Consider the following 56,410-nt stretch of genomic DNA (forward strand, 5'->3'; position numbering starts at 1 on the left):
AGGCGGGTATTGTTTCAGAGAAGAGACTGACATGAGATTTTTTAAATGTGACCTGTAATATTTTCTGCATTAAACCAGGCTTTTAAAGTAGTTAAAATAATGTTTCCGGTTCCACTTCTGGTTTAAGTTTCTTGAGCCTACACCACTAAAAGGCAGATCTTGAAGCCTATGGGGGAGAACATGGTCAGACTCAATGCTCCTCCAGGGTACTTTGGAGTAGGTGTCCACCCAGACATGCATGGCCCTAATTAGGAAAGAAAGGTAGTAAAGCATTAAGTTAGGGAGGGCAATACTGAAAAACTGACTTTAGGATGCTTAACACCCCAGATGAATGTAGAAATTAATGAATTCATTTCTTCGAAAAATTTAGGGGGAGGGAAACAAGGGAGCATGACAAATAAAAAGTTAACTAGGTAAAATTTTAATTTTACCTGTACTGATTCTAGCTTTCATTGACATTCTTAAGTTGTCCCACCTCTGTATGTCCTTCTTAATTTTCTGACTGATTAAAAAAAAAAAAAACAATTGTAGAGAGGGCTCTTGTGCATCTAGTGATTCTTGAGCAGATATTGGTAATGTGGGAGGATTCAGATCACTGAGAAAATCATTGCATTTCCCTATGTGAAAGGGAAACCTCAGACGAATACAATAGAGTAAAATAATTTAAACTCATCATTAACAGCCTTTGGGTCCATAGTAATTTCACCAGAGCTAGTTTTAATTACATCAATGCTGGCTTTAGATTCACACTCTATGAGTTTCAATGCAAGCAATCTACTAGACCTATCTGAGACTACATCAGACTATCAACCTCCCCTGATGCTTTAAGTTTTTTCTTTGTAGCCAAGAAGGATGGAGGTTTGAGACCTTGCATAGACTATCTGGAACTAAATAAGATTACCACCATGTTCAAGTATGTGATTGTTTGCATTGACAACATCCAAGTGAAAACTTTCACATCTGCTCCACTCCTGGTTCACCCGGACCCTGATAAGCCATTCACCATAGAGGTGGATGCTTCAACATCTGGAGTTGGAGTAGTCTTGTCTCAGCAGCAGGGGTACCTTCCTCAACTTCATCCATGTACCTTTTTCTCCAGGAAACTCTCCCCAATATTAAATTAAAATTTCATGATAAAATCATTTTAAATTTCCTTATACTTCAGATTTTTCTAAAGAAAGAGGCTTATCCTGCGACTTTCTCTGGTGTGTAGCTCTGACCTCTGACTAGGCATCATTTCACTTCTTAAAATCCCTTTTTGGCGATTATATAGAGAACTAAGGAAAAAGGTACTCTGAGGTAAATTACTTGCAAAAGAGTGGAGATTTACAGATAACCACATGTATTTATATAATTTTTGTAAGAAAGAGCAAAACTTTCCTCAGTTTTGTGGCTCTAAATTAATACTGTTCGTTAACTACCGACACATTTGTGTTCATTTTTATAATGAATGATTTATTTATTATATAATTTATTATTTATTACAAATAAATAACATGTTTATTTTTTACATTAAAAAATAAATATAACGATTATACACTATTATACCTCACAAAAAAAAAAAAAAAAAAACTCAATTGTGTTCCAGAATTCTGACAAGGGTAACCAGGTGTTCCTTGCCATCAAGAAAGCCCTGGAAGAATGGAGGCACTAGCTGGAAGAGCTCAAGAGACTTAACTCAAGACAGGACAGGTGGGCCTTTTCTGCACCCAATTTAACTTCACCATCTTCTTCCGTTGAGTGAATGCAAAGGAAATAAATTTATTTTAAAATTATTGTTACTTTGAGTGATTTGATAACACTTTAGTGGGCATCACACAATGCTGTTTCTCTGCCCCATTCAATGGTCCCTGGACAAAGATATCATGGCTACCAGTCAGCTTCCCTGTGTGCCATGGCCAAGACAGCTTACCATCTCCCAACAAGCAAGTTACTTCATCTGTTTGTTCCACAATGTTCATGGTCAAACCTGGGAGTGAACTTCCCCCCATCATGTACACCTTCTACAGAGGCACCATCGAGAGCATTCTGACTAGCTGCATCACTTTGTGGTATGGCGCGCCTGCAACGCGTCCTGCCGGAAGACTCTGCAACCCTAGTGAGAGCAGCTGAGAAGATCATTGGTGTCTCTCTCCCCTCCCTCCAGGACATTTTATGGAACCTTTCTCACTCGCAAAGCCCTCTGCATTGCAGGTTATCCTACTCACCCGTCACACAGCTTCTTCAGTCTGCTGCCATCAGGGAGGAGACTGCGGAGTCCTCCAGGCCAGGACCAGCCGGACTGAAGGACAGCTTCATCCATCAGGCTGTTAGGAAGCTGTACTCGCTCCCGAACTTGGCCCCCCCCCGTCCCTCTTCTGCCCCAGGCACCACTGAACTATGAACCCCCCCCCCCCCCCCCCCCCCCAAGGTCCCACATCCCCAGGTCCTTCCACTAGCATACGATGCCATGCACCAGTCACTTTGTGCAGCATTGGTCTGCTCACTACCTCATTCACCATGGAACTGACGTCATTCTACCTACTCATCAGTCAGTTTAAATAAAATAACTGCTCTTGAGCCCTTTGTCACTTTAATCAGACTGAATAAGCTATTTTTTTTATGCACTAAAAAATCTTTTTATCTGCACTGTTTGTTCACTGGTTTGCACTCTATCTGCCATGTGCCTTGCGTCCAAACATGTCTCTCATCCTCCTCCTTGCAGGATGAAAAAAATACAAGCAGGGCGGACATTTCGGCCACCTGTGCGGAAAACATTGTTTATACCAGACCTGTACAGCGCGCACACACAAAAAAAGTGTTGTAACTTTTAACTTTAATGTGCTATTTGTATTTGATTTGACCCGTGACTAAATGATGTACATTTTAGATTACCTGATAAAACTTACTGAATATTATTTCACAAAATAATACTGTGAAATATTATTGCAATTTAAAATAAAAGTTTTCTATTTTAATATACTTTAAAATATAATTTATTCCTATGAAGCAAAGCAATTTTCAGCATCATTACTCCAGTCTTCAGTGTCACATGATCCTTCAGAAATCATTCTAATATGCTGTTTTATTATCAGTGCTGGAAACTGTTGTGCTTCTTAATATTTTTTTGGGGACTTGTGATTTTTTTTTTGGGATTCTTTGATAAATAAAAAGTTAAAAAGGACAGTGTTTATTCAAAATAGAAATTTGGTGTTACAATATACACTACTAAAAAGTTTTTGTGGTCATTAATTTTTTTTTTTTTAAAGAAATTAATACTTTTTATCAGCAAGAATGTGTTAAATGGATAAAAAGTGATAATAAAGACATATATTTAGAAAAGATTTTCTATTTTGAATAAATGCTGTTCTTTTTAACTTTTTATTAATCTAAGAATCAAAGAAAAAAGTATCACATGTTCCAAAAATAAAAATAAAAATAAAAAATAAGTAAAAATATTAAGCATTACAACAGATTCAACACTGATAGTAAATCAGCATATTAGAATGATTTCTGAAGTATTATATGACACTGAAGGCTGGAGTAATGATGCTGAAAATTCAGCTTTGCTCCACGGGAATAAATTATATTTTAAAGTATATTAAAACTGGAAACCAATATTAGAAATTGCAATAATGTTTCACAATATTACTGTTTTTTTCTTCTGTATTTTCTATAAAATAAATACATCCTTGATGAGCAGAGACTCCATTAAAAAACAAGGTCAATTATTTATTAGGTTTATAATATAGGCCTAACATAATATAATATCAAAACAAACTGAAGCATTTAAACTGATAGAATAGAATAGAATAGAATAGAATAGAATAGAAACTTAAGCATTTAAACTGATAGAACAGAATACAATAGAATAGAAACTGAAGCATTTAAACTGATAGAATAGAATAGAAACTGAAGCATTTAAACTGATAGAATAGAATAGAAACTGAAGCATTTAAACTGAGATCTGTAAGTTAAATATTTAAAAAAAAAAAAACGTGAACGTCAATTCTTCTATAGCTATGTAAACTACACCTGTGTGTGACTGTAAATGTCTCTGAGTTTTGTTACCGTTCTGTGCCCATCATCCGCTATTTCCAGCACTTAATCAAGCTGCTCTTCTTTAATACATGATGACGTTTTATTTCATGTCATTGCGTTTGCGTCGGCGCACGATTTGAGCTATTTCGTACGCAACCATTAAAATATTCGGTTTCTACAGCGACTCATTTGCCCGCACATTCCTTTTCTATGAAACTAACCGCATTCACCGGTTCTAACTCTATCGTGATATCAACTCTGTAGCTGTTTATCCGAGCATTGCAATTCATTCGCTTTCGCAAATGGCTTTCCCAACTCATTTATGCGTGTGTGCGCGGCACATTATTTCTTCTTGCGCGGCTGCGGTGGAAGAAAGTGCGCGGCGGCCGCGCGCGCGCGCAGCTTAGAGGGAACATTGCTTGCACTGCTGCTTTTATTTAACCATATTTTTATTTTATTTTTTTTCTAATTATGTCTTTTTTTACATTCCCTTATTGTATAGTTTTATCTTATATTTTATATTTGATCTAGATTTTAGGCTCTACTGTTAGTGTTATCTGTATGCACCGGGGGTCTGAGAGTAACGCAATTTCGATTCTCTGTATGTATGTACTGTACATGTGGAAGAATTGACAATAAAGCAGACTTGACTTGACTTGACTTAAAACTTCAAAACTTCAAACTTACTATACCTTCTGCAATACCTATTATACCTATGCCTTGCCTGGGCCGAGTATGCCCAAAGCTCCTTGCATCAACCTTCAGTGGATGTAACTCCATTCCAGTGCATACTTGGCTATCAGCCACTGCTGTTCCCCTCCTGAGACATCAGACTACGTCTGGGACTAAGTCCCAGATTTATTGATCCCTTCTCCATCATCCATCAGATCAACTCAATCAATCACTTATGAGTTAAAACTCCCCTCACACTACAGAATTCACACAGCATTCCATGTTTCCCTCCTCAAACCTTACCATTCACCCACATTTGATCTCTTCACAGAGCATGATCCAGCTGACAAACCCCCTCTATTCAGTAAAGGACATCCTGGATTTTCAGCATTGTACTGATCATCTGGAATACCTGGTCGACTGGGAAAGCTATGGTCCAGAGGTGAGAAATTGGGTCCCCATAGACGACATCTTACATCCCAATCAACTTGCTCCATGTTCCATGCTTCATACTCTCAATACCCAGCACAGGGGGTTCTGTCACAGTTTCACCAGGCTCCACCCTCATACAACATTCACAATCCGCGGAGTTCTAACCAGCCTCACCTCTTTCCAGTCACCACACTCATCACCAGCTCTCTATAAGCACACACTTCTCAGTTCCTCTTTGTCTGGTCTCCAATGTGGACAATGACTCAATGATCCTACAATTCTTACCTGCTCCTACGAGTCTCCGTTCATCAATCTCCTATGTCTTCCTTGTGTTCTCTAGCATCTCTATTCCCTACTTACCTGCTCCACTTACCTCTCCCCAGGTCCTGGAATCCACCGATCTCCATTAACTGAAGTGTGTGCTGAAGTTTGTCTGCTATTCCCCTTTCCTGGTAAAGAAAAATAATGGTTATTCCTCTGATCTCATTCAGCTATTCCCCTTTCCTGGTAAAGAGAAGGGAACGGAGCAGAAGAGCGAGGCCGGTGGAGTGATTGGGAAATGAGCGACACCTGCTCCACTCACCGGTCTCGAGTCCCACGGAGGAGATTGGGAGGATACAAAAGAGGAGCACGGGGTTTTATTTATTTATTAGTTATTTATTTATTTTTTTAACATTCAAATAAAACTTTAATAACCAAAAATAACCAGAAAACAGCGCGACACAGCCCATTATGTCACGGGGCGACTGCCGCGCACAAACAAAAACCAAACTACAAAATAAAACCCAGGCCTGGTCCTCTCTCGTCCTTCACTGTCGTCGCTCCTCTTTTGTATCCTCCCAATCTCCTCCGTGGGACTCGAGACCGTGTGAGTGGAGCAGGTGTCGCTTATTTCCCAATCACTCAACCGGCCTCGCTCCGTTCCCACGGCTCTCGGCCCCGCCCCACTCGTCACACTGGAATAGAGATATATTGGTTGTTCCTGTGCTGTTGCTTAGGTTTATACAGTGGGTAAGGAAAGTATTCAGACCCCCTTAAATTTCACTCTTTGTTATATTGCAGCCATTTGCTAAAATCATTTAATCATTTACACACAGCACCCCATATTGACAGAAAAACACAGAATTGTTGACATTTTTGCACATTTATTAAAAAAGGAAAAACTGAAATATCACATGGTCCTAAGTATTCAGACCCTTTGCTCAGTATTTAGTAGAAACACCCTTTTGATCTAATACAGCCATGAGTCTTTTTGGGAAAAGATGCAAACATGTTTTTCACACCTGGATTTGGGGATCCTCTGCCATTCCTCCTTGCAGATCCTCTCCAGTTCTGTCAGGTTGGATGGTAAACATGGGTGGACAGCCATTTCCAGGTCTCTCCAGAGATGCTCAATTTGGTTTAAGTCAGGGCTCTGGCTGGGCCATTCAAGAACAGTCACGGAGTTGTTGTGAAGCCACTCCTTTCATTATTATTTTAGCTGTGTGCTTAGGGTCATTGTCTTGTTGGAAGGTGAACCTTCGGCAGTGTGTGGTGTTGTGAGCTCTGTGGAGGGTTTTTTTGTAGGGGATATCTGTGTTTGGCCGCGTTCATCTTTCACTCGATTGCAACCAGTCGTCCTGTCCCTGCAGCTTAAAAACACCCCCCACAGCATGATGCTGCCACCACCATGCTTCACTGTTGGGACTGTATTGGACAGGTGATGAGCAGTGCCTGGTTTTTCTGCCACACATACCACTTAGAATTAAGGCCAAAAAGTTTTTGTCTTGGTCTCATCAGACCAGAGAATCTTATTTCTATGTTTTTTAGCAAACTCCATGCAGGCTTTCATGTGTCTTGCACTGAGGAGAGGCTTCCGTCAGGCCACTCTGCCATAAAGAGCCCCGACTGGTGAAGGGCTGCAGTGATGGTTGACTTTCTATAACTTTCTCCCATCTCCAGACTGCATCTTTGGAGCTCAGCCACAGTGATCTTTGGGTTCTTCTTTACCTCTCTCACCAAGGCTCTTCTCCCCCGATAGCTCAGTTTGGCCGGACGGATAGCTCTAGGAAGGGTTCTGGTCGTCCCAAACGTCTTCCATTTAAGGATTATGGAGGCCACTGTGCTCTTAGGAACCTTAAGTGCATCTCTTTTTTGTAACCTTGGCCAGATCAGTGCCTTGCCACAATTCTGTCTCTGAGCTCTTCAGCCAGTTCCTTTGACCTCATGATTCTCATTTGCTCTGACATGCACTGTGAGCTGTAAGGTCTTATATAGACAGGTGTGTGGCTTTTTCCTAATCAAGTCCAATCAGTATAATCAAACACAGCTGGACTCAAATGAAGATGTAGAAACCATCTCAAGGATGATCATCAGAAATGGACAGCACCTGAGTTAAATATATGAGTATCACACCAAAGGGTCTGAATACTTAGGACCATGTGATATTTCAGTTTTTCTTTTTTAATAAATCTGCAAAAATGTCAACAATTCTGTGTTTTTTCTGTCAACATGGGGTGCTGTGTGTACATTAAATGAGGAAAAAAAAAGAACTTAAATGATTTTTTAGAAAATGGCTGCAATATAACAAAGAGTGAAAAATTTGAGGGGGTCTGAATACTTTCTGTACCCACTGTATATATATATATATATATATATATATTTTATAACCTTTTTTATAATATTTTATATCTAAAATAAACTACTGACTTTTCTATAGGAACTATATTATCTGGGAATTTTTTTTTTTTTGTGTGTTTTTTTTTTTTTTTAATTTTAGGTTTAATTATGCCATCTTTTTAGGATTGAAAGGTCTGGACTCTTTTGATTGTGTAATTGGCCATATGGCAGTCTTGTAGAGATTTAAATCACAGTTTGCTTTGTTCATTTGTTGGGCCGTGAAATCGTTGATGATTGAAATGTTGGAGATTGTACAAGTTTACTGAAACAATGGCATATATGAGATGTTATTTTTTAGGCTAGATTAGCCTAGCGCACAGCTCAAGATGGCGTGTGATTTTAGTTTTAAACATGATGGCATTTTTCTTCTGTGAGTGGTGTCACGACAGCTTTGTTTCCAAACGGACCATTGAAGAATGTGACATCCATCTCCTGGCAGTCCTGTAGAATTACTCTTTAAGTAATTATTTAAAAAAAAATACTATTTCATTTCTTCAAGTGACTGCTGGCAAATTTTGTATGTTTTTTTTTTTTTTTTAGCATTTTCAAATTAAAAATGACTTGTATTTCAATTAAATACAATTCTCATACTAGTATTTTGTACCTTAATTTGATGATCAAATATATGTAATTTGTGACAAAATCTTTTATGATGTATTTTGTGTCCATCTCTGCTAAGTTTTTTTTTTTTTTTTTTTTTTTTTTTTTATTTATTGTGAGATGGGATTACTCTAGCAGGTTGGTGTTTATTTGGTCATGACATGGCCTGTATTATTGTTTTTTCTTTTTGTAGTAAATTCCTTTTTTTTATTCCATATTGGTTAATTTAAATAACAGTTTTTAAAAGTAAACATCTTTAAAAAATAAATAAATAAATAAATAAATAAAACCTTCTCTTTATCATGTTAGCGTGAACAAAATGTGCTATATATATGAATAAACTCGCCTTTCTTCCCCTTACTCTATGAAATTTGAAAACATGCGATTTTAAAAACTTGCACAATGCAAAAATTCAGACAAGGGGCAAAGACTTTCACATTGTATATTTTCACACTGTATAATTTTTGACTCAAACACATCACACCAACACTTAACTGAACATAGAATTTGTAAGCCCATTTCATTACCACAGAAAAAAGGGTATTTTGTTTCTAACTAGATGTGTTCCTCAAATCAGCATATTTTAATCACTATTCTTACAACTAACAAAATGATTTGTCATTTGTTCAGTTACATACAATCCATTAATATAATCTATTAGTTCCTGTGGCCTGTGTATTTCATGTCAGTCAAATGGAAGAGGGCTCCACATTCAATAAAAGTACTTTTTTTTTTTTTTTGGTATTCAGGGTTGTGCCTCTCAAATATCTCTCTGTGGCCTTGTCTTAGACGACTATCTGCATGTTTAAACATGCAATGCTTGGGAAACAGGAGATATTAACAGCTTGTTAACAAATAATGATTATATATCACAACTCTTATCAATTGTTTACCAACTGCTGTTTTACAGTTTGTCTCACAATTGTAATTTGCATTATCTTGTTTTCCTCTATAGAAAAAAAAAAGTTGAAAATATATTGTTGTAATTGATTTTAGCCATTTAAGTGCTTCAAGAGATCAAATAGATAGTGACAGATAGTGTCACTCACACAAATACAGTACATGTTCACAATATACATGCATACTAGGCAGTGCATTTAAACTTTTTACAAACATAGATGTTGCACTGAGACTGTTGCCATCCAATGTTTTATGAGAAAGTGCTTAACACAAGAATCCTAACTATTCCATTTGAAGACAGACAATCTTATTTACATCTGTGCTTCATGCTCTTCATGCAAAAGTTTAAATGGTTATTTCTCTTCTGGGAACATATTGAAATATTCTGATGAAGGTTCAAATATTTTCAGTGTCAAAATGTATTTTGCTGACACTCTAAACCATTGATAAAACATTGCATAGATAAGTGGATTCATGCAGGAATTCATGCATAACATCCAATACATTATGTTAATTATGAGAACATCATTTTCATCATGCCCAAAAGAAAGAGTTACTATGTAGTATGGTGTCCAAAAAAGAAGATAAACCAGTACTACAATCCCTAAGGTTCTTGCAGCCTTTTTTTCTGATTTGGCCTTTTTTTCTGTGACTGAATTTAAATGCCTAGCTTGCCGTTTTGCTACAAAGCAGATTTTCATATATAAAGGAATAATTATACAGCAAGGTGCCACTAAACAAACCAAAGTATCTATTATTAGATTTTCCAATGTAACAACAAGTATACATTCACCAATACATGTATGGTTTCTCTCTGGATAGAGTAAAAAGTCATACAAAAGATAAAATGAATATACAAAGGAGAATAACCAGTTTACAACAATGGAAACCACAACTCTATTAGTATTGACTTTCAGTGGATATCGCAAAGGGTCATTCACAGCAATGAAGCGATCCACGGATATAATAATCATATTACCAAGAGATGCTACGACAACCACATACAGAATAAGAGGAAAAATTGAACAAAATATCTCTCCAAAGTACCAGCATGGCTCAATGAGTTTCATTCCCTGCACTGGCATGAGAATCAGTCCTGCAATCAGATCAGCCACAGCCAGAGAGAGGATCAGCACATTGGTCGGAGTGTGGAGCTGCTTGAAGTGTGAGATGGAAACAATCACCAACAAGTTCAGAAACACGGTAAACACTGATGTTACAGAAACAAAAATGTACACGATAATGTACTCCGCTTCTGGTCTGATACTTTTGGTACAAGACAAATTGTTGTTTGGAAAGCAGTAATGGACTGTTTGATTGTCCACGTTTGTCACTCCCCAGTCAGACATTTCCATGATGGATGGGTATTGAAGAGTAGACTCTGTGTTAGGATGCTTGTCAGTTTAGCCCCCGATCCTTGTCACTGATATGACAAAGCTTTATACTTATGGAAAGCACAGCGACCTGCCCATTCAACATGAGGTTTCATTATTCAGCTTTAAACCCACCCTCTAGTTAAATATTCATAGACCTGATCAATCTGATCTATACAGTATAGTGGATTAGTGAATCCAGTGACACTTGTTTACTATTACATTCTGCCCAAGATAACAGCATCTGTCCAAAGATATACTAACGCTATTAGAAAAACTAGTCCAATCCACTGCCTTCCATTGTACTCAAAATAATATGCATGTTAACGCACAATAAAAATTGAAGATGGAATCTGGGTATTTTCAAATTTTAGAGTTATTTCCAGTACAGGTATACCACCACTTTATGTCTCACTTTAAATCATCTAATGAAAGGAGACTTCAAATATTATTTTTTATTAGATTAAACTCATTTTGTCAAAATTGAATTATGACAAATTATGACAATTACACAGTTTGTGAGTAGCAGCAGTGGGGAGGTGATTATTTTAATTTGGAAGGGGGCGTTCACAGTGAGTCTGGCTGCTTGCAGGAGGAAAACTTTCTTAAGTATGGATGTTCTGGTCTGAATATTTCTTAGCCTCTTCCTCGATGGGAGGAAGGGTGAGGGAGTCTTTCCTGATGGACGTTGCTTTCCTCACACAACACTATTCTGCCTCCTTACAAAATACAAATGCTGTTGGGCTTTCTTTACTAAAGAACTGTTCAGTTTACTTATTGGTGACTCTTCTTTGATGCTGTGGGTAAAGGTTTATCCTGGCAGCTCTGAGGGCCACTCTGTCACTGTCATGATTTCCCTTGGGGGCTCTGTGTCTCTGTCAGTGTCTTTTTTTATCTCAGTCGTGTGTATGTCATCAACCAGATGAGTTTTAATCTATGATTTTTTCTATTAAACTATGTCTCTATTTTGATGATTGTTAAGCCTGTAGTGTTCTTGTGTTCCCCTTTGTTAACTTGTTCCTTTTTTCCTTGACTTATTTCTGACCCTGGACTGTTTCCTTGTTTTTTGATTGTTTGCCGCCTGCCCTGACCATTTCCTGTGTATTGGATTACCCTTTTGCCTGTGCCTTGGATATTACTGTTTGCTGGTGTTCTGACCCTGCCTGTCTGACCACACTTTTAATAAAGTCTTGCTTTTAGATCCTCTACTCTGTTGTCACGTCTCCTACATTACAGAATCATCAGCCACATCCGGATCCAGCAGTTTTATTCAGTTATCCAGGCCAGCCATGAATCCAGCAGCACAAGTTACACGTCTCCATCCAGGTGAGCGGCCCATTAAAGAGTATGTGTCGGACTTAATTGAACTGGCTCACTTAACCTCATTTTATGAGGTGTGTTTAATGATATTTTTTCGTGGTGGACTATTTGAGCCACTCAGCTCATGTATGCCATTGTGGCAACAGGACGGGTCATTAATTGATTATATCGATCTAGCACTTAAATTGAGTGGCTCTACATTCACCGTGGGTATGCTGGCGGAGGACCGCAACATGACTGCCACACCTCAGCCTTCCACTGCCAGGGTTACCTCTGCTGAGTCAAGTCAAGTCACCGCAGATCTTCCTGAGTCACATCAAGTTACACCTGATCCTTCTCAAGTCAAGTCATGTCATCATGGTTTCAGAGTCTCTTCATAAGATGGCCGCCAACCTAGAGACTTTTTACAAGATGGCGGTCAAGCCAAAGCCTGGTCACGTCATGTCTGCCAAGCCAAAGCCTGCTCACGTCATGCCTGCCAAGCCAAAGCCTGCTCACGTCAAGTCAACCATTCCAGAGTCTCGTCCCGTCATGTCTACCATGCCTAGTAGCAGAAAGTCAGTCCCAAGGCATTCGAGACTGGCATCCAACATGGAAGATCAACTACTGGTGTCTGTATGAGCTGTGGGTTACACCGCGAACTCTACGCTCACGAGCAATGCAGATTGTTCACTCACAAGCCACACAGATTCTTTGCTCATGAGCAATGCAGAATCTACACTCACGAGCAAGGCAAAATCTACGCTCATGAGCAAGGCAGAGTCTCCACTCACGAGCCACACCGACTCTCCTCTCACGAGCCACGCCGACTCTGTGTTCAAAAGCTACACTGTTTCAACGCTCTCAAGCCACATTGTTTCAACACTCTCAATCGACCCGATTTCGGTGCTCTCATGCGACACTGTTTCAGTGCTATCAGGCGACACAATTTCAACACTCTTGAGCCTACCGGCCACTATTTACTCCAGTTCTCCAGGCACAGCACCATCAGAAATAGAAAATGTACTCACTGTCCTGCAAGTTATGGCTATGGCCATTCTGTGCGTTTGGGCCGCAGACACCACCGTAGTTTCCCTAGTGGTTGCAGCTTCCACTGCAGAACCTCCCGAGGTGGTGGTGCCCACTCTTATGTTGCTTCTGTTCAATCATCTCCCGTTTTCCTGGTGGTTTCTCCTTTATAATTATAATAATTAAAAAAGTACATTTTAGGTTAAAGTTCAAGTTAGTGTAGGCATGTTTTATATTTGTCACCATCTTTAAACATTCACGTGAACAGCTTTTGGAGAACAGAGCAGCCACTATGGACAGGACTGTCGCGATAATTACTTATTCGACTATATCACATGATATATGGACACGACCGTGATAAGTTTTGGTATATTGGCAGTTGTTTTTGTATGGACTGTCGAGATAAAAAAAAAAAAAAAAAAAAAAACAGCTATTCACAACTTCACAGCTATTTTGCTGACGGCACTGCCTTTGTCATTTGTCTGCTCTGTGTCTGAGGTAGAGGCAAGGCTCAGGCACCTGTACACACAGAGAGAGAGCTGACAGCAGAACTGAGGGTGTGTGATTACCTAGTCTCACAAAGCCTGAAGGTCTGGAATTCATGGCAGCTTTCATTGGTCAAGGCCCGCCCATGAGGACGTTTGACCGACATGTCAAACAACCAATCACAGTTTGTTTCGTTCACCATCATGTTTCAATGCGTGGAAATGTTGCCACAATAACAGACCGGTGTGTAAAACTCTGACATATTTTAAAGGTTCTATGCCGCAAACTTTAAATATTTCACATTCTTTTGAAAATCCAGCGTTTAGTTAATCTCGGTAAGCGCACGTAGTCACAGCTGTAAACACGACAGCTGTATTGTTTTGTAAGAGGGTTTTTGGCACCACAGCATCTTTGTTTCCAGGCGGAACGTTAAAGAACAAGACACACGTCTCCCAGAAATCCTGTAGAATTCAAGCAATCCGATGACAACTTAGACACTCCTGAAGTGTTTCCACTTTTGTGTCCCATATGCATCAGACGTTTAGCCAGTGTCTGTGGGCATGATGTCTGAGGCTGAGACTAGTGATTACCTGGGTCTGTCTTTCTTCAGGGCAAAATGAAAGCAATATATTTGTCTTAGTATCCTTTCAGTGTTTAAGGGGATTTCCCATGACTGGCATCAACACTGTTTGGTGCACTGAATCAATCTCTATGAAGTGAAACATCAGATTCAGTGTAACCCATGTGATGTGTTGATTGAGCCTTGTAAAATGGCACTCAAAGTTAAATTAATGTCAACACCTTGTTTTATTCATGAATGAATTAGGGTTTTAAAGTGTATCCATTGAATTGAGTTTTTTAATGATAACTTACTCGTAAAGTCAATCCGTGTATGACAGCCCAACACTGATACAGCTGAAATATCATTATATAGCCTAGTCAGTGGTGTAAAATAGTCTTACAGTGACAATATTATTTCTCACAGTTATTTTGGGGGCAATATATCGCCAAATAAAAAATAAAAAAAGGTTATTGAGACCTGCCTATGGACAGGTGGCTTAAAAAATTGATGGGCCATCTACCAGTGAACCTGTCAAACCAGAAAAGCTAAGAAAAATGGACAACACAAAAACATGTCAATATTAATGGTGGGTGAAGGGGTCCATGAGGATGGTTTGAGATATTATGGGGGTCCAGTACTCAATAAAAAGTTAAGAACCATTGATATACTGTATTGTAGTGAATTATGTGTTACATTATTTAATTTTACATGTTGTATTTCAACCATTTTAAGGTTTGATGTATGGAAAAGATGAGAGACAACAAGTGTAAAGTTAATCATTCAGATTTCATGGTTGGCATTATTTAACAGAGATTTTGATACCATGTATGAATGAGAGAATGAATACGTTTAAGCATTTTGAATACAGATGTAGTTATTTAGGTTTATTGCTCACAATATAATTCTGTAACACTTTAGAATATTGTCCAATAATTAATGAATAACTACACAGAAACAAATGAGTAACACAGTATTAACATTCTAGTAACTACTACTGACCATCAACAAACACTAATTAAGAAATTAATACAGGCGCAGATGGCACTAGGGACGGGGGGGACATGACCCCCCCAGATTCATAGTAACCCGATCCGTCCCCCTCACTGTCTCAATGAAATGCTCTATTGGTAAACAGAGGATTAATCAGGGTTTCCGCTATGTACATTAGCCTAAGTAGTGGCGAACCTGCCCGCCGCTCCTTCAACGTGTACTAAGTGATTTTTGAAACACGCTTTTGACCGCAGTGTCTGACAAAGTCCCAAAACACATTTGTAGCCAATCAGCGGTAAGGGGGCGTGTCTTGTCCTGATAGCGAGAAGAGAGCGCTCAATTTGAGTGCACAGGACGCATATTAGATTACATTTACATTTTATCATTTAGCAGACGCTTTTATTCAGCATATTAGCAGATCGACTGTAGATTGAGAGAGATGGCAGATAAAAAAAGAGGAAAATATCATAGAAACAAAAAATTAAAAATAAGGGTTGCAATCAGGCAAGAGACAGGACCCGCGTAAATATCGGAGAAGATTTCCAGCGGAGGAGAGAAACTCAAGGAGTGGGAAGGGCTCGAGGTTGCATTGTTTCTTTTTGATAAGTGAGTAGCGTTGATTTTGCTTTGTTTCACACAGCTTATCCATGTTGGGTTTTGTTTGAATATGCTTGTGTGTCATCTTCACTCGTTTCCGCGATTGTCGTTGCCATGGTTGCGTATGTACTTGTGTATGTACAGTTTCAAAATAGGGGCGAGGCACGGTGGCCGAGAGAGCTCAATGCGCTGCAACTTCACAAAACACCTTCAAATAGAAAAAGCACCAGCAAATTAAGAAAACATCTTCATCAGTTTGACAGCACACGTGCTGCAAATACTCACAACACAACGAAATACAAAAACAAGCTGCAAATACACACGACACAAACAAATACAGAAACGAGCTGCAAACACTCAACACAAACAAAATTACCCCAACAAAATGAAAATTACCATTAGTATAACCACAGTTGTACAAATACCATGGTTAAACTATGGTTAGAGTAGTAAATCCATGGTTAATTTGTGCAAGATTACAGTAACCGTTTTTTGTTTGCTTTTTTTATATAATAAATGTATTTATTAATTAATTAATTTCAATAGTAAAAACATAGGCTATGGTTAGTTTTTGTAAGGTAAGTTGTAAAAGTAACTTAGCCAGCTTACATAACTGTTCACAGTTACAGTAATTGTGTATTTAGTCAGCTTATTTAGGCTAATAATATCCACACAAAAAAAGCAACAACAACAACAACAACAACAACAAAAAGCTAAGCAATGGTATGATCAGGATGTTAAAATAAACAAAGATCTTTTCAGAGCAAACATTGATAAATTATGTCCCAGCCATGTTTTTCACTTTATGGTTCCCTTAAATATTTCTGATGTGGTCTGTGTTTTTGCAGCACATTTCCTTATTTGCTTGTGTTGTGAGTATTTGTAGTGTGTGTTGTCAAACTGATGAAGATGTTTTCTTAATATTCAGGTGTTTTTGTCATTTGCAGTGTGTTTAGCTCTCTCTGCCACTGTAGCAGGTCATGTTGGAGTATGGGTGTGTTTGTTTTGGTGATAAAGAATCGGGTCAGGGCAGTCGCAGGCTGAAGCACAATAATAATCTAACATTACTTTGTACCCACTTTCTCACTACACGCTGTTCTGTTGTCAATAAACACACATGACGATGGTGCTGCCACTGACGTCTACGTTCTCTGTTTTCGTATTTGCTATGACTCCTTGTGCTATGTGCTAATGAGGAGCTGGTAGCTGCCTCAATTGTGCCTGTAGTGGTAACCATAGTGTTGGTGCATCTCAATAAATTTGAATGTCATAGAAAAGTTCTTTATTTTTTGTAATTTAATTCAAAAAATCAAACTTTCTTATGTTCTAGATTCATTGCACACAAACTGAAATATTTAAAGAGTTTTTTTCTTTTAATTCTGATGGTTACCACTTGTAGTTTAGAAAAATTAAAAATTCAGTATCTTAAAAAATTTGAATATTTTCTCAAAATAGCGGCCTTCAGCTTTTCTGTATTGTTTTTCAGATGTTATTTATCTTCCTCTTTACAGTACCCCATAGATTCTCTGTGAGGTTCAGGTCAGGCATGCTGTCTGGCCAATCAAGCACAGTAATACCATGGTCATCAGACCACTTGGAAGTGGTTTTGGCACTGTGGGCAGGTGCTAAAGTCCTGCTGCAAAATTAAATCAGCATCTCCATTAAGTTTGTCAGCAGATGGAAGCATAAAGTGCTCCAAAATCTCCTGGTATATGGCTGCATTGACTTTGGTCTTGTTGTAGATGGATGGATTGACTTGATAAAACACAATGGAGCAAAAGTAGTAGATGTCTTAGGAAACTTATCATTTGTGTTTTGATTATGTGCCTCTCCAGACTCCAGACCTTGATTTCCAATTGAAATGCAAAATTTACTTTCATCTGAAAAGAGGACTGTGGACCACTGAGCAACAGTCCAGTTCTTTTTCTCCTTATGAAAAGTGAGATGTTTCTGACGTTTTTTTTTTCTGGTTCAGGAGTGGCTTGGTTCTAGGAATGTGAAACCTGTAGCTCTTTTCCTGAAGACGTCTGAGTGTGGTGACTCTTAATGCGCTGACTCCGGCTTCAGTCCACTTCTTGTGAAGCTCTCCCAAGTTCTTGAATCATCTTTTCCTGACAATCATCCCAAGGCTGTGGTCATCCCTGCTACTTGTGCACCTTTCCTACCACACTTGTTCCTTCCAGTCAACTTTCTTTGAATATATTTTGATATAGCACTCTGTGAACAGCCAGCCCTTTCAGCAATGACCCTCTGTGGCTTACCCTCCTTGTGGAGGGTGTCGATGATGGTCTTCTGGACAACTGTTGCATGTTCTAAACTATAGCCCAAGAGGTACCCAGTATTTATAATCAAAATTAATCAAACTAATCAAGCTCAAAAAGGCAATTCCAATTTTTTGAGATACTGATTTTTTTATTTTCCTAAGCTGTAAGTTGTAACCATCAGAATTAAAACAAAAAACTCTTGAAATATTTCAGTTTGTGTGCAATGACTGTAGAATATAAGAAAGTTTGCTTCTTTGAATTAAATTACAAAAAATAAAGATCTTTTCTATGATATTCTAATTTTTTTAGATGCATATGTACTATCATCTATGACAGAGCTGGTGATTTTTCTGGACTGAAAAAATTTGACTGCTGGACAGCTTGGTCCCCCCCAGTTAAAAAATCCTATCTGTGCCCCTGAATTAATAAGTAATAAAACTCTTTCCAATGCATAAGTTCACTGTTAGCTAATCAGCAACTACTATATTTCATACCTCACAGAGAACTATATACAGTTGACATTTACTTTATTGCATTTTCAAGTCCACTATAGCAGCAACTGGTGTAAATATCTAATAACATTACACGGTTCTTGTAACGTAAAACAAACAAAATAAGTAAAAACAAAGTGTCAGACAACCTTGCATTCACTGAGCATTCACATTCATGCATTGACCATAACCACCGCTCTTTGTATTGCACCAAAGTATTAATCTAGTGTCTATATTCTACAAAAGCAGTGATTTAGGGTCACAATGAATAACCAGGATGTAATAGATGTAAGCTACTACAGCTCTGGTTGCATCATCACAAGGCTTTTTTTTTGTTTGTTTGTTTTTTTTTCTGTGCATTTAACACCTTTAATTGCTAGGCTTCAACCATATGTTTAATGAGATCATTACTGATGACAGGTTTTTATTTTTTTGCTAATAGACTCTCTGGAGAGTTTTAACAGCTTGGTCCAGTACAAAGTGCTGATTGGTCTCAAAAGAGTTGAACAAAGAATCATTACATCATAAGAAAGCAAAGAGGTTTCGGAGATCAGGGGCCATATTTAAAAAAGGATTTTTTTATCACTGCAAATTCTCCAAATAGTTCCTAACTAAATGTTTTTGAGATTTAAACCCATTCACAAAACTGCTAAGATCAAGTTTTACTGAGGAATGTGGGAAATGGGTTCTGTCCTACAACAAAAAACGACCATATAGGTTGTTTGTGCAAGCACCTTATTACGACCTATATTTACGTTTTAAAGTTAAGCGGCCTCTAGCGGCCGTAAAAATAATGACAGTATCGCGTTGCGTCTGTTGTCATGAAATGACGTATAACGTCATTACCAATCAAAACGCACGTTTATTTAAATGCAATGTGTGGGCGTTTACACCGATCTCACAGTATTTCCTACATATTTTACTAGGTGGCCTATTCATTCGAATGACCACACCTAACCCCACCCCCTAAACCTAACCCTCACAGAAATCATGCTAAATTATGATTTATTTTACATTTTACGTGCACATCCGTTCTCTGGGATCGAACCCATGATAGCATGATTGCATATCAAGGTATAACGCAATAATCTACCAACTGAGCTACACAAAACGCAAATCACAGTGCAAATAAAAGAGTACAAAAAATTAATATGAAGACGAAACAACCTTTTGCCGATGGGGCGCAATTGTAGTATACGCTCTGATGGGTCGTATTTCAGGGATTTGGACAAACGACCTATACGAGCATATTAGTTGGAAGACAGGTTGGGGAAATGCTGCGTTACAGTGTTTCAATCATGGAAAGGTGTTAATGAAAGAACATGTCACATTACAGTTACCTCAGGGAAGTTTTAGAAGTCTGTAGCTGGTTAGCACGTGAAGCACAAAACTGATTCTGGAGCCTTCCCATCAGTGCACTTATGTCTTCTGTCTTCCTAATCAAACACAGCGTATTTAGGTGACCTGATTCAGTCCATGAGCAGATTAATAGAGACCATATCCAATCAATCAATCAGTTAATCAATTAATAAATCATAATTAAATGAACTCCTCCCTGTCCTGACAACTCCATTGGTGTTACAGGGTCAGCTAATATTTCACACCCCACAGGATCTGAATGAGAAATCAGAAAAGTGTTTGAGATATCAGCAACATCTCCATGCCTCTGTAACTGGGCAAAGGGAACTTTGCAGGGAATACAAATGAATACATCCAAACTGTTTGGATAAATGTTGAAAGTGTTATGTGTATCCCACCTAACCTCAGGAAGTGCTAGAGCGGTTAAAACAAGCCAAAGAGCATGCCTCACAACTGTCATATTGAATACATAGTGGATGGTCCCCTCTTGCTAATGTTTACTAATAACGGTCAATCCAAGTCTCTTTATGTTTTTAATCCTTTAGAACTCGTTTTTCATCACATGGTTGTGGATAAACCCCTTTACAAGCCGTGTGAACTTAAATAGCAACAAGTAAAGAACTTTATTATCTTTATCATGTACATGGTTGTATAGAAGAATGTGGTGGTTCAAGCAGAAGACAAATTTCCTTATATGGAACAATAAAGTATACTGTTGCGGGGTGACAGAGATGTGAAGCGAGCGGATCCATGTGCATGCTTTTATTGCAAGAAGACTACTGCAAGATGGCACAGAGAATGTTGCGAGCTCCGAGTAAACTTTGCAATTTTTTTGTTTGTTTTACTTGTTATTTTGTTGTCCTATGTGTTGGATGTTGTTTGTATAAGCAACTTTTAAACATAGGTTCCTACATCGCGAATTGCAATCTTTTTTTTTTTTTTTTTTGAACACCAGCACTTTGTTTACAAACTCTGCATCAGAGCCCTTTGTCTGGGCTGCACAGTCGCAACCAGAGGAAACACCACCGGAAAAGGGGGAAGAGAGCCGGCGTCCTTGTTAGCAACGTCCCCTCCGACCTCCTCTCCCAACCATTTTGCTGGCTAACATTCAGTCACTGGACAACAAACTCTGTGAACTGCGGGCACGTATCTCATACCAACGAAAAACAAGGAACTGCTGCATTATTTGCTTCACAGAAACCTGGGTGTCTGCAGTGGTTCCAGACTTCTCCGTGCACCGCTTGGACAGAAAGAAAGAGCTCACAGGGAAAAGCAGAGGTGGGGGAGTTTGTTTCTTTATCAACAACTCGTGGTGTGATGGAAGGAACCTACACTCTATTAAATCCTTCTGCTTCCCTGATCTGGAATTTCATATGCTTCTGTGTTGACCATTCTGGCTAGCAAGGGAATTTACAGCGATCATAATCACAGCTGTTTACATTCCCCCTCAAGCCAACACGGACCAGGCACTCAAGGAACTGTATGGGAATATAAGTGAGCAGGAAACCGTGTACCCAGATGTGGTGTTTATTGTTACGAGGGACTTTAACAAAGCCAACATCAGAACAATAGCTCCAAAATATTTTCATGGTGATTGTGCACTGGACCACTGCTACTCTCCTTTCTGGGACGCCTACAAATCTCTCCCCCGCCCACCTTTCGGCAAATTGGGTCGCTCTTCCATTCTGCTCCTGCCTGCTTATAGGCAGAAACTGAAATGGGAAGCACCCGCCCTCAGGACAATTCAATGCTGGTCGGACCAATCAGACGCTATACTAAAGGACTGTTTTGATCACGTGGACTGGGACATGTTCCGGGCAGGGTCTGATGATGACATAGAGGCGTACTCAGAAACTGTAACGTGTTTCATCAGGAAGTGTGTAGAAGATGTGTGTTGATGGTGATGTGTTGAAAATATTTTGGAGCTATTGTTCTGAAGTTGGCTTTGTTCAAGTCCCCCGTAACAATAAACGCCACATCTGGGTAAACGGTTCCCTCAGGCTATCTGACTAATGAACAGTCAAAACTAATACACCCTACAGCACCCTACAGCATACTCCTACAATACAGTATGCCACACGCTGCACTTTAACTTCAACAGTTCAATACTGGACTATACATACACACTGCACTTAATACAATAATCTATCTGCTACCACTGGATACCATCCAATGCACATCCATGACATTTTGTGTATCAAGTTCATGTATAATCTGTTGCACCTTAGCATATTTTTTATGTGTATATTTGTCTACATAATGTAGAATGTGTACATACGTGTACAGTCGTGGCCAAAAGTTTTGAGAATTACATAAATATTGGAAATTGGAAAAGTTGCTGCTTAAGTTTTTATAATAGCAATTTGCATATACTCCAGAATGTTATGAAGAGTGATCAGATGAATTGCATAGTCCTTCTTTGCCATGAAAATTAACTTAATCCCAAAAAAACCTTTCCACTGCATTTCATTGCTGTCATCAAAGGACCTGCTGAGATCATTTCAGTAATCATCTTGTTAACTCAGGTGAGAATGTTGACGAGCACAAGGCTGGAGATCATTATGTCAGGATGATTGGGTTAGAATGGCAGACTTGACATGTTAAAAGGAGGGTGATGCTTGAAATCATTGTTCTTCCATTGTTAACCATGGTGACCTGCAAAGAAACGCGTGCAGCCATCATTGCGTTGCATAAAAATGGCTTCACAGGCAAGGATATTGTGGCTACTAAGATTGCACCTAAATCAACAATTTTTAGGTTCATCAAGAACGTCAAGGAAAGAGGTTCAATTCTTGTAAAGAAGGCTTCAGGTCGTCCAAGAAAGTCCAGCAAGCGCGAGGATCGTCTCCTAAAGAGGATTCAGCTGCGGGATCGGAGTGCCACCAGTGCAGAGCTTGCTCAGGAATGGCAGCAGGTAGGGTGTGAGCGCATCTGCACGCACAGTGAGGCGAAGACTTTTTGAAGATGGCCTGGTGTCAAGAAGGGCAGAAAAGAAGCCACTTCTCTCTAAAAAAAAACATCAGGGACAGATTGATCTAAGTATAGTGAATGGACTGCTGAGGACTGGGGCAAAGTCATATTCTCCGATGAAGCCCCTTTCCGATTGTTTGGGGCATCTGGAAAAAAGGCTTGTCCGGAGAAGAAAAGGTGAGCGCTACCATCAGTCCTGTGTCATGCCAACAGTAAAGCATCCTGACACCATTCATGTGGGGGGTTGCTTCTCATCCAAGGGAGTGGGCTCACTCACAATTCTGCCCAAAAACACAGCCATGAATAAAGAATGGTACCAAAACACCCTCCAACAGCAACTTCTTCCAACAACCCAACAACAGTTTGGTGAAGAACAATGCATTTTTCCAGCATGATGGAGCACCGTGCCATAAGGCAAAAGCGATAACTAAGTGGCTCGGGGACCAGAATGTTGAAATTTTGGGTCCATTGTCTGGAAACTCCCCAGATCTTAATCCCATTGAGAACTTGTGGTCAATCCTCAAGAGGCAGGTGGACAAACAAAAACCCACTAATTCTGACAAACTCCAAGAAGTTATTATGAAAGAATGGGTTGCTATCAGTCAGGATTTGGCCCAGAAGTTGATTGAGAGCATGCCCAGTCGAATTGCAGAGGTCCTGAAAAATAAGGGCCAACACTGCAAATAATGACTCTTTGCATAAATGTCATGTAATTGTCGATAAAAGCCTTTGAAACGTATGAAGTGCTTGTAATTATATTTCAGTACATCACAGAAACAACTGAAACAAAGATCTACAAGCAGTTTGGCAGCAAACTTTTTGAAAACTAATATTTATGTAATTCTCAAAACTTTTGGCCACGAGTGTATAGTGTATAATGTGTAGTGCTAACTGTTAGTATGTACATAGTGCATATAATGTGTGGTTCTAACTGTAAGTATGTCTAATAGTACACTGTGTGTACTGACTATATATAAGTGCATATTGCACATTGTCATCTGTTGAAGTCTGTATGGTTATATGTAAATTGTTTCTGCAATTTCTGGAGCACGCTCCCAAGAACTTCACTCACCAAGGCACATGTGCTGTGGTGATGTGACAATAAAAGTGACTTGACTATTAAGAGATGTGGTCATAACAGGCATGGGTCAAACAATGGCAAACAGGTATATTGAGGTCAAGACACAAAAGTAGTCTAGTGAATGGGCGTGGTCGATCTCCGGTGAACAATGTCCAAACAGGGTAATCCAAAGGGTTAATCCGAAACACAGGCAATGGTCCAAGCGAGGGGTAAACAGTATCCAAACAGGGCGAGATGAGAGGGGCAATCCAAAGACAGGCAAGATATCCAAAACCACGACTAGACTAAACAGGCGAAACAGACCAAGGCAAGGAAGGCAAAGGAGCTGAGAAGCCAGTGCCCTACCTAAGTAGAAATCTATTTTCCAGGGAGACCTGGTATCCAGTGATTAAGAAGGAGTGTCTTGCCATGATGTGGTCCGTGGAAGCTTCTGTATTGGTTGTTAAGCTGAATCTAATTCATGAAAGATCATAATTCATAGTTCCTCCAACTGTATACCTTTAAGATAGAGACTCCCCTGTGAGATTAAATATAATATTAAGCAGTACATAAAGTATTTGGCAAACTGCGCTTGCAGTTGGTCCGTACCATTACCGCCGGGTGAGGGATGGGAGTGGCTGGATTAGCCAACAGCCAGCAGCGGACCCAGAGCGCTGCCCCTTTATGTATATGCTTAGGGCTCATTTGGCGCAAAACACAAAACGTGAAAAATCTGAATAAAGCGTCATGTTTTATGTTTGTTCAAAAATCTTATTCAGACGTAACAACCTAAACTTGTAGAATCGAAAATTAAACAAAGATACAATTATCTGTTTGTGAGGTATTCTCACAAGGTATTCTCGCCAGGCAGTGTATTTTGATATTTAATTCAGAACTTTAATTCCATATCAGAGTGCTGCATTTGTAATCTTGACTGAATTGCTTAACAACTTTTGTAATGGCTGCTGTTGTTTATTAAATGTTATTGCTCAATAAGTAATATTTCATATAGTATTTAATAATAGTATTTGGTATTGAGAAACGTCTGTGTATTAGTGACAGTGATTTTGGTGACATTGTTACACCATTAAATTGCTACAAGAGACACTCAAGAGAGTCTTTATAAGTGAGTCAGTAGTAAAGACTTTTATATTGAAAGAGACTGTAACAAATTTCTTAGCAAGGATGTTATTGTTACTTTCAACAACACTTTGTAAGACGCACCCAAAAAATGCATTGACCAGCGTTGTCATCGAAAATCCCCTTAACAGTTGAAAGAATACTGGCAAAGACTCACTCCACTCGGCCAATAGAGGGCGCTACAGTGATCAAAAACACAAAATCGCTCATAAAGGCAAAGACTCACTCCACTTGGCCAATAGGGGGTGATTGGGTTATTTGGATTAAGATGTAGATAATTGCTTTGTAAGGTTTAATTTCTGTCATGAAATCTTTTTTGCCATTTTGAATTTTTCTCAAAACCTACTTTTGCAAACTAGTCCTAGGTTTTTCACCCAATCGGAATCAAACCAGTGAAAAGTTATCTGGAGTCTAATTAGCAAAAGTTATCAAAACCAAGTTGAAGTTTCATTGTCAGTTGGAACAGGACGCAAAAATGTTCAAAGTGGGTGGGGCCACTTTTACTAAAATGGCTATAACTCTTGAACGGAACGAGATATCTTCACCAAACTAGGAACACATATGAATGAGCTCAATCCTTGTTGACAAAAATTGGGAAGTTTGACCACTTGGTGGTGCTATAACAGAAAAAAAAAACATGAAAATGGCTGTAACTACAAACTTGAAATTTGCCATGCAGTGTCATTGTCCAAGGTGCCACCAATATCTATGAGGGCATTGGTGTATCTTGAAAAACATGGCTACCATCAGCAAATACATTTTGAGCGCCCATTAGAGGAGGTTAACGGCGGCCGATTGGAATGAAACTCAAAACTTATTGATGCTTCTAAAGCCTTTGATCGTGTATATCATGAAAAATAAATATTTTATAAGTTACACAATAAAAGAGTTTCCAAACCTTTAGTGAAAATTCTGCCTTTTTGGTATCCTCATCAGTTAATATATGTGAAATGGGGTAATTTTGTGTCTGCTCCATTCAGTGTATGCAATGGTGTTAGACAGGGAAGCATTTTTATCCCCCTTTCTTTTTAATGTTTATATGGATGAAATATGAAAGCTGTAAAATGGCTGTGGAACTGGTTGTATGGTTGGTAATATAATCATCAACCATTTGATGTATGCGGACGATTTGGTGATTTTTTTGTCCATATAGTGCTGGCCTTCAAAATTTACTGAGGGTTTGTTCTTAATATGGCTCAGACTTTGACATTAAATGCCATGCAAAGAAGAGTAATATTATGATTGTTAGGAGTAAGGAAGACAGGAAACTGTCATTTCCTGACTTCTCCTTGTGTGGTAGTGTCCTTAAAGTATGTGATGAGGCTAAATACTTAGGGCATTATATAACTGATGACCTGTCTGATGATAGGGATATTTACAGACAGTGTCATATGATGTATGCACAGGCTAATATGCTGATTTGCAAATTTAGTATGTGCAGGAGCTGTGAAGACTACACTTTTTAAAGCATATTGTACCCCTATGCATACTGCCCATTTTTGGCAGCGTTATAGAAAGAGCTACATGCAGAAACACAATGTAGCTTAAAACGATGGAATGAGGCTGCTGCTTAAGGTGCCACGATAGAGTGCAAGCCAAATGTTTGTCAGTGTTGGTGTACTAATGTGCGCTGCTGTGATGTGTAATATCATGTACAGATGCATGTGTAGGTTATTGGAATCTGTGAATAGTATAATTTCAACACTGACGAACCCAGTACTAAGTTCAGTCAGACTTTTCTCAAGTATGTGGAACCACTGGCGTTTTAATATATATGTAAATATGTGATAATGTGGATTCTGTTTTTTGTTGTTGTTGTTTTTGTTTTTTGTCTCGTTATTGTCTGTGTTTTTGGACCAAGTGTGTCTTTAATAAAGTTTTTGATTGATTGATTTTGTAACATTTGAGCCGATGAGACGTGAGACGTGCGGATCCATGTGCAAGCTTTTATTGGTCAGAGACGTGGTCATAACAGGCATGGGTCAAACAATGGCAAACAGGTAAATAGAGGACAAGACACGAGAATAATCCTAGGGCAAGCGTGGGTCCTCGATGAGAGAACTATATCCAGACAGGGTAATCAAACGGTAAATCCAAAAATATGAAAGCAAGAATCAAAAACCAGGTAAACAATCCAAGAACAAAACACAAAAGCAGGAAATTAGACAACATTGGCTAAACAATACTCGGCAGTGATTGGTGGTGTGAGACTGAGTTATATACTGACAGGATAACGAGGTAACGAGGAGGGAGGAGCTAATCACTTACTAACAAGATGGCCAAAGGAAGAAGGTAACACAGAAACAATGGGCAACAGTAAAATTTTTAAATAAGTGTCCACAAAACCAAAGACGGGAACATAGACTGGGATCCTGACAGATTTAATATTTCTAATGATTTTTTTATTTTTTCAGCATTTTTAAATAATCAAAATCATCTTAAAATGTTTTTAACTGTTCAAAGGCCTTTAAACGCTTTAACCCTGGTATATATATTTATTTATTGTTTTAATTTTTCTGAATATGAGACTGACCTGAGGAATGAAAGCAGTATCATATGCAGGTAATCGCACTCACACAGCCCATCTCTCTCTCATAATACTATTGCATTAGCCATGCAATATCACTCTATATTGGCATGGTTGTGATTACCTGAATGAATAATAGTGCATGAATGAATGAACTAATTTTAAAAGGAAATTGTATTATAAAGATTACCACTCTTAATAATCATCAATCATTTAAGCTAATTTTGTCCAATTTTACTCCAAATTGTTTTACTGTAACTGCAGAATGGCCGTGGTCATGCATTAAATTCGATTTCTTAAATGTAAACTAAAGATCTATGAAATAACAAATGTTACATATATATTTTACATTTTTTCTTCCAAAGCAGTATCCAGCGTCATCTTGCTGTGCTTTCATGTTCATTGTCATGTCCAGTGTCATTCACAAATATAAATGCTCACAATGTACATGTTAGACTCATCTTGCTGTGCTTTCATGTTCATTGTCATGTCAATAAAAACAACAAAAACAGCTGTTACATGACTTGGTGGCCTCTAATGTTAAATAAGGATTTGCTCAAAACAAGACAAAACAATCCATTGCATACATTAATTACAAGAGTATCATTTTCATCATTCCCCAAAATAAGAGTAGTTAAAGAGTATGGCATCCAGCAAAGAAGATAAACCAATATTACAATCCCTAAGGTTCTTGCAGCCTTCAGGTTCTTTTTTCTGAACTGACCTTGTCTGTGACTGAATTTAAATGCTTAGCTTCACATATAAAGAAACAATTACACAACAAGGTGCCACTAAACAAACAAAGAAATCTAATATTAGATATTCCAACTTAAGATAAAGTACACATTCTCCAATACATGAGTGGTTTCTTTCTGGATAGAGTAAAGACTCATACAAAAGATAAAAGGTATATATGAAGGAGAATAACCAGTTTACAACTATAGAAACCACAACTCTGTTAGTACAGACTTTTAGTGGATATCGCAAAGGGTCATTCACAACAATGTACCGATCCACGGATATAATAATCAAATTACCAAGAGATGCTGTGACAAGCACATACAGAATGAGAGGAAATATTGAACAAAATATTTCTCCAAAGTACCAGCATGGCTCAATGAGTTTAATTCCCTGCACTGGCATGAGAATCAGTCCTGCAATCAGATCAGCCACAGCCAGAGAGAGGATCAGCACATTAGTCAGAGTGTGGATCTGCTTGAAGTGTGAGATGGAAACAATCACCAACAAGTTTAGAAACAAGGTGAACACTGATGTTACAGAAACAAAAATGAACACAATAATGTACTCCACTTCTGGTCTGATACTTTTGGTACAAGACAAATTTTTGTTTGAAAAATGGTATTGGACTGTTTGATTGACATTTTCATGATGGATCTGTCTAGAGTAGACTCTTTGTGAGGTTACTTTCTACTAATATGGCTCAGTTTTAGACTTTTGGAAACTCAGTGACCACTTCACTTAATGTGAGGTTTGAATATTCAGCTGTCAAACCACCCTCTAATTTAATATTCATAGTCCTGAATCTAGGTTTTCATAGACCTATCAGATATTTTTTTATCTATATTCCATTAAATAATCTGTATGTTAATACACAATTCAAATTATGTATCACAGTTTTGTGGGTAATTCCTCTGGAAACACACTCAAGTTTGCCACACACTGTTTTCTGAAAAGATATGGATCCAGAAATATCCCTTTATGAGTTCTTATGGTTCCTAACAAATCCACAGTAACAGTTTTGTGCATCCAAGCAATACACAGTGGTTTTTCATTCCTGAATGAATATGGAATGCATTTTGGACCCAGCTCCCAGAATGTTTTAGATCCCTCCCCAACAAACTGATTAATTGAATCAGGTGTTTTAATTAGTGAGAAGTCTAAAACTGTAATGAAGAGTCAACGGAGTGAGGATCCATGTGCAGCTTTATTTATAAAAGATCAGCATTAAGACCGGCACTGTTAAATCACCAGTAGACTGCGTTATCAGAGATGAGGCAAAAGAAGAGTCAGAGTACAGGCAGAGGGTCAGGGCAGGCAACAAACACTAAAATACAAGAGTCCAAACAACAGAGCAAGGAGATCGAGGCAGGCAGCCACAATTCATGAATCAAGGAACAGTCTAGAGTCAAACACGGTAATCCAACAGAATAATATAAGGCCCCATCCACACAGAGATGCGTTTAGCTGTATATAAATAAATTTTGTATCGTATAGGTGTTTCGTCCACACGGATCCGTCGCTTTGGGAGAGTGACATTTTTGAAACCGGATCTTAGAGTGGATAAATCTGAAAACGCCGCCCTTGCGTTTTTGTGTGGACAGCGAATCCGTATATTTTCTTAAAGGATGGCGTCATCAGCCCACGTCTTGCCCCTAATCAGACACCGCTACATCACGTAACAGAAACAAAAACATGAACAAACACTGAACGATTGTCTTTTTATTAACAAACATTAACAGACGAATGAATGTATTGTTCCATGTTTGTTTGTATACCACACGCAAGGTTTATGTGCATAGTCCAAGTCTTCTTCTTCATTTTTAGTGTATCTCTGTGGCAGAATTACAGCACCACATACTGGTCTGACATGTATACTACATCGTTTTGTCAGTTTTGTGTGCAGGCAGATATTTCTTGAGACGAGGAAAAAAAAAGATTGGATAGGGAAAGCTCTGGCTTCGTGTGGACGTAGCCTCAGAGAATGCTCAGGAATGTCAGCGAGGGAAAAACAAGACTTCGCAATGAGCATGGGGAATGTCCCATGAATGAGCAACAGGTGTGCTCGTAATCAGCGCCCGGTACAGGTTATGGGAAAGATAGTATTCCAGTGATGGTGCCCTCTGGTACCAATCAGGGGGAAACAACAAACAAAGTTAAAAACATTCTGGAAGGTGGGTCCCAAAGAACGAAGTTGGGAAACACTGGGTTAAGCGACTGATGCAGTTACCCATTCATAAAGTCATCATCAGTCACTTGCTTTTGAACAGATCGAATGATTCAGTCACTCACTTATTAAGACAGTGCAACAATATGCTTAACCAGTACATTAGTCAATGATTTGTGAACTTTGTGAAAAATTAATATACAAAAAAGGATCCATGTACAAAACAAGCTGAGAGGAATTATACATGATTATTTCACAGTAGATCAGCATTAATCACAAATTACAGATGGATAAAGGCCAGAAGACTAGTAAGGAGTGCCAGTGCTCTAACAGTTACCATTAAGATATTGCATACACATTATAATATGTAGAATATATAATGTACTGTAGGTCACATTTGTAACAATTTACAGTATTTTGAAAATAATGTCATATTTATTAGAGTTTGTGTTACAACACTAAATGTGAGGCATTTGGAAAACTTTTGCTTAAACATTCATAGGAGAGTACTAGAAAATGTATAATGTATTTATCAAAGAGCAGTCATCACAATATATTATTACAGTGACAATTTTGTGTTTTATACAAAAACAAGGTGTTTCAGTGTAAGTGTTTTAATGATGAGTAACCCAATCCTAAGGGGAATGGGCCTAAGCTACCATCTCTACAATAGCACTAATTGCATCAGCACAAGTCTGTTTATCCAACACTTTTGATTGTTAGTTTACACATTTAATGAGACATCACTACCAATGACAAATAAGTGATAATAGACTCTCTGGGGATTTCAATATTTTGTCAGATAAATAACATTATTCAATAAAAAAATAAAAAAATAAATAAATTAACAGTGCTGTTTCCCCTTGCATTTGGTGAATCTGCAGATTACTTGCATATATTTTGTTAAATTACTTCTGGTGCTTTAATACAGCACTCTTCATAAAACCTAGTGCATAAACTTGCTTTTTACGATTTGTATGTTTGAGGGTTTATACACATATTAATCATTTACATTCTGGTTTTCTTAGCACATTAAAAATTCACACTAAAACAGTTGCACAGGAACCCAGGAAAAGACAGATATTAATAAATGATGATATGCGAAACACTAAATTAAAAATGGCAGTCATGTAATTTCGCCAGATCTCGCTAAATCGATAAGTGACTGAGCTTGAGAAAAACATGCCTAAAATAGGAGAAGTGATACATACAATCACCAGTTTTGTAATGATTTACCAATTGAATGCAAGACTGATTTATAGAGTGCTGTCCATGTGTTAAAAAGTTCATTATTTTCCATAATGTAATGATAAAAATTAAACTTTCATATATTTTAGATTCATTGCACACCAACTGAAATATTTCAGGTCTTTTATTGTTTTAATACTTATGATTTTGGCATACAGCTCATGAAAACCCAAAATTCCTATCTAAAAAATTAGCATATAATGAAAAGGTTCTCTAAACGAGCTATTAACCTAATCATCTGAATCAACTAATTAACTCTAAAAAACCTGCAAAAGATTCCTGAGGCTTTTAAAAACTCCCAGCCTGGTTCATTACTCAAAACCGCAATCATGGGTAAGACTGCCGACCTGACTGCTGTCCAGAAGGCTATCATTGACACCCTCAAGCGAGAGGGTAAGACACAGAAAGAAATTTCTGAACGAATAGGCTGTTCCCAGAGTGCTGTATCAAGGCACCTCAGTGGGAAGTCTGTGGGAAGGAAAAAGTGTGGCAAAAAAATGCTGCACAACGAGAGAAGAGGTGACCGGACCCTGAGGAAGATTGTGGAGAAGGACCGATTCCAGACCTTGGGGGACCTGCGGAAGCAGTGGACTGAGTCTGGAGTAGAAACATCCAGAGCCACCGTGCACAGGCGTGTGCAGGAAATGGGCTACAGAGAAGCAGCACTGGACTGTTGCTCAGTAGTCCAAAGTACTTTTTTCGGATGAAAGCAAATTTTGCATGTCATTCGGAAATCAAGGTGCCAGAGTCTGGAGGAAGACTGGGGAGAAGGAAATGCCAAAATGCCTGAAGTCCAGTGTCAAGTACTCACAGTCAGTGATGGTCTGGGGTGCCATGTCAGCTGCTGGTGTTGGTCCACTGTGTTTTATCAAGGGCAGGGTCAATGCAGCTAGCTATCAGGAGATTTTGGTGCACTTCATGCTTCCATCTGCTGAAAAGCTTTATGGAGATGAAGATTTAGTTTTTCAGCACGACCTGGCACCTGCTCACAGTGCCAAAACCACTGGTAAATGGTTTACTGACCATGGTATTACTGTGCTCAATTGGCCTGCCAACTCTCCTGACCTGAACCCCATAGAGAATCGTGTGGGATATTGTGAAGAGAAAGTTGAGAGACGCAAGACCCAACACTCTGGATGAGCTTAAGACCGCTATCGAAGCATCCTGGGCCTCCATAACACCTCAGCAGTGCCACAGGCTGATTGCCTCCATGCCACGCCGCATTGAAGCAGTCATTTCTGCAAAAGGATTCCCGACCAAGTGTTGAGTGCATAACTGAACATAATTATTTGAAGGTTGACTTTTTTTGTATTAAAAACACTTTTCTTTTATTGGTCGGATGAAATATGCTAATTTTTTGAGATTTTTGAATTTTGGGTTTTCATGAGCTGTATGCCAAAATCATCAGTAATAAAACAATAAAAGACCTGAAATATTTCAGTTGGTGTGCAATGAATCTAAAATATATGAAAGTTTAATTTTTATCATTACATTATGGAAAATAATGAACTTTTTCACAATATGCTATTTTTTTGAGAAGGACCTGTATACATACAATCACCAGTTTTGTAATGATTTACCAATTGAAATTACGATTACCAATAACTTAAAATTCTGTAAATTGGTGGTAGTGAAGGATTTGTCACACTAATGTAGACTGTTGTGAAGAGTACCTTTATGATATATTGTGTTATTCTGATACCTGGGGAAAGCATCTTCAACCTGGGGAAACCCTCCAGCACTCCCCTCTCTGACCATCATCCCACATAACAAGGAGTCTTGACCCGAATGTGTCCTCAAGCTGGTACTGCTGGCCTCCTGTCGGCAATAGTATGTATCCTGCCAGCGAGACCTGGGCCATGTGTTGCAATGATGGCACAGCATGGAGCACAGCAAAACGCATGAGGGCTGAATGTTAGTTCTGAGTGTGGCCCAGATTAATCCAATGATCTTCTGGCCCAAATTAGGCTTGTGACCATGGGCCATATAAATGCAATTCAATGCAGACTTATTTATTTTTGACCTAATTATAATTTTTCATTCTGTTATGACTTGTCATTTTAAAGATTAATTTTAAACAATACTACAATTTAAAATCTTGATTTGATTAAAATTTCTGTGATAATTAATCATGCATTATTTTATTTATTTTGTTAACCATGAAGCACATCATTTTATTAATATGCTGTCAATATACACCACAAACACAATAAAATGAACATAAAAGTATTAAAGTATTAAATTGTGCTGTGATCCAAATCTTCGGGAGAATCCATTGCAGGGCCAGGTATGGGTGATTAATTGGTTGAGACTCAGCCAGTTATAGCACATTTGTGTCAATAGTTTTGAATCCAGGTTTGGAATACTATCATGCTTTTGGGCCATCATTCTTTGCACTATATGGACCAGGGGAAATGGGATTATGTTGACCAGTGTAATGGTTGCTTGCTAAATCCAAGCATACAACGAAGGAGTCTTCAATAAAGAATCTTTAATAATAAATCCACATGGAAACAACCACAAGGAATCCAGGAGCAATACCAAACACAGCAAAGCATATCCAGGCTGGTCTCTGGTTCTTAACTGGGGCTAGAGATGTCCTCCTCAGCGGGGGAGATGGTGTTCTTAAGTGGGGCTTTCTCTGGGGGAAGTCGTGGCCTAATGGTTAGAGACTCGGACTTGCAATCCAAGGGTTGTGAGTTCGAGTCTCAGGCCGGCAGGAATTGTAGGTGGGGGGAGTGAATGTTCAGTGCTCTCTCCACCCCTCAATACCACAACTGAGGTGCCCTTGAGCAAGGCACTGAACCCCCAACTGCTCCTCCGGGCGCTGCAGCATAAATGGCTGCCCACTGCTCCGGGTGTGTGTTCAAGGTGTGTGTGTGTTCACTGCTGTGTGTGTGTGCACTTTGGATGGGTTAAAAGCAGAGCACGAATTCTGAGTATGGGTTTGCTTCGGGTGTGTGATGTCACGTCACTTTCTTTCTTTTTCTTTTTTTTTTTTCCATATCCAGGCTGGTCTCTGGTTCTTAACTGGGGCTAGAGATGTCCTCCTCAGCGGGGGAGATTAGGTACCCACTGCACGATAGATTTGATGTATTTACGGTGAACGTTAATTGAGTTTTCATTATCGCATGTGATACATCGCTGATAATGAACACAATATTGCGTAGCTTGTCAGTGAACTACAGCTCTGTGTAGTGAATGCTGCTCCATCTGGAAGCATGTGCTGGAGATTTACTACTAATCACAGAACTGGCTTTACTGATGAGATGTGCATGATAAACACGTGCAATTTATCATGCAACCCTACTGGATAGTCAGTTAGGCATGCCAATTCCAAAAAGTCTCTGGTATTATCCTCCAGGGAACGGTCTTCCTGCTTGAGGCAGAGGAGCTGAATGGTTGGTAAATCCATGTGGGAGTCGGGAGAGGAAAAACAAAAAGAAAGAAAAACGCTGCTAAACTTACTCGTTTTGAGGTCCAGTTATGCTGTAATGGTTGCTTGCTAAATCCAAGAGCACAACGAATGAGTATTCCATAAAGAGTCTTTAATGATAAATTCACAGGGAAACAACCACAAGGAATCCAGGAGCAAAAGCAAACACAGCAAAGCATATCCAAAGTAACATAAATAACTGGCAAATGACTGAACAGAACAGGGAGTACTTATTCCAATGCAAGAGAAAGATTAATCACATAATTAACTGAACACAGGTGAACTGAATGAACTAACTAGAGTCCAATTCGCACAGGATTATTATTATCTGTGGACGTTGTGTGATTTTGAAATTACCCTCCCACATCTGAATTTCGCATGGTGCATTCGCACGGGATAAGCGAAGCCTGTGATTTTACTCGAATATACAGACTTATCTCCCAAATACGATGTCAAGTCCCATTCTACGGTCTGGTTAGATGGCTTAAAATAAAGAAACTAATATAGTTTTGTGCCTTGTGTCATTTACATTTCACCAGGTTAAAATAATATCTCAAGCTTTAAGCTTGATTTATTTGTAACACATTAACCTCAAAACCTTTTCAGCTTTCTCTTTCTACAAGTTGTATAGTGTAGCAATACGACAGCACCCAAAATACTATCAGACACTCCAACGCAGCTCCATTCTTTGCGAAAAAGGCGCATACTAAACAAAAACCTTAGAAAAAATGACATACGACCCGCCAAATGCTGGCCAAATCACAGAGATGCCGATTCACACAGGACTAATATTATCACAGATCACAGACAACCTCTGCAATTATTACAAATGACTGGAGGTCACCAAGTAATACTAATCCCATGCAGATAGGGCAGAGGGCAGAACTAAACACACAATGAGATCTACTTACCAGCATAGTTAAATTCCAAACCGGATCCAACACACCTGGCTGTAATAATCAAGTGCTCCTGAAATGAAGTTCCAAACCTAGATTCAGGAGGAGCGTAATCAACCCTGGGGCAGTTGTGGCCTAATGGTTAGAGAGTGGGACCAATCAATCAATCATAATTAAATGACTAAATTATCAATATTTTTAATTAAGCATTGCAACTCCTCCCTGTCCTGACAACTCCATTGGTGTCAGAGTGAAGTTCAGGGTTAGCTGAGATTTCACACCCCACAGGATCTGAATGGGAGATCAGAAAAGTTTTTGAGATATCAGCAACATCTCCATGCCTCTGTAATTGGGCAAGAGGAACTTTGCAGGGAATAAAAATGAAAACTGAACAAACAGGTTAGGCAGTTCATCAGCTTTAGGTTCACACACAAACACACAAGCACACACACACACACACACACATACATACATACATACATATATATATATATATATATATATATGTGTGTGGCAGACTTAGTGACTACATACTTTTTGAACTCTATATATATATATATATATATATATATATATATATATATATATATATATATATATATATATATATACACACATATACATATGTGTGTGTGTGTATATACACTCACCTAAAGGAAAATTAGGAACACCATACTAATACTGTGTTTGACCCCCTTTCGCCTTCAGAACTGCCTTAATTTTACGTGGCATTGATTCAACAAGGTGCTGAAAGCATTCTTTAGAAATGTTGGCCCATATTGATAGGGTAGCATCTTGCAGTTGATGGAGATTTATGGGATGCACATCCAGGGCACGAAGCTCCCGTTCCACCACATCCCAAAGATGCTCTATTGGGTTGAGATCTGGTGACTGTGGGGGCCATTTTAGTACAGTGAACTCATTATCATGTTCAAGAAACCAAATTTGAAATTATTCAAGCTTTGTGACATGGTGCATTATCCTGCTGGAAGTAGCCATCAGAGGATCGGTACATGGTGGTCATAAAGGGTTGGACATGGTCAGAAACAATGCTCAGGTAGGCCGTGGCATTTTAAACCATGCCCAATTGGCACAAAGGGGCCTAAAGTGTGCCAAGAAAACATCCCCCACACCATTACACCACCACCACCAGCCTGCACAGTGGTAACAACGCATGATGGATCCATGTTCTCATTCGGTTTACGCCAAATTCTGACTCTACCATCTGAATGTCTCAACAGAAATCAAGACTCATCAGACCAGGCAACATTTTTCCAGTCTTCAACTGTCCAATTTTGGTGAGCTTGTGCAAATTGTAGCCTCTTTTTCCTATTTGTAGTGGAGATTAGCGGTACCCGGTGGGGGCTTCTGCTGTTGTAGCCCATCCGCCTCAAGGTTGTGCGTGTTGTGGCTTCACAAATGCTTTGCTGCATACCTCGGTTGTAACGAGTGGTTAATTTCAGTCAAAGTTGCTCTTCTATCAGCTTGAATCAGTCGGCCCATTCTCCTCTGACCTCTAGCATCAACAAGGCATTTTCGTCCACAGGAATGCCGCATACTGGATGTTTTTCCCTTTTTATACCATTCTTTGTAAATCCTAGAAATGGTTGTGCGTGAAAATCCCAGTAACTGAGCAGATTGTGAAATACTCAGACCGGCCCGTCTGGCACCAACAACCATGCCATGCTCAAAATTGCTTAAATCACCTTTCTTTCCCATTCTGACATTCAGTTTGGAGTTCAGGAGACTGTCTTGACCAGGATCACACCCCTTAATGCATTGAAGCAACTGCCATGTGATTGGTTGATTAGATAATTGCATTAATGAGAAATTGAACAGGTGTTCCTAATAATCCCTTATATGAGTGTATATATATATATATATATATATATATATTAGTTGATATATATATATATATATATATATATATATATAGATAGATAGATAGATGGATATGTATATATATATATTTGTGTGTGTGTGTAAGTAATGTTTATTTAAGGAACAGAACTTTTGTTGATCAGTTTCAAAATTTACATCTTATTTCTTTAAAATAGCATACTTCACTTTATCATAGTCAGTATACTTGTTCAGATCCATATTGACATAAGCTTCTATTGCTTTACCTGTCAGCAAAGGGATTCAATGGCAAACCCAATCAGTTTTAGTCCACCTACAAGCAACAGCAATCCTTTCAAAAGTAACAAGGAAGTGCTCTACTTCATCAGTGTCACTCAGCTTCTCCAACTGAGGTATCTGAGATAATGGCGGGCCTATATTATCCTCAACGTGATCAAAGCTTTGCTGATGAGCTGAAGCCATGGAGTTTCCATGGGAACTTGAAGGACCCATATCGGGCCTTTCTCAGGCCTCCCGGCCAACATCAGGTAAGCAAAGATTAAGAGAGGCCTGGACCTTCATTTGCAAAAGAATAAACTGGTGCTGGACAGCCTTAAACCGTCGCTCCTGATCTGCCTGCTCATGCTGTCTTGCAGTCTCCTGGCCTTCCGTCTTGGCTATATTGGCTCAAAGCAGATTTGCCAATTCGGTCACCGAAACTTCCCTGTCTCCTGTTGCCTTGCCCCCTTCAACTCCTTGTACATGATACATCTACATTACCACTCTTGTGTGGCCACCACTCAGGCCGTAATACATTGAATCACATATATATCACAATTCAGACTTTTGCACCTCACGAGTGTCAGTATGTTAATGTATGCCTTTTGTTTCCTGCTTAGGATTAACAGCAGTTCAGGCCCATTTAAATATGATCACATTGCCAACAGCATCTTTATTTGCCTTAAACTTCCTGCAATGTTATGCAACTGCTAATACATTCCAACAGTCAGAATATATTAAGCACACTATTTTTGCTTTGGTGGCCTAAGGGCATTGTTTAAAAGATGCCTGTAATTCAATCAGAGCCTCACTATTATTAGCAAAGTTTTACTGATCCTCTGTATGAACCATGACTAGATATTTTTCACTGTTATTTTGTAAAAAGCATAAAGGTATACTTATTGTAATTTGCACCCACACTTGCTTATTTGGATATTTAATTAGTCGGCTTACTAAAATTATCTTTTATGAAATAATTTTCAGCATCTTCAGGGTTAGACAAAAACACAAAAGAGTAAAGGCCAGTGTTTTTACAATCATTCACATCAAAATATCTTTAATTATAAGCAGTTTGATTACTTAATGGTTAACAATGTGAGGTCATGGACAAAAATAATTAATGACTTGTTCTATTCCAGTATCTATTACCTGTGTTAATTAATGTATATGATCACATGCAAATCACTTTTTTTTCTTTTTTTCTTTCTTTTTTTTTTGTAAATTGGTAGAACGGGATGTACAATCACTATTTCAGACTTCTGACTTAAAAATAAGACATCACCACAGTGGAAATTGAGGCTCTGCACAACCTGAGTAGAAATTCAGATGATTTCATTAAACCAGCAGACAAGGGTTGAGTGCTGGTTTTAATGAATACATCTAATTATATGGGAGAAATCAGGAGGTAGTTATCTATAGCAGCTCGAGAGAGGTGACAGTCTATACCAAGCTTGATCTACGAAGTGCTTACAACTTGATCAGAATTAACAAGGGTGACAAATGGAAAACTGCCTTCCTCACCACTATGAGTATCAGGTCATGCTGTATGGACTTGCCAACGCTCCAGCTGTATTCCAGTCATTCATCAATGAGATCTTCCAAGACCTCTTGAACCGGTATGTAATAGCCTACATTGACGACATCTTGATCTACTCTAATTCTGAGGAGGAACATATCAACCATGTCAGGACCATTCTCACTCGACTTCTAGAGAACCAGCTGTATGTCAAGGGAGAAAAATGTGAGTTTCATGTTAGACAGACGTCATTCCTGGGTTATCATATTAGTCATTAAGGAGTAAAGATGGATGAATCCAAGGTCAAGACAGTCAAAGAATGGCCACAGCCATCCACAATCAAGGAGCTTCAAAGATTTCTGGGGTTTGCTCATTTCTACAGATGATTCATCATAAATTACAGTATGGTTGCTTCACCTCTGACATCTCTCTTAAAGGGCAAGTCTTCGAAACTGAAGTGGACTGAGGAGGCCAACCATGTTGGAAATAAAGAACTCTTGTCCATGTAAGCAGCCATCAAACAATGGAGACACTAGTTCGAGGGAGCAGTCCATCCTTTCCAGGTGATCACCGACCACAAGAATCTGGAATACATCAAAAGTGCTAAACGACTCAATCCCCGCCAAGCTCGCTTGGCCCTCTTCTTCAGCCGATTCCAGTTCACTGTGACCTATCGCCCTGGCAGCAAGAACAGTAAGGCAGATGCTCTCTTCAGACAGTATAATCTTCCCCTAGACAGCCGTACCCCAGAGTGCATACTCCCCTCATCTGTAGTCATCACCCGATTACCTGGGATATAATGGAGGACATACAATGCAAACAACTCCAAGAACCAGACCCCACTAACTGTCCACCTAATAAACATGTTCCACAAAACCTACATCACCGGGTAATGCAATGGGTCCACACCTTTGTTAGCTCTGGCCATTCTAGAATATCCCGCATACTGCACTTACTATGAAATTCATTCTGGTGGCCCTCAATGCTTAAGGATGTCACTGCTTATGTTAAAGATTGTCAAGTATGTGCCCAATCCAAGACCCCCAAGGAATTACCCTCAGGACTCCTCCAACCACTGCCCATTCCACAACGTCTCTGGTCCCACCTTTCCATTGACTTTGTCACAGACTTACCTCTGTCCAACGGTTTCACTGCCATTCTAGTCATCATAGATCAGTTCTCTAAATCATGTCATTTGGTCCCCTTAAAAGGACTCCCCACAGCCTTGGAAACCGCCCAGGCAATGATTCACCATGTCTTACAAAATTATGGCATCCCAGGGGATATTGTCAGTGACAGAGGAACCCAGTTCACATCTCAAGTTTGGAGAGCGTTCTGCAAGCACCTTTATCAACGTCAGCCTCACATCAGGTTACCATCCACAAGCAAACGGACAAGTTGAACGACTAAATCAAGATCATAAATCTATGATCCTACTGCAGCTGAGAACAGCATCGATGGTCTTAATTCCTTCCATGGGCGGAATATGCACAATTCACTGACTCGCTCATCAACAGGTCTGACTCCCTTCCAGTGCGTACTTGGTTATCAACCCCCTATGTTCCCGTGGCCTGGCGAACCCTCATCAGTCCCTGCCATGGACGACTGGATTCGGCGTAGTGAGAGGGTGTGGGACAGTGCACACGTATGTCTTCAACGAGCTGTGAGAGAACAGGAACTCCAGGTCAACAAGCGACATCTGCCACACCCTCCCTACCAACCAGGATAGCGGGTCTGGCTCTCCACGAGGGACATCAAGTTGCGGCTACCAAGCAGGAAGCTCAGCCCAAGGTATGTTGGTCCTTTCAAGATTCTCAGAAGAATAAATGAGGTCACATACCAGTTAGAGCTTCCTGCTAATTATTGTATCTCTCCATCCTTACATGTTTCGCTACTCAAACGGGTCCACCCGGATGTTGACCCCAACCATGAGACTCAAGAACCACCACCGCCGCTGGACGCTGATGGATCGCCAGCTTACAAGGTGAATGAGTTACTGGACTCAAGACGAAGAGGGATATAGACGACATTCTGGATCCCTCTCTCATGGAGGACTTTCATCGAGCCAGACCTGATCGACCAGCGCCACGACCACGGGGACGTCCGTGCCGAGTGCCAGGAGTGCACTCATAGGGGAGGGGATTCTGTAACGCCGCACCAGCAGAGGGAGCCCTCGCCTGAGTACTGACTGTTTACCGCTCCCTCTGCTTCTAAATTCATTTCCTGTTGGACAGTTTTTAACACGAGTCAGTGTGTTTGATCATTGCGAAGTATTGCCAGTTTACCTGCCTTACCAAGCGTTTCCCATAGTTATTCTGCCTGCCTGTTTTGTGTATGATTCTGCCTGTCTTCACGTTTACGATTGTTGGATTGCCTCATTGGATTTACAGCCTTACTGGACTGTTTGTGTTTGACCCATTAGCCTGCCTACTCATCTCTGCCTTGTGGATCCCCATTGTGTATGTTGAAAGATCGGACTGCTATTACGGTACTGACTCTCTGCCTGGTTTAACGATTCTGTCTTTAAGATCTTTCCCTAATAAACTTCTGCAAATGGATTCTAATGCCGCCTCAGCCTCCATGTTACAGTAGGTCATTTGCGGGGAAATTTTTACTTTACAAATTACAGACATGGCCGATTCGCACGGGATTAAAATCACAACCTCCGCAATTATTACAAATGACTGGAGGTCACCAGGTAATACTAATCCCGTGCGAATAGGGCTCTAGACTTAAGAATAAGTGTGATTCATTAAGGTTCCTAAGTGTTAAGACTAGGTCTCAGCTCCTAAATTATTTAAGAGATTTGGAGAGGTCTCCTAATCTAGTTAGGAGTAACAAGACGGCAGCAAAAAGGAGGAGACAAACACTTTCCAATGAAGATATGACATATAGGAGTTATATGAAGATATGGAGTTGATAAAAACTTGATTGTCAAGATAGTCAATTTGTTTTTGTAACTGACAAAGTAAGAAATTTAATAACCTCTTCCACTCTACAAGTCAATGCTCTAACCGCAGAAATGAAAGTAGTAAATAAATTTTTTAGCTTGAAATTTTAAAAAATGCAGTAATGCACCGGTGATGACACAGTAAGCAGGGTCTTACATATTGTGGCACTAACCCCACCAACACAACAGTGGCCAAAAGTGATGCATGGCTTTTTTTTTCTCTCTGTAAGGGAAAATATGAAGAAAAAAGTATCTAAAACTGGTCACTTAATGTTGCTAGATGACCTCATAAAGTTGAGTTCACTGATCTATGTGTATACTTATATAGATCAGTGAACTCACCTTTAGGATGTTTATTTTTTTTTGGTTGATTGAATTATAATTTTGAGTTCACTGATCTTTAGATTTTGGAACTCAATAAACTCACCTTTAGGACCACGAAATTGACACACTGACAACAACAGGGGTTATTCATTGTATTTCATTGGTCCTCTTGTTTTTGCATGTGTTAATAATTTCTTTGTATTACAGCATGGCCAAAAAAAATATGACATTTATTATGAAATTATGACACACAAGTTTGCATGTTTCATTTTTGTTTTATTGTTTGTCTATAATTTATTTGTATTTTATTATGGAAAAAAAAAAATAAATAATAATAATTAAGCCAAATTTCCTAGGCCACACATCACTTTTGGCCACTAATATATAGCGGTTTATTGACTTTTGTGAGGATTGTGGGCTTTCATGGAGTTGTTGGAGCCATTGATGGAACTCATGTTCACATCATTGCTCCAACTGTAAACCAATAGAAAACAAAGCATCAGTAATAATTTGTGATAATTGTTCACAATGCAAAGCATTTAAAAAAAATAAATTTAAATATTACAATATTTCAGTGTCTTAATTAAATGACTTTATTGTAATTACATTAAATGATTGCTGTTGTGCTGCTGTGGCTTTACATGAGCAGGCTCACTATTGGCTGATTCAGAGGTTACTACTCGTAACTAAGAATATTTTGGCACTTAAAAGTCAAAGCTTAAGACTATTCTTAAGAGCATTTCTGAGAAGTTTTATACATATGGCCTCTGGTGTTATTTTGGCACTTAAAAGTCAAAGCTTAAGACTATTCTTAAGAGAGCAGTTCAATTCCAGGCTGCAGCAAAGTCAGGTTGTGCAGAAGAATCATCTGTTCCTGTGGTCTTGTCCCGGTGGTCGTCTGAGACAAGGTCTTTACAGGGGATCTGTCTCTGGGGCTCTAGTCCTGGTCTCCGCTGTCTTTCAGGGCTGTAGAGGTCCTTTCTAGGTGCTAATCCACCATCTGGGCTGGATACATCCTGGATCCGGGTGACTGCAGTGACCATCTGACTTGGATACAGCACAAAAAAAAACGTGCCAAAACTGTAAGCGCAGAAAAAACGTAGGTCAGAAGAATACAGATCATTTTTATTTCAAATTAATATGAAGTTGTTCAACACATGATTTACACTTATGAAATCCGGGTGACTTCCAGTTCAATTCCAGGCTGCAGCAAAGTCAGGTTGTGCAGAAGAATCATCTGTTTCCTGTGGTCTTGTCCCGGTGGTCGTCTGAGACAAGGTCTTTACAGGGGATCTGTCTCTGGGGCTCTAGTCCTGGTCTCCGCTGTCTTTCAGGGCTGTAGAGGTCCTTTCTAGGTGCTGATCCACCATCTGGGCTGGATACATACTGGATCCGGGTGACTGCAGTGACCATCTGACTTGGATACAGACCGGATCTGGTGGCTACGGTGACCTCGGAATAAGAGAGAAACAGACTAATATTAGCGTAGATGCCATTCTTCTAATGATGTAGCAAGTACATATGGTGTTATGGGAAGTATTCCCAGTTCCGGTTTACCTAATTAATGCAGCCTAAAAATCCTTTAATGGATTTGGATATTAGAAGTGCATTGGTATGTTATGTGTAAGCCAGGTTAAAGAGATGGGTCTTTAATCTAGATTTAAACTGCAAGAGTGTGTCTGCCTCCCGAACAATGTTAGGTAGGTTATTCCAGAGTTTTGGGCGCTAAATAGGAGAAGGATCTGCCGCCCGCAGTTGACTTTGATATTCTAGGTATTATCAAATTGCCAGAGTTTTGAGAACGGAGCGGACGTGGAGGACTATAATGTAACAAGAGCTCGTTCAAATACTGAGGTGCTAAACCATTCAGGGCTTTATAAGTAATAAGCAAGATTTTAAAATCTATACGATGTTTGATAGGGAGCCAGTGCAGTGTTGACAGGACCGGGCTAATATGATCATACTTCCTGGTTCTAGTAAGAACTCTAGCTGCTGCATTTTGGACTAACTGGGGTTTGTTTACTAAGCGTGCAGAACAACCACCCAATAGAGCATTACAATAGTCTAACCTTGAGGTCATAAACGCATGGATTAACATTTCTGCATTTGACATTGAGAGCATCGGCCGTAATTTAGATATATTTTTGAGATGGAAAAATGCAGTTTTTACAAATGCTAGAAACGTGGCTTTCTAAGGAAAGGTTGCTATCAAATAGCACACCTAGGTTCCTAACTGATGACGAAGAATTGACAGAGCAGCCATCAAGGCTTAGACAGCGTTCTAGGTCATTACATGCAGAGCTTTTAGGTCCTATAATTAACACCTCTGTTTTTTCAGAATTTAGCAGTAAGAAATTACTCGTCATCCAGTTTTTTTATATCGACTATGCATTCCGTTAGTTTTTCAAATTGGTATGTTTCGCCAGGCTGCGATGAAATATAGAGCTGAGTATCATCAGCATAACAGTGAAAGCTAACAAGTGTTTCCTGATGATATCTCCCAAGGGTAACATGTAAAGCGTGAAGAGTAACGGCCCTAGTACTGAGCCTTGCGGTACTCCATACTGCACTTGTGAAAGATATGATACCTCTTCATTCACTGCTACGAATTGATGGCGGTCATATAAGTACGATTTAAACCATGCTAATGCACTTCCATTAATGCCAACAAAGTGTTCTAGTCTATGCAAAAGAATAGTGAGGTCAATGGTGTCGAACGCAGCACTAAGATCCAATAGCACTAATAGAGAGATACAACCACGATCAGATGATAAGAGCAGGTCATTTGTAAACTCTAAGGAGAGCAGTCTCAGTACTATGATACGGTCTAAATCCTGACTGGAAATCCTCACAGATGCCATTTTTCTCTAAGAAGGAATATAATTGTGAGGATACTACCTTTTCTAGTATCTTTGAAAGAAAAGGGAGATTCGAGATCGGTCTATAATTAATTAGTTCTTTGGGGTCAAGTTGTGGTTTTTTGATGAGAGGCTTAATAACAGCCAGTTTGAAGGATTTTGGGACATACCCTAATAACAATGAGGAATTAATAATAGTCAGAAGAGGATCTATGACTTCTGGAAGCACCTCTTTTAGGAGCTTAGATTGAATAGGGTCTAACATACATGTTGTTGGTTTAGATGATTTAACAAGTTTATACAATTCTTCCTCTCCTATAGTAGACAATGAGTGTAACTGTTCTTCAGGGGATCTATAGTGCACTGTCTGATGTGATACTGTAGCTGATGGCTGCATGGTTACAATTTTATCTCTAATAGTATCGACTTTAGAAGTAAAGTAGTTCATAAAGTCATTACTTCTGTGATGTTGAGAAATGTCAACACTTGTTGGATACAGACCATTACGGACTACAAGCCCCCACCGCAGACCTGTGACAGCAACATCTCTCTGCTGAACGAGCTGAACACCTTCTTCGCTCGCTTTGAGGCCAAAAAACAGCACCACTGCACAGAAGACTCCACCTCCTCCCAGTGACCAGGTGATGATGCTGACCCCGGACAGAGTGAGGAGATCCTTCAGCAGGATCAATGCACGCAAAGCTCCGGGTCCTGACAACATTCCTGGGCGTGTACTGAGAGACTGTGCAGCAGAACTCTCTGATGTCTTCACTGACATTTTCAACATCTCGCTTAGTCAGGCTATTGTTCCCACATGCTTCAAAGCTACCACCATCATTCCAGTCCTGAAGAAGCCATCTCCATCCTGCTTCAATGACTACCGTCCTGTTGCACTTACTCCCATCCTCATGAAGTGCTTCGAACAGCTAGTCATGCACCACATCAAGTCTGCCCTCCCCCCCTCCCTGGACCCATTCCAGTTTGCATATCGGTCCAACCGGTCGACTGATGATGCCATCTCAACTACCCTCCACTCAGCACTCACACATCTAGAGAAAAAAGACTCATATGTCAGAATGCTGTTCATAGACTTCAGTTCAGCATTCAACACAATCATCCCTCAACAGCTCATTCACAAACTGGTCGAGCTGGGGCTCAACACTTCGCTGTGCAACTGGCTGTTGGACTTTCTGACTGGAAGACCTCAGGCAGAACGTGTCGGCAGCAACACATCCAGCACCATCACACTGAACACTGGGGCCCCCCAAGGATGTGTGCTGAGCCCCCTCCTCTTCACTCTGCTGACCCACGACTGCACACCGTCACACAACTTCAACCTCTTCACTAAGTTTGCAGATGACATGACTGTGGTGGGTCTCATTAGCAACAGAGATGAGAGAAACTACAGGAGCGAGGTGAGCCGCCTGGCTGGGTGGTGCAGTGACAACAATCTCTCTCTGAACGTGGAGAAGACGAAGGAGATTGTTGTTGACTTCAGGAGAGTGCACACTCAGCATGCTCGTCTGACCATCAACGGTGCGGCTGTGGAGAGAGTGAGCAGCACCAAGTTCCTGGGTGTGCACAACACAGAGGACCTCTCCTGGACCGACAACACTGCAGCACTGGCCAAGAAATCACAGCAGCGTCTCTACTTCCTCCACAAACTGAGGAGAGCCAGAGCCCCACCCCCCATCATGTACACCTTCTACAGAGGCACCATCGAGAGCATTCTGACTAGCTGCATCACTGTGTGGTATGGCGCCTGCAACGTGTCCTGCCGGAAGACTCTGCAACGCATAGTGAGAGCAACTGAGAAGATCATTGGTGTCTCTCTCCCCTCCCTCCAGGACATTTATGGAACCCGTCTCACTTGCAAAGCCCTCTGCATTGCAGGTGATCCCACTCACCCGTCACACAGCTTCTTCAGTCTGCTGCCATCAGGGAGGAGACTGCGGAGTATCCAGGCCAGGACCAGCAGACTGAAGGACAGCTTCATCCATCAGGCTGTCAGGAAGCTGAACTCGCTCCCGAACTTGCCCTGCCCCCGTTCCTTTTTTTGCCCAGGGCACCACTGAACTATGAACCCCCCCCCCCAGATCCCTCATCTCCAGGTCCTTCCACCCCCCCTCCCTCTAACATACGATGACATGTAATAGTCACTTTGTGCAGCAGTGGTCTGCTCACTACCTCATTCACCATGGAACTGACGTCATTCTACCACCTCATCAGTCAGTTTAAATAAAATAACTGCTCTTGAGCCCTTATGGTGTGTGTGTGTGTGTATATATATATATTTTTTTATATATATATATTTTTATCTTTAATGTTTGTTCACTGGTTTGCACTCTATCTGCCATGTGCCTTGCGCTGTTTTTATTTAACCTTATTTTTTTTTTAATTTTTTTTCTATTATGTCTTTTTTACATTCCCTTATTGTATAGTTTTTATCTTATATTTTATATTTGATCTAGATTTTTAGGCTCTGCTGTTAGTGTTATCTGTATGCACCGGGGGTCTGAGAGTAACGCAATTTCGATTCTCTGTATGTATGTACTGTACATGTGGAAGAATTGACAATAAAGCAGACTTGACTTTATATATCTGCTTACACCACTGAACTGATGCTACATTCAGTAAATAAAACTTTTAATACCAATTAGGTCTCAGAATCATGCAGTGCTCTTTTCAACAATACCTAAAACAATACTTTAACTCAGTGCTGGCAATGGGCAAGATTCTCTGGGGGTACTCAAGTTTGGGGCATATTTTACCACATGCAGAAATCCCACTATATGTATGAAAATGTACTCACTCGACTTGTTTACCTGTGTCCCCTCTCCCCCATTTCCAGCCCTAATTTTTAAGGGACGTTTAAGGGAAGTGTATTGATCAAATTTTTTTGGCATTTTTCATATAAAAAATTTGCTTTGCAAAGAAAAACTCGACTTTCAAACAAACGCAACGTGATTTGCAAATACAAAATTCTATTTGAGAGAAAATGCAGAGGTATGGACAAATTTTGATAGTGTGTTACAACTGTGAGACTCATTTGCATTTTTATGAGGAATCTTGGTTTGATTTTCTCACAAATGCATGCAGGCAGATTTTCTCACAAGCGTCAAGTTGCATTTTCTGACAAATGCAATTGAGCAAGTTTATTTTCCAAAAACAGCAGATGGCGCTGTTGGTCAATTTACGCTAGTCTACTGAGATCCGAAACATCTGTTTACCTTTTCAGACCAATATGAGAAGATATCCTCGCTGTCCAGAGTGTGTCTTCACCCGTGTAGCGCACCAAAATCCAACGGGCAGAAAAAGAAAGTAGGCTAAATTCTATGATGAAGCTTGACGTTTTGATGGCATTTTTCGGGGGCATCTACATGCTTACCTGGCTGACCTCAGATCATTAACATGTGAACAGAGCGCTAGCGATAATGAGGTGAAACATGAGAATCTTTACCTCTCCTCACTTTTATACGGATTATATTATCAGAGAATATTTGTTTTCAATTTGAATTGGTTTTAAAATTAGACATTTTAGGCTTTCTACACATAGATGTACTATGTATGTGAGGCACATATCAACTGAGATAGGTTGTTTTATTCAAGAAAGTTGCCAGAGACTGAGACGGCAGAGAGCGTGCCCTGTAAAATTATTATTATTATTATTATTATTGTTGTTGTTGTTTTTTTGAGGGCGACTTACAAATGAGAACAGTAGAAACAATCAGATCAACGAGAACAACAGTATACGGTATACAAGTGCTATGACAAGTCTCAGTTAGTCTAGTACAGAACACGTAGCCAGGGTTTTTTTTTGTTTGTTTTTTTTTGGAATATGATAGAAAAGAAAAAAGGTAAGTACTAGTATTAGTTGGTTAAGTGCAGGCGAAAAATATGAGTCTTTAGATGTTTTTTGAAAATGAGTAAAGACTCAGCTGTTTGAATTGAGATCGGGAGGTCATTCCACCAGCTGGGTGCAGTCCAGGAAAAAGTCCGTGAGAGTGATTTTGAACCTCTTTGGGATGGCATCACAAGGCGTCGTTCACTTGCAGAGCGCAAACTTCTGGAGGGTGCATAAGATTGAACTAGTGAGTTTAGGTAAGTTGGCGCCGTGCCAGTGGTCGTTTTGTAGGCAAGCATCAGTACCTTGAATTTGATGCGAGCGGCTACTGGTAGCCAGTGTAAACTGATGAGGAGAGGAGTAACATGGGCTGTTTTCGGCTCACTGAAGACAACCCTCGCTGCTGCATTCTGGATCAGTTGTAGAGGCTTGATAGTACATGCAGGAAGGCCCGCCAGGAGAGCATTGCAATAGTCCAGTCATGAGAGAACAAGAGCTTGGACAAGAAGTTGGGTGGATTGCTCTGGCAGGGTCTAATCTTCCTAATGTTGAATAAGGCAAATCTACAGGACCGGGTCGTTGTAGCAATATGGTCTGTGAAGCTTAATTTGTGATCCATCACAACTCCTTGGTTTCTGCCTGTCCTGGAAGGAGTTATGGTTGACGAACCCAGCTGTATAGAGAAGTTGTGATGAAACGATGGGTTAGCTGGAACCACCAGCAGTTCAGTCTTAGTAAGGTTGAGCTGAAGGTGATGGTAATTCATCCAGCTAGAAATGTCACTCAGACAGGCTGAAATGCGAGCAACTACCGTCGGGTCATCTGGTTGGAATGAGAAGTAGAGTTGAGTGTCATCAGCATAGCAGTGATAGGAAAAGCCATGCTTCTGAATGTCAGATCCTAATGACGTCATGTAGATGGAGAAGAGAAGCGGTCCAAGTACTGAGCCTTGAGGAACCCCAGTAGCAAGTTGTTGTGACTTAGAAACTTCACCCCCTCCAAGACACCCTGAAGGATCTATCAGAGAGGTAGGACTTAAACCACTGGAGTGCGGTTCCAGAGATGCCCATCTTTCTGAGGGTGGATAGGAGAATCTGGTGATTAACAGTGTCAAAAGCAGCAGACAGATCCAGCAAAATGAGTACTGAGGATGTTTGAAGCTGCTCTTGCCAGTCGCAGGGCTTCAGTAGCCGAGAGCAGGGCAGTCTCAGTTGAGTGGCCACTTTTGAAGCCAGATTGATTGCTGTCCAGGAGGTTGTTCTGTACAAGAAACATAGAGAGCTGGTTGAACACAGCTCGTTCGAGTGTCTTTGCAATGAATGGAAGAAGGGATACCGGTCTGTAGTTTTCTAGAAGTGCTGGATTTAGAGATGGTTTCTTCAGCAGTGGGCTTACCCGAGCCTGCTTAAATGCTGAGGGAAATGTTCCAGAGTGAAGAGAGGAGTTGATAATGTGAGTAAGTGAAGGTATGACTGAAGAAAAAATCGCTTGAAGGAGGTGAGTGGGGATCGGATCAAGTGGGCAAGTAGTAGGATGACTGGACAGGATAAGTTTGGAAACGTCCGTCTCTGAGAGTGGAGAGAAGGAGGAGAACGAGTGAGCATTAGTCGTTGTGAAGTTATCCTCAGTCTGCGGTGTGGAGAATTGGTCACTGATGGTTCTTGTCTTATTTGTGAAGAAAACTGCAAAGTCATCAGCTGTAAGAGTCGATTGAGGAGGAGGTGGAGGCGGATTAAGAAGAGAAGAGAAGGTTTTGAAGAGTGTCCGAGCGTCACAACAGTTGTTAATCTTGTCGTGGTAATATGATGTTTTAGCAGTGAAGAGAAGAGAAGAGAAGGTTTTGGAGGGTGTATTGGTGTAAAATGAGTTGTTTATATTTTCTTGATTTAAGCCATTTCCTCTCTGCAGCCCTGAGTTTAGAGCGATGTTCACGGAGTACATCTGACAGCCAGGGGCAGATGGGGTGGTGTGTGCTGGTCTAGACGACAGTGTGCAAAAGTTGTCCAAGCAAGAGGTCAGAGTGGAACAAAAAGTGTCCGTAGCACTGTTCGTGTCCAGAGCTGAAAACTGAGAGAGTGAAGGAAGTGAGGATGCAAACACAGAGGATAGGCGAGATGGAGAGAGTGAGCGTAGGTTCCGTCGAAAGGTGACTCGCGTTGGAGCGTGTGCTGCTTCAGGAGTAAGTGCTAGATTAGCAGTAATGAGGAAGTGGTCTGAGGTGTGCAGTGGAGTAACTAAAGTGTTGTCCACTGAGCAACAGCTCGTGTAGATGAGGTCCAGTTGGTTGCCCGATTTGTGAGTCGCTGTAGTAGAGACTCGCTTGAGATCAAATGAGGCGAGCAGAGTGTTGAAGTCAGCAGCCTGGGGTTTATCTAGGTGGATGTTGAAGTCACCAAGCAGTACCAGAGGAGTACCATCTTCAGGATAATTTGATAGTAGCACGTCCAACTCCTCCAAGTAAGTTTCCCAATTGACCTGGGGGACGATAAATGACCACAAAGTGGATTTGAACAGGGTGGGTTACAGTAACAGCATGTGATTCAAATGAACCGTGACCTGTAGGTGGTGGTTGAAGATCAAATTTCCAATCTTTCGATATAAGGAGACCAGTACCTCCACCCCTCCCAGTCGTACGAGGGGTGTGGGAACAAGTGAAATGAGTGGAGAGGGCTGCGGGAGTGGCAGTGTTTGTTTTCTTTATTTTACAAAAGTACATTGTTTTTGTTGACTATACACAAATAAACGCAGACCCTTTGCAGTTTCAAACGATGCCATTTTCGTATCTGTAATTTAGATTATTTTTGTGGTCATCAACAAAACAGGACAAAACGCACCGGCACGGTCTTCGACCCCAAAGATTAGTTTCTAATCATTACATTATCATTCTGAAATACTGGTAAACCACTATTTATTAAAATGCTGAATTGTATTATTATATCAGCGTGAACTTGATCTTTCTTCCAAATTCACAGGACAAGAGTGACACCAGAAGATAAATATTCATCATGTTGCTTATCTAAAAAATACAGAATTATTTTAGACACAAATGATTGCACAGTGTTAAAACATTTAAAAAGTTTTAGATATTGTACTAAATAATGTGATTTGCTTTAAAAATGTTATTAATAATTAATGACCTCTTGGGTGATATTGCTATATCTGATACTAAATTAAATTGTCTAAGCTTTCATTTTTGGTACACAATATTTTTGTTATACATTGAACAATTTTATCAACATGTATATATTCTATATCCTGTGATCCTACAGAGGATAAGAGGTATGGAGAATGCATCAGTTTTTATAGGGAAAGACCGCCTAGTTAAATGTTTAGCCATGTCACTACTGATTTTTGAACTAATCAATCATGTTACCAACTTTACAGCCCTTATTGTGAATTTCACTGACACTAGTAGGGTCGCTTTGTGAAAACATCTAAATGGTTAATTATATAGTAAGACAGAAACTCACCTGTTCCCCACTCATGTTGGTCTGCTGTATTCATTTAAAGGGTTAATAGGTGTTTCAGGTCTCAGGGGACTAGCATAAATTGACGGACAGCGCCATCTGCTGTTTTTGGAAAAGACAGTTGCTCAATTGCATTTGTGAGAAAATCTGCTTTTACGCATGTGGGAATATCTGCCTGCATGCATTAAGTGAGAAAATCAAGCCAAGTTTCCTCACAAATGAGTCTCACAGTTGTAACGCACACTACATATATTTGTCCATACCTCTACATTTTCTCTCAAATAGAGTTTTGCATTTGCAAATCACTTTGCATTTGTTTGAAAGTCGAGTCTTTTACTTGCAAAGCAGATTTTGTTTATTTACAATACGCTAGATTTGTTTGATGAATATTGGCACAAAATTCGCTTCATATTCCAGCACTAACTCAGTTTTGAAGATCGCATATCTCTATTAGATCCTGCTGCAAAAAGGACAGATTAAGCAATCAGTAGGCAGATGGAATCATTCATGTAGTACTATTGTAGTAGTGCAATTACTACTCTGATTACTTTTCAGGAGAAGGCTCATCAAGAGCGATTGCAAACTGCCTTAAAAAACTTGCTGGATTTTGTGGAGGAAGCACGGCACAACCCCACTGGTGCTCCCACTCAGCCAAGACATATAAGAACAAGTTCTAATGGACCTGTTGGTGCCTTACATACAGGAAACAATGCAATTTGTGGAATGTCAAGTGTTTCTACTGAAAAAATACAAATAAGCCTTCACCAACTGTCAACAATGAAATGCAAAGGTTAGCTCTTAATGTTAATGGAATAGTTTATCAAAGCATGAAATTTCTTCATTTACTCACCCACATGTTTTTTCCAAACTTGTATGACTTTCTTCTGTGGAACACCAAATAAGAGATATTTAAGATTATTTTTAATGTAATGTAGTGAACATTCAGTTAAATACTTTATTTTTTGTTTTGCAGAAGAAAGACTGACATGAGTAAATAATTTGTGAATTGTAATTTTTGGCTGCACGCTTTAATGCTAAAAAACAGGGGTCTCCAAACATGCTCCTGGAAAGCAACTGTTCAGCAGAGTTCAGCTCCACTCCTAATCAAACACACCTGTACCAATTAATCAAGTGGTCCTGGGTTACTTATAAAATAACAGACAGGTGTGTTGGAACTAAAGTATGTATGAAGGTAGCTCTCCAGGAACAGGGTTGGGGCTCTATAAATATACATTATTTAGTAAAAAGGCTGTATTGTTTATGTTTTTTGCTTATCTCAGTGTACACAAGTGTTATAATTTTAATAAGCTGATTTTTTTTTTTTTTTTTTTTTTTTTTTCAGATCGTTGTGTGTTTTTTTTTTTTTAAAGGTAAAGTTAGTTTTCAGGAAACAAAACACAAAAGGTCTCCATCCAATTCTTTCTGCTCCCAGAGCATAGTGACCGAACTCTAAAGGGGAGAGAGGAACTTAGACTTCTTCAGGCAGGCCTTGGACGAAGAGTTGTGTTATTGCCAGAAAACTGTGGCCACAAAGAGATAGTGTACCTAGCTGTGTAAATTCACTTTGTTTTCACTGATCTGTTTTAGCTGTATTGCTTATTCTTCCTTTGGATTCTTAATTTAGGTTGTCAGTGTCCCTGAAGAGGAATTTCACAAAATGAAGCAGCTGTCTGGTGGTTGGCTTTGCTATAAACTGCAGGTATGGGAATTTGTTGGTTGATAAGCTTCATTGCACTTAAAGTGTTATAATGCAGTGACAAAGTGTTACTTAACAATAAAAGCAGTATTGTCAGTATTTCACAATGCATTAATTGTTTTCATGTTTTTCATTAGAATGTTGTTAATCAGAATATGTCAGTGTAAAAAATGTCTATTTTCTTTAAAAACAAGGTGGGTGTGGCCAAAGAAAACTGACTGTGGTGCCACCTGAGTCAGAGGGCTAGACAGCAAAGTCTTTAAAAACAGCATCCAACAATGGCAAGATCACACTCTATATTGTACCGCTACAAGACACGATAGACACTTCACCACTACCCCCACATGCAGCTGAATTTGAGAAGATGCCCAGATCCATTTGTAAAAAATGTGGAGTTATGATGCCACTTTAAGTTTTGGCTTTGCACATTGAAAATTGTGCATTAGAGTCAGAGAAGCATCTGTAAGGTTTGTTTAAATGTATAGAATTGCTGATAATTGACTTCTTTAGGCACATTTTCCCATTATATTTTTTTTCTTAAACAGGAAGAAAGTCAAGATGAGGACATCATTTATGTCAGTGAGGAAAAAAAGAACAAACCCAACATGGTTTGTTAAAACAAAGCATTTAAAAGCATAATAATGTTATTATTTTGAACACATTTAGAGCACATTGGATTTGCTTGTTATAGGAACTATGTCCTGTTTGTGGAAGGTCTTTTCCTGAAGACATGGTTGAATTTCACGCTAGTATCTGTGTAGATAAGTATGTTTAATATCAGTTTACACATACATACTTTCAGGTATGGGCAGTATTTCAAATACATGTATTTGTAAATTCACTCAATTAAATTCGCTTTGTATTTAAATACCTTTTGGGGAAAAAATCTAATGTATTTTGGATTTAAACATTTAATCTGAGTATTTTTGAAATTTCAAAATACATAAGGTATCAACCTCCTTATGAGACTGCTGATTTCCTGCGGGGATGGACAGTATTTCAGATACATGTATTTGAAATACTATTTTGTATTTAAATTTAATCTTAGTATCTTTGTATTTAGTATTTTTGTACACTTGTTGATACAGGAAATCAGCAGTCTAATAAAGAGGTTGATTGGCAAAAAGTATTTTATGTATTTTGAAACTACAAAAATACTAAGATTAAATGTATTTACTGTAAATACAAAATAGTATTTTGTATTTCAAATAAATGTATTTGAAATGCTGCCCATCCCTGCATGCTTTACTTTTCTTTACATATGTACAGTGCAGAAAAAATATTGAGTTGTAAAAACACTTTACTATCTCTTTATTTTTAAGTTGCGCTGCAGAAATGGAAATGTTTTCAGAGTGGAAAGAGGATGCTGTAGCCGGAACATTCAACAGAAGAGATGGTGAGGATGCTGTAGCTGGAACATTCAACAGAAGAGATGGTCAGGATGCTGTAGCTGGACCATTCAACAGAAGAGATGGTCAGGATGCTGTAGCTGGACCATTCAACAGAAGAGATGGTGAGGTTGCTGTAGCTGGACCACGCAAAAGAAGAGATGGTGAGGATGCTGTAGCTGGGCCATCCAACAGGAGAGGTTGTAAGAATGTGGTTGCCGGACCATTCAACAGTAGAGAAGGTAACAAAGATGCAGTAAAAAAATGACAATGTTAAGTAGACGAAGACAATCCACACGGTAGCAAGCAGAATGTTTTGTTTTTGATTTACTTTA

At 39.5% G+C, this 56,410-nt stretch overlaps 1 protein-coding gene and 1 pseudogene across 1 annotated transcript; both read right to left on the bottom strand.

Moving 5' to 3' along the window:
• Positions 1–9,373: 9,373 nt before the first annotated feature.
• On the bottom strand, positions 9,374–10,994 carry LOC109092462 (trace amine-associated receptor 6-like). The gene has a single exon (XM_019106263.2). The coding sequence runs from the start codon at positions 10,635–10,637 to the stop codon at positions 9,636–9,638; it is 1,002 nt and encodes a 333-aa protein (XP_018961808.1). The 5' UTR covers positions 10,638–10,994; the 3' UTR covers positions 9,374–9,635.
• A 1,610-nt stretch (positions 10,995–12,604) lies between these two features.
• Positions 12,605–33,485, bottom strand: LOC109079685 (annotated as a pseudogene).
• Positions 33,486–56,410: the final 22,925 nt, after the last annotated feature.

The sequence above is a fragment of the Cyprinus carpio genome, chromosome A13 (assembly GCF_018340385.1).
Source record: "Cyprinus carpio isolate SPL01 chromosome A13, ASM1834038v1, whole genome shotgun sequence".
NCBI classification, from domain to species: domain Eukaryota; kingdom Metazoa; phylum Chordata; class Actinopteri; order Cypriniformes; family Cyprinidae; genus Cyprinus; species Cyprinus carpio.

Coding starts and splice junctions, on each gene's coding strand:
- LOC109092462 (XM_019106263.2), bottom strand. CDS start 10,637: ATGGAAATGTCTGACTGGGGAGTGACAAACGTGGACAATCAAACAGTC.